This window comes from Zea mays, chromosome 9 (genome assembly GCF_902167145.1).
Source record: "Zea mays cultivar B73 chromosome 9, Zm-B73-REFERENCE-NAM-5.0, whole genome shotgun sequence".
Classification (NCBI taxonomy): domain Eukaryota; kingdom Viridiplantae; phylum Streptophyta; class Magnoliopsida; order Poales; family Poaceae; genus Zea; species Zea mays.
Genome location: NC_050104.1, coordinates 84282637 through 84354725, shown reverse-complemented (window position 1 = coordinate 84354725; position 72089 = coordinate 84282637). Strand labels below are relative to the sequence as shown.

Genomic DNA, 72089 nt, shown 5'->3' with positions numbered 1-72089 from the left:
CCGAAGTGTAGCCCCCAAGCTTTGAGTGGATTACTGAAAATAATCCACTCAAAGATCTCCATATCATGCTTTTTAGAATCATCATTTTATCTTCGTCTCATGCCTTAGAACTCAACATTATTTCATCAGCTTATGCTTTAGAGATCAGCATGTTGTCTTCATTTCATGCTTTAGAGACCAGCAGCATGATCTACCCATGTCCTGTTAGGTTTGAAATTTATTTGATTGGCGATAGATTGGACATATGGTAGATAGCTCTTGGCTGGTCTTCATTTTGCTTTGTGTTTCAATGCTTCTGTTGATTAGACTTGTACTTCAGCAGCTATATTTGGCTTTCCTGTTGTTGGGGACTTGTTCTCAAATGCTATGAGTTAAGAACAAGGCAACATAGAGAATGTTAATCGTTAAAGTCCTTCGTCCTTCGAAACATTATTTCCCTTTGGGTATAATGGTTTTCGGACGAAGGTTATGAAGGGTATACCTTCATAAATTCATTATAAATGACGAAGGGTGAAATGTAAGGAATATAGATGACGACATGAACAATTATGTATTATTATTAAGCATAAACAGAAATATCGTTGAATTACAAGTGTACCTTCAACTGGAAGGAGATGATAGTACAAGCGTGACGCAAAAAGCGAATGCCAAGTCAGCGTGAACAGTACTGGAGTACTGTTCACCTATTTATAGGCATGGGACGCAGCCCGTGCAAAATTACATTAATGCCCTTTACACTCGACAACAATTCTAATCTGTCGAGGTCTAAATAGCCTTTTCATCTTTAAGTCGGTTTCACCTGCTGCTGTCACGCCGAAGCTTTCCTGCTTACACCTTCGGCGCTTCACCAACCTTCGTATTATTCTGGTCTACTGTGATGCCTGACTTGAGTCCGAAGATACATGTTCACACATTATACTCCAGAAACACTATTAAATCCTGTTTTTGAGGACCTTCGGATGCCGAAGGTCCCCAACAGTAGCCCCTCGCAATATTAATTTGTTCAAAATAATAAATTTAGATTGCGACCTGGACGAAGGCTTTACGCCGAAGGTCCGAAAAAACACCTTCCCTTTGCTAGAATAGCAACATTCACTGACAAGCGGAGTCTTTCAATTTTCAACGCACTTGGCGTATAAATACGACCATACCGCAAACGCATTTGACACGCTCTCTGGCTAACTGCTCCCGCTCACTCAATTTTTAGCTCTTGTGCACTACGATTTGCTAAGCTTTTAGTTTTGAAGCTTCGGCTTTGAAAATAGTTTTTTAGTGTCTCCGAAGATGTCCGAAGATAAGAAGACTGCTGCTGAGACGAAGCTGAGCCTCGACGAAGAGAAAAATTTGGGGTTTCTTATAGCGATGTCAAAGACCAACACAGAAAAAATCACTAAGGAGATTCTGGAAGGTTTGTCTGAGGATACTGGTGACAGTGACAGCTATGATGTGGACAGTGGTGGTGAAGACTCCGAAGATCGTCCCTGGCGCCCAAGCCATTCAGTTTATGGTAAATCAACTATCAAAGAAAATCATCTTGTCAATATGAGAGGAAGGTATTTCCGGGATTTGTCCATTGTGAGAGCGGACGAAGGGGAAAAAACTTGCCCACATCCCGAAGAGAATGAGGTCGTAGTGTACCGAAGCTTTTTGAAAGCTGGACTGCGATTTCCCTTGAGCAGCTTCGTTGTGGAGGTGCTGAAAATATTCGAAATCTATCTCCATCAACTTACCCCCGAGGCAATTATAAAGCTGAATATCTTCGTGTGGGCCGTGAGAAGCCAAGGTCTGAAGCCTGATGCAAAAAGCTTCTGTAATATACACGAATTATCATACGAGACAAAACCTTGGGGTAAGGAACAGTATCACAATAATTTTGGCTGCTACAGTTTCGTTTCTCGGTCCGGGTCAAGCTGCCCCGTGCCAACCTTTCGGAAGAGATGGCCCGGCGACTGGATGACAGAATGGTTTTATGTAAAGAATGATCTGACAATACGAGAAGATATTAAAGGTATAATTATGCGCCCTATTTGGCAAAGCTTCGGCCTTCGGAGGCCGAAGGTTGAAATGAATGAAGCTGCCGAAGAATGCCAGAGGGCCTTCGGCGCAGTCTGCTCTTTCATTGGAACGAGAGACTTAGTTCAAGAGCATATTGCCTTCAGGGTATGGCCGCTCGCGGAGAAATGGGAAATGCCACAAGAGACCGTAAAAGAGGCCGACGAAGGTGGACTTATCAGGTTGAAGTACACTTTTAAATTTGGAGATAAATTCGTTGAGCCAGATGATGACTGGTTAAAAAGTATTGAAAATTTAAGTGATGAACTGCTTGGGGCTTACTCGAAGGCCGAAGACACTGCAATGTCAGCAGCCTTCGGAGGCCGAAAAAAGAAGAGGCTGAATCGGGTATTTGATGCAATCGGGTTTGTCTACCCTGACTATTGCTATCCCATTCGAAGACAGAAGAGAAAAAACACAACCTCTGCAAAAGAAGAAGCTGCAACTGCTCCTAGCGAGCCAGAACCGAAAAGAAAGAAAATAAAGGTCCTTACACATCGGCCGCGCTATATTGAACCAGCTTCGGTGCCTGAGTTTACCGGAGAAACTTCTTCGGCCACCGAAGCCGAAAAACCAACCGAGCCAACCTTGCTGCCAGAAGTCGCAGAAACGGCCGAAGTGCCAACAAAGATAGAATTGGAACAATCAAAGATTTTGTTATCAGAACCGAAAGAGAAGGCCGAAGCGCCGTCCACAGAAAAAATGGAAGAGGTAAAAGAAGCAACTGAGGGATCCAAAACATCAGAAGTTTTGAGTCCTGCAGCAAACATTGAGACAGTAAAAAATCAAAAAGTGCCAGCAGTGACTCCGAAAAGAAAGAGAATGGCTAATGTGCTAGATGTACTGGAAACGATCAAATCTTCAAGCACACCTCCGAAGAGGGCTGCTGTCATTTCTGAAACAACAACTGAAATTTCTGATTCTAAAGCTCCAGGGCAAGAGACTGGAGCCGAAGCTGGGCCCTCAGAGCCTACAAATATAAAATCCTTGGAAAGTGAGGCAGAAAAAATAACAGAGCCAACTTTTGTTGAAGAAACCGGTGTCATTACCCCCGAAGCATCCCCCAAAGTTCGTGATTATATTGTTCGTCATGCTTCGGGGAAAAAACTATCAGAAAAAGAAGAGCAAGAGGCCCAGCACTACGCCCAAAAACTGAAATATCCAAAGGGGGCGTTAATATTCAATGGCAGTGGAGAAGAAGACTTCTTGTATTGTCTCCCCGACAGCAAGGAAATTTCTGTCTGTCGGGAGATGAGCAAGAGCTTCGGATTCCCAACTTTAGAAGACGGGCTCTCGGTGCTGTCGAAGAACGATCTGGCCGACAGCCTGGCTTACAATAGCTTAAAGGTGCGACAAATGAAATCCTTGTATTTTTTGTTGAGTCCAAAATTTTTCGTTTGTTTAAACCTATTGACGCACACATATTTCTCTTTACAGGGCCTGATACTTAGCAATGCCCTCAGAGCACAGAAAGATGCTGAAGACGAAGGGTGTTCTATAGCCCTGAGCAACCTTCGTTCCGAAGTTATTGAACTGAGGAACGAAGGTCTTGAAAAAGATAAAATATTACACTCATTGATAAATAAAATAAAGGAAGACGAAGCTGCTTTTAAAGGTCAAGCTGAAGCTCAGAAACGTGAAATTGAAGATCTTCGAAAACAACTGGCCAGAGCCAAGGAAGAACGCATACTTGAAGAAACAAAGCGAGAACTCAGCGACCAATGGGCCGATCACCTAGAAATAACTGTTGAAGAGCTTCGTTCGTCCAGAAAGAGATGCTATAACAAATCTATAGAGTGTGTTAAGAAGTTAAAAGCTAGCTTCGCCAGAGTCGGCGCCTTCTCAAGCGAAGAAAACTTTACGAGAGGCAATCCCGAAGGTCCCATCGAATGGATCGACCACGAAGCTGAGGCCTTCGAAGAAATTTTAAATAGCCGAGGAGATATATGTGCCTTCTCTGGTGCCAGAGGGATTGCCACCATCTTAGAGAAGAAGGGCTGCGAGCATGTAAAAATTTTAGCACAATCCGAAGCTGCTTTGTCCTTTGAAGATGCAAGAGATCCTTCGGCCGAAGCTAGTATAATTGGTGGAAATTTTTTTACCGATATCTGGGATAATGGTGGCCGAGAAATGGCCGGAGAAATTATTCGAAGAAGTGAAAAGGGCATTCACGATGCTAGAGAAGTAGCTGAGGCTGCTGAAAAGAGCGCAGAGGCCGAAGGTCAATTAGGTATTAACTAATAGTTTTTATTGTGTTGTAATCTTAGGCTTTAAGATTTGTTTGCGATTTGTAATAGCAATGTAGTCGTATCCTGTCTTACTTCAGATCCTGCTAAAGCGCCTTCGGGCCCTCAGCCGAAAGGAGACGACGAAATTAAAAAGATGGCTGAAGATATTATGGACGAAGTCGTCAATCGGCTCCTGAACGAGGCTGCAGAAGTCGTTTTGAGAGAAGATTAAGTATTTTTGTGAAAACTTCTGAAATGTAATATACTGTAACATTTTGTAACCCCAAATGTAATATACCTATTTTTGTTAGTCAATTCTTTACGATGCATGAAACTTTACACGTACCGCTTTTGAGTCTTTGACGAAAAAACACCTTCCCTTCTTTTCATGCTTCGTGAAGAAGAATTCTTCTTTGTTTCAACAATATCCAATGTTCTGATGAATAATATCCAGGCTTCGTGAAAATATTTTCCGAAGCTACACTTCCGAAGATCAATGATGTATCTTTTTGTGACTATGATTTCTCCCTTTTTTCAAAGCGTTATTCTGTAGATTGATAATGTGTCCACCTCTTGTGCCATGTGCAAAATGATGTATGATGCTCATGCTATGCGAAATGATGCGATGATGTTATGTTATGTGAGATGATGTTTATTCCGAAGATACATACGCATCCCTGCAATAAAACACAATCTTTTATAAGCCTCCCTTAGGAGCTTCTTCGCCTTTTACTTCAGCGGAATCAGCGTTTATTTTTCGCTGTAAGCCTCCCTTAGGAGCTTCTTCGCCTTTTACTTTCAGCGGTATTCGCGTTGACTTTTCGCGCTTCGCCTTTTACTTAGGCGGTATCAGCGTTGACTTTTCGCTGTATGCTCTGCATTCCCTTTGGAACGACTTTGGAGCAGAAAACTTACACTGCGCTCCCTTTGGAACGACTTTTTTGTGACTTCGGCAAACTTACTCTGCGTTCCTTAGAACGACTTCTTGTTGCTTCGAAGAATTTTCGATAGTTCGAAGGTTCTTTTTGTTATCACAAGTCTTTGAACTTTAATCAATATAAGCCTGTGAAGAAAATATTTTTTCCTTGTAGGAATCAACGAAACTAATTACATGAAACCTAAACAATGTCCTTTATTACAGAAAATAAAACTGAATGAAAAAGATTGCTATTAAGGTAGGATATTTGTCAATAGATGTGCTTTGACTCTGGCACAGTGCTATTGACTGTACGAGCTTCGGACTGCTCTCTGAAATCCCTCTGGTGTGGAGCATACTGGCTCCCTTCTGGCTGCTGGCCTTGTTGCAACGGAGGTGGAGGCGGAGGCTGTTGCCAGGAAGCTTGAGGCTGACTCGCCGAAGCAACAGAAACTGCAGGATGATTGCCCACATATTCTGGGATGTAGGGCGAATGATACGAAGCTGTATGCATGACCTGCTTCGGCTGAGCTTGTTGTGCTGCTGCTTCAGCTATTTCCTTTTGCTTCTGAATAGTAACATGGCACATTCTGGTAGTATGGCCTTTGTTCTCACCGCAGAATAAGCAAAAGATTCTTCTCGGTTGATCGCCAAATCTTCCTCCAAAGCCCCTGGCGCCTCTGCCTCTTGGAGCTGGTGGTCGGAAGGAGCTTTGCTGTTGCCCCGAAGCTTGTGAGGAACATTGTGGCCTTTGCTGTTGGCTTCCTCTATCATCATTTTGTGTAGAGTTATGGATTGATCTCACGTGCCTCGGGTAGAACCTCCCTCCGAAGCCCCTGGTCATTTCAGAAAACCTGAAAGCCTCCTCCCTTCTTTGGCGAAAATCGTTATCGGCCCGAATGTACTCGTCCATCTTCTGGAGCAGCTTCTCCAAAGTTTGAGGAGGCTTCCTAGCGAAGTACTGAGCTGACGGTCCTGGCCGAAGCCCCTTGATCATGGCCTCAATGACAATTTCATTGGGCACCGTTGGTGCCTGTGCCCTCAAACGCAAGAACCTTCGGACATACGCCTGAAGGTATTCTTCGTGATCCTGGGTGCACTGGAACAGAGCCTGAGCAGTGACCGGCTTCGTCTGAAATCCTTGGAAGCTAGTTAACAACAAGTCCTTCAGCTTCTGCCATGAAGTGATCGTTCCTGGTCGAAGGGAGGAATACCAGGTTTGAGCAACACTCCTGACAGCCATAACGAAAGATTTGGCCATGACTGAAGCATTTCCACCATACGAAGATACTGTTGCTTCGTAGCTCATTAAAAACTGCTTCGGGTTCGAGTGGCCATCGAATATGGGAAGCTGAGGCGGCTTGTAGGACGGGGGCCAAGGTGTAGCCTGCAGCTCAGCGGATAGAGGGGAAGCATCATCAAAAAAAAATTCCCATGATGGAAATTGTCATACCAGTCATCTTCGTTGGGAAAACCCTCCTGATGAAGGTCTTGGTGCTGAGGCCTTCGGTGTTGCTCATCCTGAGCAAGATGACGAACTTCTTCAGAGGCTTCGTCTATCTGCCTCTGCAGTTCAGCTAACCTGGCCATCTTTTCTTTCTTCCTCTGTACTTGTTGATGAAGCATCTCCATATCTCTGATTTCTTGATCTAACTCATCCTCTGGTGGTGTCGGGCTGACAGCCTTCCTTTTCTGGCTTCGGGCCTCCCGCAGGGAGACTGTCTCCTGATTGTGATCCAGTGGTTGCAGAGCTGCAGCCCCAGTCGCTGAAGCCTTCTTCGGCGCCATAACGAAAGTTTATGATCGCCGAAGGTGTTCAAAAAACTCAGAGTGGAAGTGAGTTCACCGGAGGTGGGCGCCAATGTTGGGGACTTGTTCTCAAATGCTATGAGTTAAGAACAAGGCAACATAGAGAATGTTAATCGTTAAAGTCCTTCGTCCTTCGAAACATTATTTCCCTTTGGGTATAATGGTTTTCGGACGAAGGTTATGAAGGGTATACCTTCATAAATTCATTATAAATGACGAAGGGTGAAATGTAAGGAATATAGATGACGACATGAACAATTATGTATTATTATTAAGCATAAACAGAAATATCGTTGAATTACAAGTGTACCTTCAACTGGAAGGAGATGATAGTACAAGCGTGACGCAAAAAGCGAATGCCAAGTCAGCGTGAACAGTACGGGAGTACTGTTCACCTATTTATAGGCATGGGACGCAGCCCGTGCAAAATTACATTAATGCCCTTTACACTCGACAACAATTCTAATCTGTCGAGGTCTAAATAGCCTTTTCATCTTTAAGTCGGTTTCACCTGCTGCTGTCACGCCGAAGCTTTCCTGCTTACACCTTCGGCGCTTCACCAACCTTCGTATTATTCTGGTCTACTGTGATGCCTGACTTGAGTCCGAAGATACCTGTTCACACATTATACTCCAGAAACACTATTAAATCCTGTTTTTGAGGACCTTCGGATGCCGAAGTTCCCCAACACCTGTGATCTCCATCGATATCTTTCTTCTGTCTTGATACATTCATTGCGTATACTGCACGGATGTGACTGCTTGGGAAAATCTATTGAAAATTCTTGGTCGTCCCCCCCAATGGGTGTGACCGAGGGACGTCTTGGTACGCCGATCGTTTAGCAAATTGTCCTTGAGTAGTAACTTGACGTGACCGCGGGGTGTAATCATTTTGTCCAAGCAGTTGACCTTAGTCCAAATGGTGTCGTGTTACGCGAAGCGGTGTCTGCTGCCTGACTTGTTTCCAGACGATTTGAATTGCTTATTGAGTACTTGCGACTGTTCGGTGATCGTGGTAGGAGATGAGCAGTTGCCTCCGGCCTCTATAAATAGACTGCCTGCCTTGCTAGTGTATTCACACATCTTCTGATCGTCTGTTTCTTCTTTTCCCACTTTTCTCTTCTCTGCCAACCGGCCAAGGGCAAGAACAAGAAAAGTCGAGGTTCGTCGCACCACTCCGGCGATAAGCGGAAGCGTGAGCCAAGTCCTCCCTCTGAGGACTTTGGTGACTCCGAGTACTCGGAGGAGGAGTTCTCCTCCGAGTCTGGGGGGTCGCCAGTCTACGCCTCTCCCCCGGTGTCGTCCGATGATTCGGACGATTCCCAGGGGATAGCCGCCGAGGTGTAGACGTACATCCTGGCCGTCGAGCGCTCCAGGCTCGAGGGCTCAGATGAGTCGGAGGTCTCCTCGAACGAGGAGAACTATTCCGGCTCGTCCGAGGAGGAGAGCGGCACTGATGGCGACGACGAGGGCGACAACGGCGATGGCGGTGACGGCAGCGATGACAGCGACGACGACGGAAAGGGCGTCGAAGGCGACGGCGGCAAGGGTGACGGAGGCAACGGCGACAAGGGCGACGGCAACGCCAAGGGCAGCGGCGACAGCAGCAAGGCCAGGGGCAAAGCACCACTGGATTAAATATTAGTATAGATAATTAATAGTAGCAGTAGTAGTAGCTGAATAATGTAGTAGTATTTAGTAGTATAGTGTAGTGTGAGTAATGTAGTAATGTAGTAATGTAATGTAGTGAAAAAGGGAGAAAAAGCTGACTCATAATGAGTTAGTCTTTAAGTTTGTGAAAAACTTCCCTTCTCTACGTATTGAAGAAATTTCAGCTATTTCGGACAACCTCTTGCTTTTCCGTCGTTCTTTCTTTATAGTCGATTGATAGTTTGTCTTCGCGCCTAACGCTGCTGACGTTATTAGAAATAATTACCAAGTGATAACTGGTAACTGCTGAGTCCTGTTTGGTTCTGCCAGCGTTTTAGAGGTAACAGCCGAGTTATGATAGACACTGTCGGCGTTTTAGAGATAACAGCCGAGTGGTGCTTGATGTTGTCAGCGTTTTAGAGGTAACAGCCGAGTTATACTTGACCCCGTCGGCGTTTTTAGAGGTAACAGCCGAGTTATGACAGACACTGCCAGCGTTTTAGAGATAACAGCCGAGTTATGGCTGACACTATCGGCGTTTTAGAGGTAACGGCTGAGTTATGGCTAGCATTGTCGGCGTTTTAGAGGTAACGGCAGAGTGGTACTTGATGTTGTCGGCGTGCCCAACCCGGGAAAACCCCATTTATACTCATATCGACGTGCGCTTTTGAGTTCTGAGCCCTAACTTCACATTTCTGCCTCGAACCACTCCTCTGTTTCCCTAAGATTTCGCCCTTGTTCGATCCGCCAGCGAGATTGCGATGGCGCCCAAGCGGAAGAATCAGAGTTCTGCTGCGGCAGTCATTCCTCCCATCGATCCCAACAGCCAGTTGTTGTTCGCAGGTAACCACATGTCTGTTGTCTCAGAATCAGATCTCCTCCACCTTGTTGATGTTGGAGTTCTTCCTCCAAAAGAGCTCTAGTCTTGGCGGATTTGTCGTGGGGTCACTGTTCCGAAAGAAGATACTCACGAGTCCATCGTCTATGTTCCTTTTCTCATCCGCGGCCTTACTCTTCCCGTTTCTCCCTTCTTCCGCGGCCTCCTTTATTTCTACAATCCAAACTTGACCCATCTGAATCCCAATTCCATCTTGCAAATTTCTATCTTTGTGCATCTGTGTGAGGCCTACCTCAGAATTCTTCCTCATTTCGGACTCTGGAAGTATTTGTATCATTGTCGGCCTGGGATGGCTGGGGGCAGCACCAGGTCGTAGGTGGTGCAAGTTTGGAGATGCGCCGCGGGAGGAAGACAGAATACCTCGACATTCCTCTCAAGGATAGCATTAAAGGGTGGCACCTTGAGTGGTTTATTGTGGAAAACCACTGCAAGTCCCTCCCCCTCGATCGGGGAGACAGCCGGATGTATGTACTCCGAGCTGGGTTGAGTATCCAACTTCCTTGGAGGTAACAGAGGCTAGAGTTCTGCTTGCTGAGATCTGTCTGCTGAAGGAGAGAGGTCTGACTGCTGAAGTTGTGGTTGCTGACTTTGTTTTCAAGAATATTCAGCCTTTGAAAGACAGGGCGTATCCCGCTTACTTGTATAGTGGTATTACTGACTCTACCCGGGTCACCAACAAGAAAATTCCTACTGAGGATCTGGTGAGCCGACTAGACATGATCCTGAGGGGCAAGATATCAAATGTTGGTGCTCCTGTTGCATATTCTGCTTGGAATCTGCCACCTCATAGGTCATTTTTCAATTTCATGTCCAACCCTCCTACTAGTGATGGTGGTCTGGATCTTAGAGTGCGACCCTGTCCCGAGGACATTGAGGCTTTGGTTGCTCCCCTTCAGGATCTTCCCAATGATGAGAGATAGATTCACTTTGAGATGCCAGCAAGTCCAGATGATGCAGAAATAGATGTTGTACTCAGTATGTTGGCTGGAGAATCTTCTGACTCGACCCATGTTGAACCGATGGCTATCACGGTTGGACAAGAGCTTAACAAAACAGTGGAGACCCGAAAGCCTGAGGGTACCCGCCCAAAGCGTCCTCGCCAAGTTAGCCATCCGACTGCGCCTGTTGAGAAGAAAAGGTGGCTTCGACGACTGTCATGCTTGGACCAGGATGCCGGTCCTTCTGCTCCGGTTCGTGATGAAGTGCCAGCAGAGGTCCTTTCTGAGGTTGATCCCAATGGTGGTGTCCATGTTGAAGTTGATCCCAATGGGTGTGACCGTGCTGAAGTTGATCCCAATGGGTGTAACCGTGCTGAAGTTGATCCCAATGGGTGTACCCGTGCTGAAGTTGAACCCAATGAGTGTAACCGAGCTGAAGTTGATCCCAATGGGTGTGACCGTGCACCGGCTGTTGTTCGTATTTTTGATGAGGATGAAGAAGAGGAAGAAGAAGTTCCGCTGATTCGTAAGAATAGCCGATATTACAGAGGTAGTAAGGGGGATAGTGATATTCCTTCTCCAGCTCTGTCTGCTCTTGTCAGCCTTCAAGAACTGTCAATAACGGATTTTGATCAGGCCCTTGAAGATGTCGTTCCTAAGGATATGCTATTGGAGCCGACTGCTGACGACATGATGGTTGTTTGTTCTGAAATTCCAGAAATGGGATTAGAGGTATCCCGAGCAGTGTCTTGTGCATCATCGACTTTGGAAGGCAATATTCGATGTCAAGACGCTGATCAGGATTGCCCAACTCACATGGAGGTGATTGAGGATCCTTCAGCCTTAGAAGTGGTTGTTACAGAAAACCCAGCCCCCGAGGGTGGTGCTGGCAGTTACCCAGACCCCGAGGGTGTCGCCGATAGTGATCCGGCTCTGGTGGGTAGCACGAGCTGCAACCCAGCCCCAGAGGGTGTTGCCGATAGTGATCCGACTCTGGTGGGCGGCGTGAGCTGCAACCGAGCCCCCGAGGGTGTCCAAGTGAGCTCTCCTTCCCACACCTCCATGGATGTCCATGTTGAGTCGTCTCCACCACGATCTGATGGGGTGATGGCGATGCATGCTTCTTTGACTTCGAGCAAACAAGTCGCCTTGGAGGTCGGCAAGCCAGATGCAAGAAGTCTGACATCTGCTGGTGGAGCTGAGCCAACCCGTGACAACGTTTTTCAAATTGTTCTGGTTGATCTTCCTTCATCGAGCTATGACGTAGCTCCTCCTAACTTCGGGTTACCATCATTCCTGTCCAATCTTCAGGTAACTCAGCTCTTGCATTCTATCGTTCCTCTTGGTAAATTATCTTCCCTATACTCATTTGTCTTCGATCACAGGCTTTGGTTGACGGAATGTCTGCTCAGTTGAGATCACATGGTGAAGCTATCCTAGAAGGGGCTCTGTCTCTGATGCAGTGGAACCCATTGCTGCTTCAGAAACAGATAGCTGACTTGAAGGCGTCAAACGCTGGTAAGTAACTTTGTTTCTTCCTTGGCTGATTGATCAACTTGTGTATAACCGTGTATCCTTCTTCGATTGCCTTGTCAAATATGGCTCGGCGGTGCTCTAAGCTTGAGGAAAAAAATCTTTAACATCAAGCTGACTTAACTCGACGGTACTCTGATCCTGAGGAGAAGTATTCTCAAGGTTAGACCGACCTGGCTCGGGTTTCTGCTTCTCTAGACGATGAGCATTCTTTGAATTTTTCTCTCAATGCTCAGCTTAACTCCGAAAGGGCGGCACATGAGGTAAACTTCCTTAATTGGCTCTGTTGTGCTTACTGTTTACTGGATGCTGAAAGTTGATTCTTGTTTGTAGGAGGAGAAACGATCGCTTGCAGCTTCTCATGATAATCTGGACAGGTTATATCGTGATGCCAGCAATTACTTAACCATCTTGGAGAGGAGCCATCGTTTCACTATGTCAGATCTGGATCATCATCATCGCGAGCTGCAAGTGTCCCAAGATGAGGTCATGTGGATTAGACAGTTGGTGTCAAGCAAGGATTCCATCATCAAAGATCTGCGTGCCTCCAAGAAGTTAGTTGCCCAGAAGCTAGAGGCCGCTCGACTGACTACCAAAGTTTTAGAGGACAACTGCGCCATTCTGAAGGCTCAACGCGACAAGGCTATGGACAAAGCCATTCGCGCGGGGCGGATCTTGATGAGGAGGCCCGACGTAGTGGTTCCTGATGACATTGTTGCCGACATTAGGGCTGCCCCTGATGCTTCGAGTCGACCTTCTTCCTCAATTGCTCCTGCAAAAGATATTGCCAAATAGAGACGTTTCGATGCAGTGACATCCCGCGAAACACTAAATGTTTTTATGAATTCTATGTGCGTGTGATGGTTGTATTTGAGTATTTTATGGATAGGGCACTAGAACACGTCCTCGGTGCTGACAATTATAATCTCCTATTCTCGAGTAAGCGCAAGCATGTTGCACCATCTTAAGTTGTCATCGACTTAAGCCGATCGATTCATTAGTAGGGTATAGTGGTCACCCTGAGTCGAGTAAGCGCGAGCATGTTGCACCGTCTTAAGTCGTTACTGACTTAAGTCGATTGCTCCGTTAGTAGGGTATAGTGGTCACCCTAAATCAAGTAAGCGCGAGCATGTTGCACCGTCTTAAGTCATCGCCGACTTAAGCCGATTGCTCCATTGGTAGGGTATAGTGGTCACCCTAAATCGAGTAAGCGCGAGCATGTTGCACTGTCTTAAGTCGTCGCCGACTTAAGCCGATTGCTCTGTTAGTAGGGTATAGTGGTCACCCTAAATCGAGTAAGCGCGAGCATGTTGCACCGTCTTAAGTCGTCGCCGACTTAAGCCGATTGCTCCGTTAGTAGGGTATAGTGGTCACCCCAGGTCGAGTAAGCGTGTTGATCCCAGGTCCAATCGAATCGATGTCAAGTGATAGTTAACAGTTTGAATGCCCTTGAAAATGAAAACTTTATTGATGATGTATTCTTCCATTATAGAGTAGCTTTTGAGGTCTTGCTAAGGGTAAAACTTTCTAAGATGCTCTATGTTCCATGAATCCCCACTTTCGTACCATCCATTTGAGTAAGCCAATATGATCCTAGCTGAGTGACCTCCGATATAATGAATGGCCCCTCCCATAGTGGTGACAACTTGTGTCGTCCTTCCCCCGTTAGAATTCGGCGAAGGATCAAGTCTCCCACTACAAAGGATCGATGTTGTATAGTCTTATCATGATAGCGCCTCAAGGTCTGCTGGTATCTGGCTGACTAAATTACTGTGTTCAATCGCTCTTCCTCCATCACATCAATATCCTCTAGCCTGGTAGCTTTTGCTTGAGCTATGCTTTGGAAGACCAGCCTTGGTGCACCAAACCTGAGGTCGGCAGGTAGCACTGCCTCCGAACCATAGACCATGAAGAAGGGGGTGTTTCCATGCAGAGCTCGACTGGGTTGAGTTCTTAATCTCCAAACCACATAAGGTAACTCTCTGATCCACTTTCCTGCGAACTTTTCATTCTTGTCGAATACTTTCTTCCTGAGTGCTTCCAGTATCATTCCATTAGCCCTTTCCACCTGACCATTAGCTCTTGGGTGTGCTACTGATGCATACTTGATCTGGATACTCCGTTGTTCGCAGAAATCAAAGAATTCAGAGCTAGTGAAGTTGGTTCCCAGGTCAGTTATGATGCTATTCGATATCCCAAACCTGAATATTATGTCTTGTATGAATTCTACTGCCTTGGCTGAAGTTAAAGAAGCAATGGGTTTGTACTCTATCCATTTGGTGAATTTGTCGATGGCGACTAGTACGTGAGTGTAGCCTCCTTGAGCTTTCTTGAAGGGTCCAATCATGTCCAATCCCAGCACGCAAATGGCCATGTTATAGGTATGGTCTGCAGCTGCTGTGCTGGTAAATTTTGTTGCTTTGACAAGAATTGGCAAGCTTCACATCTCTGGACTAACTCAGTTGTGTCACTTTTTGTTGTTGGCCAATAGAAACCAGACCTAAAAACTTTCCCGACCAGAGTTCTAGATGTTGCGTGTATTCCACACTTTCTAGAGTGGATCTCGTCTAATAGCTGTTTCCCAGTAACCGAGGAGACGCACTTCATGATGACTCCTGTCACACCCCTTCTATATAGTGCGCCCCCTATGAGGGTGTAGTGGGCCGACTGTCTCGTGATGCATTCTGCTGCAGCCTTATCATCCGAGTCTGGTTGGCTCAGGGTGTTGCATTCCTTATGTACCTGATGATAGGCCCTCTTCAGTCATTAGGGTCCGATTCTAGTTGGCTCAGGGTGTTGCATTCTTCCGCCTGATCTGAGGGAATAATTGGGCGTGGCACTTCCTGGACGAAAACTCTAGGTGGGACCTAAGTCCGACTAGATCCTAGCTTCGACAACGCGTCTGCTGTGGCATTATGATCTCTTTCCATGTGATGGAATTCCAGCCCTTCAAACTTGTCTTCTAGTTTTTGGACGGCTGTATAGTACTTGCCCATAGAATCAGTCAAGCAATCCTAGACTTTATTTATCTGGCTTATAACCACTAGTGAATCTCCATATACCATCAACCTCTTAATGCCAAGTGATATGGCGATGTTCAACCCATGGATCAGAGCCTCATATTCTGCTGCATTATTTGATGCTGGGAATAATAACTGAAGAGCGTACTTGAGTTGTTCACCTCCAGGGGCAATGAGGAGGATTCCTACACCCGCTCCCTGCTGTTTCAGCGAGCCATCAAAATGCATCTACCATACTTCTGTAGCTTCCGGGTTGTCAGGAACTTGTTGCTCGGTCCACTCTGATACGAAGTCAACTAGTGCTTAAGTCTTCACTGCTGTGCGCGGCCGAAATTCTATGTCATGAGCTCCTAGCTCGCAGGTCCACTTGGCTATTCTTCCAATGGCTTCTTTGTTGTGAAGGATATCCCCTATTGGAAACCCGGGGATTACTATGACTTTGTGGTCGTCAAAGTAGTGACGGAGTTTGCGAGCAGTTAGAAGTACTGCGTACAATAGTTTTTGAACTTGGGGATACTTCTTTTTAGAGGGTCCCAGAACTTCACAGATGAAGTAGACCGGATGCTGTACTGGATATTCGTGTCCTTCTTCTGCCCGCTCGACTACCAACGCGGTGCTCACCATGTGAGTCATGCAGTAGATGTATAACAACAGATCTTCCGCCGGCTGATCTGGCATGACTCGACGCGACGGCTTCAGTACTGGTGGCGTGGTCAAGAACTTCTTCAATGCTTCGAGAGCTTCTTGTGCTTCTGCGATCCACTGGAACTTGTCCACCTTCTTGAGCAATTTGTAGAATGGTAAGCCTTTTTCGCCTAGCCTTGATATGAACCTGCTCAAGGCTACCATGCATCCAGTAAGCCTTTGCACTTTCTTCTATGATCATGGTGCTTCCATTCTCATGATGGCCTCGATTTTTTCTGGGTTGGCTTCAATTCCTCGGTGGCTTACAATGAATCCGAGTAACTTCCCTGCTGGTACTCCAAAGACACATTTTTCTAGGTTGAGCTTCCACCGGTATCGCCTCAGGCTATTGAAGACCAGCTGCAAATCTTCAATGAAGATTTCTGAGTTTTCTGTTTTGATCACCACATCATCAACATAAGCTTCTACTCACTTACCCCAGTGATAGGCTAAGCATGTTTGAATGGCTCTCTGGTAAGTCGCTCCAGCGTTCTTGAGGCCGAACAACATGGAGGTATAGCAGAAAGCTCCAAACGGGGTAATGAATGCATTTTTTTCCTCATCTTCTTTTGCCAGGCTGATCTGATGGTATCTAGAGTAGCAGTCCAGGAAAGACAACATAGAACATCCAGTGGTCGAATCTACCACCTGATCTATTCTAGGGAGTCCGAAGGGATCATTCGGACACTGTTTGTTGAGATCTGTATAGTCGACGCACATGCGCCAATCCACTTTATTCTTTTTTAGTACAAGAACAGGATTTGCTAGCCACTCAAGATGCAGTACTTCTCTAATGAACCCTGCTGTGACTAAGTGAGTTAGCTCGGCGCGAATAGCCTCTCTCTTGTCAGGCGTGAAACAACGCAGTTTTTGTCGGATCGGCCTTGCCTGGGGATAGACCTTCAGTTTGTGCTCGGCCAGTTCTCTCGGTACTTCCGGCATATTCGCAGGCTGCCATGCGAATATGTCTCGGTTATCTTGCAGGAATTGGATGAGCGTGCCTTCCTATTTGTCGTCCAGGCTGGAGCTGATGATGGCAGTCTTGCGTTAATCGGTGAACCCAAGGTTGATTCTCTTCGTCTCCTCAGTCGGCCGCATAGAGGTCACAGCTTGAGGTTCATTCGCAGGTATCGCGAGGTCTTCCTCAGGTTTTGAGTTTGCCTGCACAGAGGAAGTCGTCGGTGGTTTGGTAGTGAGGGCCGCCTGAATGGCCACTCAGAAACATTCCACGGCGCCTTGGAAGTCAGCGCGCATGGTGATGATCCCTTGTGGTCCCAGCATCTTCAATATCATGTACAAATAGTGCGGAATGGCCATGAATTTCGCTAATCCTGGCCTGCTAATGATGGCATTGTATTCGCAGTCGAAGCTCGCCACCTCGAACCTCAGGAACTCGGTTCTGTAGTTTTCCGGAGTTCCAAAGGTGACATGCATGTAGATGTGTCCAAGCGGGTATTCTCCTTCAGTCGGCACAATGTCGAAGAAAGGAGTGTCTGACTCGTGGAGCTCTTTGAGTGCAACTCCCAAGCCTAAGAGTGTCTGGGGGAAGGTGACGTTGATGCTGCTTCCCCCGTCCACTAATACCTTCTTTACCCTGCTCTCTCGGATCACCGGATCGACGAGGAGCGGGTACTTGCCCGGATAATCGAAGTTGAGCCATTGATCCATCCGAGTAAAGGTGATTGGGTGTTCTGACCACCGATAGGGGGCGGGAGCACTGGTGGTCGCCACCAGTATCTGTCGATCGTTGAGCTTCTGCTGCCTTTTGTTCTCTTGTGACCCATGTCCTCCGAAGATGACATTGAATTCTCCATCGACGCGCGGGAATGCTCCGCCTCCTCCCCCTTCCTATTGCTGAGGTTGTCGAGGTTCTCCGGGTCCTCCTCGTGGTGGGGGAGGTGGTAGAGGTTGGAAGGGTCGACCATTCCCGATGGAAAGCTTGAAGTTTCTGCAGTTCCGCAAGGTGTGGTGCATATCCTTGTGGTACGGGCACTGGGCATCGAGGATGTCATCCAATGTTCGTTCGCCTCCGTGGGGTGCCCCTCGGGCATGAGAGATGGGTGGTCCAGCAGCGTGGACCTCTTCACGAGGCCTCTTCTCCCAGCGCTTGTCGGTCTGCTGGTTTGTGTCACGCCGTGGCGCAGACGGAACAAGCTTCGTTCCCCCGATGAGGTCCTGAGCCCGCTCATCGGCGGTGATGTAGAGGTCTGCCTCCCTGAACAGCTGCTGGGAAGTGGTCGGCGCCTTTTGTAGTATGGCTCGGACGAAGGTCGAGTCATTGGATCCTCGGTAGAAGTCCTCGATCACTGCTGCTTCAGCGACCTCAGGAATATGATTTCTCATGGTATGAAACCTCTTGAGGTACGACCGAAGAGTCTCATCCCCTCGGTGCCTGATGGATTTGAGGTCCCACGGCTGCGCCGGCTTGTCGGAGAGGGATTGGAAGTTTGTGATAAAACGCAGACTGAAGTCGCTCCAATCATCGATGCAGTGTCGGGGTAAGTGTCGTAGCCATTGCAGTGCATCTTGCCCGAGGACGATGGGCAAGTATGCAGTCATCACATCTTCAGTTGCCCTAGCGGCCCGGGCGGCTGCCGTATAGATGGCCAACCAGCCTCCCGAATCCTGCTTAGGTTCGTATTTGTCGATGTTGGAGACCTTGAAGTTTGGGGGCCACTGAATGGCCCTGAGACGTGGAGTGAGCGCAGATACTCCACACGTGTCCTCCTGTCGATGACTATGGTGCCGGTCTCGGGGAGGGGAGTTGCCGATGTGCTATCTCGACCGTCCCCGGGTAGTGCCTCCAGTTGAAGCCATTGCCGACTCAACTCTAGTGGCCTGACTTCGTGCTGGAATGCCATGATCCCGATCATACTCCTCTCGGCGTCGTATCTCATTCTCATGTCACCATTCGCGTGAAGCGTTGATGGAGCTCCGCGCGTCCCGCCGACTGTTGATGGCGTGTCATAGATCCCTCGGAGGATGAGCGAGAGGTAGAAGATGATTAGCCACACGAGTGAGCAGCTGTCGATAGCCTTCAGCGTCTGGAGTCTGGGGGAGACCATCGGCTATCCGAGCCAATACTCCCCCGACCTCACTCGGTGTGTTCATGGCGTGGGCGAATTCAGGGTTCAGGTTTCGCGCGAAGAGAGGGTTCTCTCGGCGTAGCCTCGCATCCTATTCACCTTGCTCTTGAGCCTATCGACGATCACGTCGGTGGGAATTCCTCCTTTCCCTGAAGACTCGTTCGTCAGGGGTTTCTCCCACCTTTGAGATCTCATCTCGAGATACAGGCTATGCCGAGTCTCGTTCTTCAGCTTCAAGATGTCGCCGAACATTCCGGCATCGGTTCCTCCATTGGCGAGCTTCTCGCTGAGGAGGTTCTTCCCCAGGCACGGTTGGCTCGTCGTCGGAGATGGGAGATGATTCCACTCTTCCCTCGATGAAGAGGACGTCGGGGTAGAATGGAGTTGCTGTGGTGACAAGCTTCTTTCTGTCCTTCTTTGAGGGCGAAGGCACCAGAAGAGCAGCTTGGCGGGCCTCTATCCCGTTTGCTTCTTTTTTTCCTCATAATCCGTGTCCACTCTTCCATGAATGAGGTGGACAATGGGGTTCTTCGGGTAAGCGAACTCTCTGCTCCTGTCTTGCAGGAGATAGTCTTTGCCCGGGGCGCTGGAGGTTGCACTATTTGCTGCCTCGTTCCGGCTTTTTTGGAGATTTTCAAGGAAGGCTTCTTCTCCGTTGGATCCGCTATACGATGCAGAATTCCTTCTTCGTCTGCCATGGATGAGATGGTCCCGAACACGGATCCAGGACGGAGAGCAATCTTGTGCTGGAAAGTGACGACCATTGAGCTAACTTGGATCAGCGACACACCCCCTACCTAGCACGCCAGCTGTCGGTGTTTGGACCCGACCGCGCACCCGAGGTTACCCCTCGAGGTGCTTTTGGGTAGGACGGTGTTGCCGACTGTAGCTCAATGGTTCGTGCTAGGTGCACGAGAGATGATAGACAATTTTCTACAGGTTCGGGCCGCTTAGAGGGGTGTAACACCTTACTTCCTGGTGTGGATCTTTATGTGGTGGGTTATAGGGAGATTCTCTAGTATGAAGGATGCTAGAGAATGGAGTAGATGGCTGATGGATGACCTGCCCTTTGATGGGGTGGCCCCTAGGCCTTATATACTCAACCGAGGGGCGTTACAGGTGGGTATGATAACAATGTTCACCTAAGTAATAGTGAACCGACTGAACTTATCCTCCTATAATTCTGCCGACTTATCTTCATTTAGTTCCGACGTCTGAGGGTGCTGCGCGGGAGAATCGGATCAATGCTGCGGATAATGCTTAAATCCTATGAGTCGTCTGGGCCTGAGTCTATCCAATCCTGCGTCAATCCATTCTACCAGCAGTTCCTCCCCTGGCCCACGAAGGGATGGTCTTGCGAAATAATGGGCCCAAAGCCTTTTGCGAGGCCTTCTAGCCTTCTAGTGGACCCGGGGGATATCTGTCCCCCATAATGAACCACTACTCCTAACTCTAGGTCATGGATTGGATAATTCTTCTCGTGAAGCTTCAGCTACCAGGACGAGTAAGCCACAACTCTCCCCTCTTGCATCAATACACATCCTAAGCCAGTGTAGCAAGCGTCGCAATACTCCTAGAAGGGCTTATGCACATCAGGCAAGACTAAGATAGGCGTTGAGTCAACTTCTCTTTCAGTGCTTCAAAGGCCTCTTGGCACTTCTGGGTCCACTTGAACTCAACTTTGTTTGTTAGCAAAGTTGTCATCGGTCTCGCAATCTTCGAAAATCCTTCAATGATCCGCCGATAATATACGTCCATTCCAATGAAGCTCTTGATTCCTCGAGCATCTGTTGGCACTTTCTAGTTCAGAATGTCTGCCACTTTCTTCAGATCCATGACCAATCCATCTTTGTTTATTATGTGACCCAAGAACAGGACTTCATCAATCCAGAACTCGCACTTGCTCAACTTTGCATATAGCTGGTGCTCTCGCAATATCTGCAATACCATCTTCAAATGATCCACATGTTCCTCCTCACTTTGAGAATATATGATAATATGATCAATAAATACCACCACAAACTTGTCGTGATAATCCATGAATGCACTATTCATCAGATTCATGAAGAAGGTTGGTGCATTCGTCAGGCCAAAAGACATAACGGTGAACTCATACAGCTCATCTAAAGCATGGTCCAGCTCCATGTTTAGCACGGCGGCTAGGTCGACTGTGCTGCTCAACCTAGGATTGTCCTCACCAACAGGTGAGACAATCACGCCTCCTGTGCTGCCAGGTGGACGGCGGGGGTAATACCTTAGGTCAAGACCATCGGCCACCCCATCGATTACTGAGCAGTAGTGCGAAAGCGCATGCCGTGCGACATCTTGTATGGCTGCCTCAGCTGTCTGGCGTAGCAAGGTGTCGAGCATCATGGAAGGGACACCCACGAGCGATGTCACGAGTGATGGGTCGAGCAACCCATCCCTCCGGCTCCTGCTCCTCTGAGAGGTCGGTGTTGTGGCTCGAGCTACTATCTTCTCCTCCGTTGTCGGGGTCTCCTCCAACAGCTACTCCAGCGGCCAGGACGCCCAGTGGTGGTGCAGGGGGCGCCTCCAGCGGGGGCACAGGAGAGCAGCGCCTCACCGACTCTACCACCTGCTGAGGTGAGGAAGAAGAGCCCTGCTGCTCCAACTCCTGTCGCCGACGCTCCTACTCCTCGTGCAGGCGGTGGTGCAGCCTCTCCAAATGACTAGACTGACCAGCCACCGTACGACGAAGCGGACGCTCCACGAGACGAGAAGGCAAGAAATGAATGACTGACTTCCGTGTGGTGTGTCTAAGACGAGCCATCTACAAAATACACCGTAAGCATAAGAGTGAGAATAGAACTAGTATGACCAGCAAGCAGACCATAATAAATTAGGAAATAGAATAAAACAAAATTTTCAGCAAGGTATAATATGTATAATAAAACATAGAATTGGTCTAGATGACCAACTTTTTGAAGAGACACCAAGGTCAAGGTGAGAATAGGGGTCTATAATCCTTAGAACGACCATTCTACTCTAGGTTAGCGGTCCTACAGTCAGCACGACTTTGATACCACTTTTGTCACACCCGGTTTTAGAAGGCAAAACCGAATGCGAACCATGTACGTGTCAGGATCAGCAATTCACGTACACGGCAGTTACATAATCGGACATCATCACACAGTGCTTGAATAATAACATAAAAGAGAGTAATAGTTGATTACATCATGATGTCCGAAACATCCACATAGTCATTAACAATTACCAAAGTGCAAAAATGAAACATAGATAAACACAGCCTTCATCTGCCTGGGGGTTAGCCGCTAACCCACGCCTAGAACTCGTCGTACTCTTGGAACTCCTGGAAGTCCTCCTCCATGACTTCATCTTCTCCTGAGCAGAGGTTGCAACGTGGACAACCTAGGGGGGTTTGGTGTGTAAAGCAAGGGTGAGTACACATCAACATACTCAACAATTGTCCCGTTTGGCTGTAGTGGGCTAGCTTTATGTGGGGTTAAGGTCAAGCAGTTGCTTTTATTTGGCCAGGTTATTATTACTACTAGAGAGCCAGGTTTTAGCATTAAATCAAGTTGTTAACCCAAAAGTACCCTTTCCAAACAGAAACAATACCAGAAACCATTACCATAATCATAATCACAATAGAAACCAGCATTATCCTCATCATCATCTGTAAACAAAGCATCTTTGATCAATGTGTCTCTAATCAATGGAGCTCCCTTGGCCGCTCATAACCGCGAGCACGGCTGATATATCAGTTTCATAACACTCTGCAGAGGTTGCGCACTTTACCCACAAGCCATGATTCCCTTTTGCCTCGGGTTGATCAAACCCTTAAACACTACCAAGGTGAATAGGAAGGGTTTCATTACGTAGCCTTTACAAAGATTCCCTGAGGCTGTAGCCGCCCGTTAGGTTTCCTAAATGTACTGCACTCCTCCCCAGGGGGCAAACCACCCTTGGCAGAGCGAGCCGCATACACCGAGCCCCATTGACGGCACGACGGCGAAGCGAACTACACCTCAGTTCCTCTAATTATTCAGCTAAGGGTGTCCCATACCACCCTCATGGTTGCACTGTTTTCCCGGGTGGTCATCCAACGAACCAGTCCTTAAGGAGAGGCACTCGAGAAACCGCTCGAGTCCCTCTTAAATGTCACAATATCATCATCATAATCAAGAGGGAAAACATCGTATTATAAATAATCTCATCTTGTTCATTGATTAGTGTGGAGCTCTAGCATAAAGCTAAACCAAAATAACCCAACCCACATAAGTAAACAAGGACAAGATAAACAAAGCTAGTCAATCCTTAGGTATAAATTGTGTAAATGCGAGGAATGAATTATAAAATGAGTAGGACATAGATGGGTCAAGGGACACTTGCCTTCACCAACCAGTTGCTGCTCAGGGTCTTCACCTGCAACTCCTTCGGACTCCACCAATTGACCGTTATATATACGAGTTCAAACATACATTCCACAAATTTAATATAAAAAGAACAATACACCACGCAGCAGAATATAACAAATAAGCAGACGTTCAACGTAGGGCTCGCACCTACGACTAAGCGAGAAAGAGAAAACAACGGTCGAGGCTATGGTCGAAAGGCGATTATGTTAAGCACTTATGGATTAAAGTACTTGTCTAAATATAACCATATTAATTGGACAATTACGCTATGCATAAAATAAAGTTATGCTATGTGTTTAATTATTATAAACAATTCGAGGTAAATTTAAAATGAGTCGTCGCGCGGCGAAGCGCGCGATGCAACCCCTAGACTAAATTGAAACTAAATGAATCGTCACACGACAAAGTGCGCAACAAAACACTTGAATTAAATATGAAAATAACGTAAAGCGTCGCGCCACGAAGCACACGACGGCATACGTCACTTACACTGAATTTAGAATAAATCGTCACACGACGAAACGCGCGACGCAGCACACTAATAAATCTAAATTTAAAATAAATCATCGCGTGACGAAGCACGCGACGCAGCACATAAATTAAACTAAATTTAAAACTAATCAAACTGAAATTTAAACGTTGCGCGCTAGGGCTGCCCGCGCGGGAACTGGGCTGCGCGCCTACGCGAACGTGCTGCACACGCCGGGGCGCTCCGAGTCCGCGCTAGGGCACGCAAGGGGCCGTGCCGTGAGGGCCGCGCCGGGGCGAGCCACCGGGGGGGGCCGCGCCAGGGGGCCACGCCGTAGCACGGGGGCTGCGCCAGGGCGAGCCACGCCGCCGGGCCGCACCGCGGGGACGCGCCGCGAGGCTGCGCCGTGAGCAAGCCTCCAGGGGGGCGAGGGGCGAGGGACGCGCGCTTGGGAGAGGGAAAGGGAAGGAGGGAGAGAGGAAGGGGGAGGGGAAGCTCACCTTGGGATCCGACGATCGGCGATAACCGTCCATCGGATCACACCAAGGGCAAGGTGGTAGAAGAGAGGAGGGAGAGAGGGAGAGGAAGTTGCTGCACAGAAACAAAACGAGAGAGAGAGGGAGGGGCGCATGGGGGGATGTGGCGCATGCCAGGGTCAGGCCGAAAATCCAAAGCACGCACGACCATTAATCTAAAGAAAGACGTGAATCGAAAACCGAAACGAGATGGACGCACGATTAAACACTACATCAGACAAAAGAAATATGCTTCGACATGATGCAACACCCATATCAACTTAGGTTTTTGTTTACACTTGTTACGGACACCAGTCACTATACTGCTTTGAAACATGGAAGAAGGAGCAAAACGGGAAGAGAAAAGAGAGTAACGCCTGAATTTGGTGAGTATCGGAGAAGAAAAATTATACCCCTCAAATTCAGGGCGTTACAGTTATTCCCCATGTGTGTTGAATGAATGATTGCTTTGCGTAGACAATGAGCAGTATGTGGTTCTCAAGGGAGTTGCAGAATATTTCCCTAGGTAGTAACCTGGTAAAGGCAAGTGTCCTCTAACCCATTATGTCCTACTTATTTATTAATTCAATGTCCCACATACCATGATCAACCTAAGGATTGACTAGTTTTCTGTTTATCCTATCCTTGATTACCCTTTTGGGATTTGGCTACTATGGTTAATATCATGCTAATGCTAGTGCTTTACTTTAATTAATGAACACGATGAGAATACTTTATGATACAATGATGTTATTCTGGTTATGATGATGAACTTATGCCACTAAAGGGTACTCGGGTCGTTTCTCGAGTATCTCTTCATAAGGACCTGTTTGTTTGATGACCACCCAGGAAAACAGTACAACCATGAGGGTGGTATTGGACGCCCTTAGCTGATTAATTAGAGGAACTTGAGGTGTAGTCAGCTTCGCCGTTGTGCCGTCAATGGGGTCCGGGCACAGTACTTGCTCTGCCGAAGCTGGGTGCCAAGGTTTGTCCGTTTTGCTTTTGTTAGTCACCCCTGCCACGGGGAGAAGTATTGTGTTTATCAAACTGGAGAAACCTAACGGGCGGCTACGACCTCTAGGGAATCTTTGTAAAGGCTACATAGTGAATCCCTAGTCATTCACCTCGGTAGTGAAGACCGGATCTTGCAAACTCAGGCTGGAAAGGGACCACGACTCGTGGGTAAAGTGTGCAACCTCTATAGAGGGTTAGAAACTGGTATATCAGTTGTGCTCATGGTTATGAGTAGCCTTAGGATCTCCTTTGATTAGAGTTATTCCGGATACCTTGATGCTCTTGGTTTAATGATGATGGTTATAATTGTTGGGGGCCTCTTTCTCTGCTGAAGGTCCTTGGGACGAAGAAATCTTCTACAACCAAAAGGATTGAGTGCCAAAGCTACAACAGTCGTGTGTAAAATGCCAAAGGATTATAGCTTTGGCCCATGATAGTTACAAAGGTCAGACGTGATATTGCGCCAGAGAGGAAAAGACCCGTTAATCCCTGATGCTTGTATTAGGATAATGTGAATGTATCACGGTCATAAATGTACTTTTGCGTGGGCTGCGTCCCATGCCTATAAATAGATGAACAGTACCCCATACTGTTCATGTTGGATTGGAATTGCATTTACGCTTTTGCCTTCGAGCGAGCCGAAGGTACAAATGTAATGTAACTTTGTTAATATATGAGATGGATCTTAATATTGTTCAACATTCGATATGAAATGAATAAATGACATAATGTTACATCTGTAACTATGTTTTTATATTTATGAATGATGAAGACTTATTCTTCATGACCTTCGTCCAAGACCCATTCAGCCCAAAGGGAGATAATGCTTCGAAGGACGAAGGTCCTTAACGTTTAACAATTGTGTTGCCTTGTTTTATGGTTGACAGTAATAAAAAACAAGTGACCAACAATAATGATGGATCCTTGTATTTCCTCTTGGAAGGAGTACCTTTTTGGGTTAATAACTTGGGATTATTACTAAAACTTGGCTCTCTATTAATAATAAATACTTGACAAACTAAAAGCAACTACTTTAAGCTTCACCCCCACATATAGCTAGTCACTTTAGCCAAACGAGACATTTGCTGAGTACGTTGATGTGTACTCACCCTTGCTTAAAACACCAAACACCAGGTTGTCCCCATTGCAACCCTTGCTCAGGAGAAGATGAAGGCAATATGGAGAACTTTCAGGAGTTTCAGGACTTTGATGAGTTCTAGAGTAGATTAGTGGCAAACTCCTAGTCAGCTGCCTGTGAAGGCCTTATCATACTACGTTTCGTTCAACACTTTGATTTATGTTTAAGTTAATGACTATGTGGATGTTTCGGACATCATGATGTAATAAAGTACTACTTCTTTCCACTATTATTTAAGCATTGTCTGATGATGTCCAATTATGTAATCGCTGTGGACGTGAATTTCTGATCCTGGCACGTACATATTTCGCATTCAGGTTGCCTTCCAAAACCGTGTGTGACAGCGATGCTCCATAACTCTCTCCCTTGTTCTTGAAGATTGGTACTAATGTACTCCTCCACTCATCGGGCATCTTGTTTGATCGAAAAATATGGTTGAACAACTTGGTTAGCCAAACGATAGCAATATCCCCAAGGCATTTCCACACCTCTATTGGGATACCATCCAGGCCCATCGCCTTGCCCCCTTTCATCCTCTTTAAAGCTTCTTTGACCTATGATTCTTGGATCATGCGTACAAAGCATCTACTTAAATCATCAAAGGAGTCATCCTGTAACACCTAAATTTTGGGGTATAAAAATTTCTTTGCTCTATACTCAAAATTCAGGTGTTACCCTTTCCTTTATTCACTTTTCTTTTTCCTTTATCAAAACAGTGGAGAGTTATTTTGGTTCTATATTAGCAGGAGCTCTAGAATTGTCATGATTATTACATTCATGTTTCTGCATAGTGTTTCCAAGTGCAAGAAGTGTTTGAATCATGTTAATATGTGTTGTAGAAGTCGCTCGTAGATTTCCGTATTTTTCTAAATATTTTTCTATTTTTAGAAATTCAAAATCTATTTATTTGAGGTACTTAAAAATATTTTCAAAAGTTCTAAATATGATTTTGAGTTCATTGAGTACCAAATCATGTCTATGATTATTCCTAGAATTTTTGGAGTCTTCGAGATATTTTTTGGATATTAAAAATGATTTCAGCCTTTTTTAAAAATGAATTTTAATTTTAAAAATAGGATAATTACGAAAAATAAAAGAGATTCAAACCCTAGCAATATATATATGGCTGGAATCCTCTCATCGATCCCTTTTCAAAATTCAAAACCCCACTCTTAGATTCGATCCGAAACTCCTGGAATCACTCGCCGAAGTTCGGAGGTGGTTCTAACTCCGACGAGCAATTACTTTCGATCCGTGCGTCGTCGGCGGAATCCGAGGGTACCGCTGCGTTCGTCTCATCAAGAGCTTCATCCCCAATCGACGATTTTATGCTCAGCTCTGGCGAGGGTCGTCTTCTCTAGAGAGCCTCCACCATTGTTGTACCTAAAGTTTATTTGTGTTCTTTGTTTTCCTATCCGTGTAGGGCCTCCCTCACCCACCTCTACCACCACCCGGCGGCGGCGCCCCTCCCCCTCCTATTCCCCCTCCCCCATGCAGCCCTACTCCCCTCCTCGGCGGCGGCCGGCCCGGCCGGTTCGGCCGTTGCACCCGCCCCACGCCCCTCCGGCACCCCCTGCGCGCGCCTGCCGCGCGTGGCCGCATCCGTGGCGGCCGGCTCGGCCCTCCCCCCTATGCAACCCCCTCCCCTCCTCCTCCCCCTCCCATGGTTGAGAGGAAGGAGAAGAGAGGAGGTAGAAGATGACCGTTTTGTAATTTAGCCCTGTCTATTTTAATCCGTACACAGGGATTTAGTTCAAAGTAAAACTACGATAACTTTTGTGTTTTAAATCCGATTTACTCTCTTCAAGTTGCGTTAGATTCATATTAAAATTGTCTACCTGTTAGAAGTAAAGTTCTCTACTGTTGCATATTTTAAATAATTTATTTAAACGTTTGTTTGACCAGAGGTTAAATGAACGACACTTCAATTTAAATCTAGTTTATAATTTCGAATTGTGCATTTATAAACCAACATCAGCAAAGTTAATTCTAATTGAACTATTCTTATCAAACAATTGTTTAGTTTAATTATGTTACCTATTAATTAGTTCTCGCATGTAGTGTCGGTCCGTGCGTCGTACACATGCTGTGCGTGTACTGTGCACGTGCAGTCGTGCTGCTTCGCGCGTGGCGATTTTTGTCCCACGCCGTTATTTTGTCTCACTTATAATCGCTAATGCTATTTGAATTATTTATCTAGCTGAAAGTTGTTAGCGTAGCAAACGAATTAAAACTAGATGATAGCTTTAATTGCAATTCATAAATGTTGAGTAATGCGAGTATGTCGAATTAAATGTCCTATTCATATTTGCATAACGTAGACGCAATAACTTCTCAATCGTAGCTTCGACATCAGCGTTTCTTTCCCTTGTGCGACCATAGAAGTGAGCGCTATTCTGTATTGCGCAAGTTTTTTTGTATGGTGTATTGTTTCTTTCTGTTCCAAGAATGTTGAATGTATGTTCGCACTCGCTTAGATGATGTTCCGTTCGTGGAGGCCGAAGAAGTTGCAGAAGAAGCCTCTAAGCAGCAACAGTTTGGTGCATGCAAGTGTTCTCTGACCTATTATGTTCTATGTACTTTATAATTCACTGTCCTGTATACTATGATTAACATAAGGATTTACTAGCTTTCTATTTATCATGTCCTTGATTACCTTTTTGGGTTGGGTTATTATAATCAGCTACTTGCTAGTGCTTTATCCTAATCAACGAACATGATGAGAATTACTTTATGATACTATGATTCATTATGATTATGATTATGTTCTTGTTGCATTTTAGGGGACTCAGGCTGTTTCCTGAGTACCTCTTCATAAGGACCTGTTCGTTGAGTGACCACCTGGGATAACAGTACAACCATGAGGGTGGAATGGGTCGCCCTTAGCTGATTAATTTGATGAACTTGGGGTGTAGTTGGCTTTGCCGTAGGGCCGTCAATAGGGGCCAGGGCATAGTGCTTGCTCTGCTAAGGGTGGTTGCCAAGGTAATTTGGTTTTGTTAGTCATCCACCTTAGGGAGGAGTACTGTGTTTGTACGACTGGCAAAACCTAACGAGCAACTGCACACTAGGGGAATTTTTGTAAAGGCTATGTAGTGAATCCCTGGCCATTCAACTCGGTAATGAAAATCGGGTCTGTATAACCCAGGCTAGGAAGGGATCATGACTCATGGGTAAAGTGTGCAACCTCTGCAGAGTGTCAAAAACTGGTATATCAGTCGTGCTCTCGGTTAAGAGCAGCTTTGGGATCCTCTTTGATTAGAGATACTTTGGATTCATTTATGTTGATGGTTCAATGATGATGGCTATGATTATGCCATTTGGTACTTTCCTCTTGGAGGAAGTGTTGTCTTTTGGGAATATCAACTTGTGTTTTATGATAGAAGTTGGCTTCTATTAATGATAAATACTTGACCAACTAAAGGCAGTGTGACAGAACCTCTCAAGTTATTAGGCCCACCTATAGTTGTCCTTGTCCATTGGACTTCAGACAACCCTGCAGGTGCACCTGATCACTTGACAAGTTCGGTATCTGAATTCTTTACCTTGCCCAAGAGTGTTTCACCCATCACACAGATATTACAACACATCGGAGGTACGAGTATGTGGAAGAAGTTACAACAACTTATTATATATTAAAGTATGGAAAGAGTATTATTATTACAGACTAGTAAAATATAAGAGTGCTGGAGTAATATTATTACAACCCTGGGAGGCAAAAACCCCTCCTGATTAACAGTAAACAATTTTTAAATGAGGACACTTCCTCCCAAGGCTTCAGTTTGGGTTTTCTTCCTTAGGCACCACCTTGGAACAAAAGCAACAAAAATTTGCTGCTTCCTCACCTACAACAACATGGGTTTGAAAACCCTGAGTACGGAGTGTACTTTCGCAAGTCTTACCCGTCAAAATAAAAGACTCTCAAGGATATGCTGCCTTTTGGGAATCAAGGTATGGCTTATCAAGAATCAAGGACTCTATTTGCAGAAATGCTTACTAATAGTGGATCCTTAAAAATCTAGTTTTACTTGTCAGGTTAAGTAAAGTTACCTGCATCTAGAGTTCTTTCTACCCTAGTTCAAGAACTTGGCCTATATTAGCCGTCTTTTCATCATCCCTTTAGTTAACTGGATTGCTACGTGTAGGTCAGTGACCAAGTCTTCATGTCCGAGAAGTAACGGTGATCTGAATCGATTAATACTCAGCTGGGAATCTCCAATCACACGACATATGTAGCACTTAACCCTTGCATATGTCAACTCGCCACCGGGGTTCTTAAGACCAGATCAAGTTCACGCCAACCGAGAGCACAGATACACCACCGTCCAACCTCTTGCCACGGAGGGTACACGCTACTCTCGCCATATCTCCACTCCCATTGTGTGTTATCTTATTCTGGTATTAGTCTGCCCGAGGCAAAGCTTACCCATGATGAGGCATGTGACCAGTTAAAAGGTCCTCGATCATCAAGCCTACATCGACAAGGTCCTTAATCGACTCAGACGGAGACACTACACCGAGACTCCTTTCTCGTGCAAGTCAAACGCCCGGTCTCAGCTTTATTATGTTCAACCCAAAGTTTGGTACCTGGCAGAGGTACATCTTTTCCGATGTTGAACCCATCACGGCCATGATGGATCCACCATCAAGTTTTATTTTGAAAACATCCCACCCACTTGAAGCATCATCTTTTGTCAAAACAAAATATTTTGTTTTTCTAGATCAAGGCTAAGCTTAAGAAAAACCTTTTTATAAAATAGGGGATCAAGGAAAAGGGAATCAAATTCTTAAGGAAGCAAATGCAGCAATTTGTTTAGCACACAACTCCTATCACCTAATGCATCAAGCAAGTGAGAAAGATTTTAAAATAGAAAGGAGGTGGCAAATGCACCGGGGCTTGCCTTGTGTTATAGGTGAGTCGGGCTCTGCTCCACAGATGTCAAAATAAAAGCAGTTCCCGGCCGGGGGTTCTTCAGGTGGTGGTGGTGTAGCTCTTGCTTCTTCAACTTCTACTTCTTCTTCGTTTTCTAAATACCACATATACAATCATGAATGCTCATGTAATGCTTATGAAAATGCAAAGATAATAAAAGTATATTATCTAAGGTCTTGAATACAGTTTTCCTTCACGGGACTCCAGGAAACTAAGGTTTTTGGAGTCAGTAGTGTAGTTCATAGGGCAGGCATCACTAGAAGACTAGGGTTTTGGGGTTTAGGTATCAAACATTGTCCAAACCATGCCAAAATTTACCCAAGGCTTCTAAATAATATCTAAAGCTTATCTACAAAGTTTGGTGATTTTTGGAATTATTAATCAATTTCTAAAATTCCAGGAGTATAAGCTTTGGCTATTTTAAATACTCCATAATTCCCTATTTGAACTAAAAATCATACTACTATTTTTATTAAATACTATAGAAAATTAGCACCTAGCAAAATTGGTCTTGTATTTTTAGCATTTTTCTACAATTTTCTATAAACTTCCCAACCCTGGGAGAAAAAGAAAAAGAAAAAGTATGAATAGTGTTGGGCTGAATTCAGCCCAACCGGCCTGCAGAAGGGGAAAACCCCCGCGCACCCGCGCCCACGGTGCTGACTTTGCGAATAGGCCCCTGCTTAACCAAATAACTAGCAAAGAATCCCTAGCCACTATTCATTGCCTCACTGACAAATACACAGAAGTCCCCCAGCTTTTGTTTCTTCTCCAAATTGATCCATGTCCACGGCACGCTCACCGTCGACCACTCCGTTGCTCGGACCCGCCAAGATTGGCGATGGCTGCCCAAATTAACTACTGGGCAAGTATTACTGACCCGAGGTGAACCTAGAACAAGCTTTAATTGGGTTAATCCGGTCCTGGATTTGCCTGTCCACGATGACGGCGATCACTGAGACCAAATCAAGGCGTTCCCGACGAGTAGATGCCGTCAAGCTCATTTAGTTGAGTCAATGAGTATCACAAGTATACGAGGGTACTAAAACACGAACACGGAGGGTGAGTGCGGACCTGGGAGCGGCTAGCCACGATGGGGTGATTCACGGCGGCGCAGTCGACCAATTTGGGGGAAAACCCAAATTCAACGGCTATAGTGGCTAATCGAGGGTAGGGATGGATGCTCTGGCTTGGTGATAACATAGCGGAGCAGACCGTGCTGTCAATTAATAAGGGCGCTAAGTGGTGGTGCCGAATTTTGAAAGGGAAAGGCCGGTGGTCGAAGGGAGAGGTGAGTCACCGGCGTGAACTATCGTGGCATTCCCCGGGGTAATGCCTCAGGCGACAAACAGAACTCATACGGATATCTACTACGACGTGGTAGTTCTTCTAAGCATGTGGCGCGGCTACGAACGACGGCGAACTTCGGCGAGGACACCTCTGTCAAATGCGCGGCAAGTGTCACAGTGAATAGTCCGGCGATAAGGCTCTACTCCTTTCCTGAGTTGAGATCTTTCATCGCCAATAGTTATCCGCAAGCCACGGCGCACGAATCACGACGATCGATGTCAATCGCGGCGTAGAGTCACCGGCGACAGGATTCACTGAATCCGCAGATCTTTTGCCACTGTACCATCAGAAGCTTCGTCAGTTGTTCTGACCGAGGATCTTCAGAGGCGTTTTTCTTAATCTTTTGCGTGACAACATGCTAATCTGTCTATAGCAAACTTGTAGCCTAACAAACCAGCTTTAACTTTGTTATAATGTCCACCATCAAATAGTCACAGGATCTTACTCAAAATCGAGCTCTAAGTACATCCAACTTCACTGTTACTAAAAATTCAGTCTTAGGGCTGACTGACAGCACAACTTTGAGCTTATTTTTCTCCAAACTTTGTATGTGATCAAAGCTTAGTTACTTAAGCAAAGTTGTTCTTCTATAGTAGCTCTAGACTTTTGATGTATTAACCCTAGGCAAATTCTTTTTATTTTTATATCTACAAAGCTACAAAGTTAGCCACATTCACTGATTTTCAGACTTAGCCACATGAGAGGAATTAAGTGGCTTTTTGCAAATAAGCCCATTTCACATCTTTTGACTTGGAAATCCTCACATGTGTGAACCATATGCTTTAGGGTACCCTAATTCCTTGGTTTTTGCACTTAGGTCCAAAAGTGTGCAAAATTTACATATAACCCCCTAGGGTTTCAGTCCAGGGTTTTCTAGGGGTCCATTTAGGGTTTTTGGTACTTCTAGGGTTTAGGTGCCACTTAAGTCCATTAATGGTGATATCTTATGACCATTTCTAATGAGTTTTGAAGTTTTCTCTCATTTAGGCTTTATTGACACTCTGAAGCCCAGTTTAGGGTTAAGTACCCTACCCTAGGGTTTCACCCATGACTAGTCACATCAATACAACTTATTTGAAATTTTTGCCTAGTGAATGCATTCTAAGTGTAACAAGCACATGATATGCTAATTCGCATGATGTTATGCTCAAGTTTTAGTAACAGTAACACCAGGGGTGTTACAAATAGCTTCTTTGAGCTTAACCCCACATACAGCTAGTCCACTTCAACCAAACGGGACATTTGCTGAGTACGTTGATGTGTACTCACCCTTACTTAAACACCAAACACCAGGTTGTCCCTATTGCAACCATTGCTCAGGAGAAAATGAAGGAAATTCAAAGGATTTCCAGAAGGTTCAGGACTTTGAGGAGTTCTAATATAGACTAGCGGCAAACCCCCAGTCGGCTGCCTGCGAAGGTCTTTTCTTACTCATTTTCGTTAAGCACTTCGATTTATGTTTAAGTTAATGACTATATGGATGTCTTAGGCATCATGATGTAATAAAGTTATACTTATTTCCACTATTATTTGAGCATTGTGTGATGATATTCAATTATGTAATCGCTGTGTATGTGAATTTCTGATCCTGGCACGTACATGGTTCACATTTGGTTTACTTTCTAAAATTGGGTGTGACATAAGTGGTATCAGTGGCTTGCTGATTGAGGACCGCTAACCTAGAGTAGAATGGTCGCTATAAGGTTTATGGACCCTTATTCTCACCTTGATCTCTATTGTGACTTCAAAAGTCGGTCGTCTTGACCAACCCTATGCTTCACTTTCTATATACTATACCTTGATAAAACTTCATTTTATTTTGCTTCCTAATATGTTTATGGTTTACTTGCTAGTCCTATTAACTCTAATCTCATATTTATGCTTGCGGTGTCTTTTGTAGATGGCTCGCCTTAGACACACAACACACAAATCAGTGATTCCTTTTTTGTCCTCTCGTCTCGCGGAGCATTCGCTTCAACACATAGTGACCGGTCAGTCCAGTCACTGGAGAGGCTGCACCACCGCTTGCTAGAGGAGTAGGAGCATCGGCGACAGGAGATGGAGCAGCAAGATTCTTCGTCCCCGCCGCAGTAGGAGGTGGAGTCTACGAAGCGTCTCTCCCTGTACCCCCGATGGAGGCGCCCCCTGCCCCACCCCAGGGCATCTCGGCTGCAGGAGGAGCTGATGGAGCAGATCCTGACAGCAACGGCGATGGCGGTGGCAGTTTGAGCCACAACACTATGCTTTCTGAGGAGTAGGAGCTGGATGGATGGATCGCTCAGCCCATCACTCGTGTCGCCGCTCGTGGATGAAACTTTCACGATGCACTTGACACCTTGTTGTGTCGGGCTATGGACCGACACACTTGGTCAATCGAGTACCGTTGTGTAGTCTATCAACATAGTCGTGGGTTATACCTGGACCGCTGGGAGGCTACCTGCTTGGTGCGCCGACCAGAGGACGACCTCCGGGGTGCAGAGGTCTGCTTAGAGCATTATCCTATCTCTGAGAGGGACACTGTCGAGGTAGCCATGCAGGATGCTGCACATCGTGCACTTTTGCAGTATTGCACGTTGTTCAGTGGGGTGGCTTACGGTCTTAACCTAAAGTATTACCCCTGCCGCTCAACTAGTAGCACTAGAAGTGTGATTATCTCACCGATAGGTGAAGACAATCCTAGGTTGAACAGCGTAGCCAACCTAGTCGTTGTGGTCAACACGGAGCTAGAACACTCTCTTGACGAGCTGAGTAGGGCTCGTGCTGAGATCACAGAGTTGCGGTGCGCAGAGCGCCGTCATCAGGAGTATGGTTCTTGTGCCCTTGCTGGGACTCAGCACCCGTACCGCTCACCGCCACGAGGGTACCATGCTTATGGCAAGCCTGACTGTAGAACCAAACTAGATTTGGATCAGTAGACCGCTAGCGTCGAAGGTTGTAATAAGTCTTAAGTCAAGCGTAATAGACTTAGGTAGTCTTAGATAGTCAGGATAGTTCGCTTATCCTTTGTTTTATGCTATGTTATGGTGAACATGTGATGGAGTTGGACCTTTGTAATGACTGTAACAAAAATGTAGGTGTTCCCTATAGCTTGGTTTAATTATAGTATTAATAAAGTATGTTATTTAGTTGGGCAACCTTTTAATTCCACTTTATTCTTTATCTAAGAGTTGTGTTTGGCTGTGTTGAGAATCAGTGAAGATGGTTGTTCATTCAGTATTGCGAAGATATCTGTCCATAGTCATGAAGTCAGTTCGCTCGAGGTCATCAGAGTAGTATCAGAATTCTCACATGTGTTCCCCGAGGAGTTACCAGGCATACCCCTTGAGAGAAAGGTTGAATTTTCCATAGAGTTTATCCCTGGCACCACCCATATTTCTAAAAGAGCCTAACAAGTGTCTCGACTAGAATTGGTGGAACTCAAGAAATAGATAGACGAGTTGTTGGAGAAGGGTTACATCAGACCCAGCACCTCGCCTTGGGCTGCCCAGTGTTGTTTATGGAGAAGAAGGATGGTACGAAGAAGATGTGCATAGACTACAGAGCTCTGAATGAAGTCACTATCAAGAATAAGTACCCCTATTCAGAATAGAAGATCTGTTCGATCAGCTGAGAGGAGCCAGTGCGTTCTCGAAGATAGATCTGTGGTCAGGTTATCATCAGCTCAGAGTCCGACCTTCTGATGTACCGAAGACAACATTTACTACCAAGTATGGGCTGTATGAGTTCACAATGATATCGTTTGGTCTGACCAATGTGCTAGCTTTCTTCATGTATCTGATGAGCAGTGTTTTCATGGACTATATTGACAAGTTTGTGGTGGTGTTCATTGATGATATTCTCATATATTCTCAGAGTGAGGAAGAGCATGTGGATCACTTCAGAAAGGTGTTGCAGAGGCTACGAGAGCACCAGTGATATGCCAAGCTGAGTAAATGTGAATTCTGGATTCATGAAGTCCTGTTCTTGGGTCATATCATAAACAAAGATGGATTAGCTGTGGATCCAAAGAAAGTGGCTGATATTCTGAACTAGAAAGCACCGAAGGATGTTCATGAAATCAAAAGTTTCATTGGAATGGCGGGATACTATCGGCGTTTCATTGAAGGTTTTTCAAAGATTGCCAGACCCATGACTACCTTGCTAGCTAACAAAGTTGAATTCAAATGGACCTAGAAGTGCCAAGAGGCCTTTGAAGCGCTGAAAGAGAAGTTGACAACAGTGCCAGTCTTAGTTCTGCCTGACGTTCACAAGGCGTTCTCAGTGTATTGTGATGCTTCTTACACCGGCTTGGGATGTGTGCTAATGCAGGAAGGGAAAGTCGTTGCGTATTCATACCGACAGCTGAAGGTTCATGAGAAGAATATCCCACGCTCGACTTGGAGTTAGTAGTAGTGGTTCATGCGTTGAAAACATGGAGGCACTACTTGTATGGGCAGAAGTGTGATGTTTACATGGACCACAAGAGTCTGAAGTATATCTTCACCCAGTCAGAGTTGAATATGAGGCAACGAAGATGGCTAGAATTGATCAGACTATGAGCTAGAGATACATTATCATCGAGCAAAGCAAATGTGGTTGCAGATGCCTTGAGTAGGAAGAGTCAAGTCAATATGATGGCTGCTCACCCAATGTCGTATGGGTTGCCAAGGAGTTTGACATACTGAGTCCCGGATTTCTAAATAGCACCCAGGGAGTGGCAGTTGAGCTGGAACCCACCATAGAGCGGGATGTGAGAGAAGGACAACAAGATGATAGGAAGATCAATGAAATTCGGCAAGTGATCCCCCAACATAAAAGTTGTATGAAAACACCCCAACATAAAAGTTGTAGATATCTAAAAGTTATGAAATTTGTAGATGACAATTTTTTTATTTGAAATCATTTTTGCTCTCAGAAATTGCATATAAATTTGTCAAATCTAAAATGTAAATTTAGCAAATGACCTCGGATGTAGAAAGTGTCAAAACAAAAGTTGTAGAACTTCAAAAGATATGAAACTCTATAGTTGACAACCTTTTCGTTTGAATTAGTTTAAAGCCTAAAACAATCAATTTACACTCAGTTGGTTATAATATGTGGAAAACAAAGCTACAATATTGGTATATAGTAGGTGATAGGTGGAATGGTAGAGAGTGTTGTACGCGACGGGAGGTTGTAGGTTCGATTCCCACCTGTGCTGCATGCTTTGACAGAGACGAGCGGGTGGTAGGTGTATTTTTTCCTATTTTTAAAGTCATTTTTATTTTTTTAGAAAATATTTTCATTGATGGTTTTATTACATCACCGTCCGTGGAAAATCGAATTTTACTGGCGATTCCTATTACCCGCATGCACAAAAAATCCATGCTACTGACCTCTAGTATTAACGGTTGTAAAAACGTCGCTACAAATAGATTTACAACGGTCGTATAACAAACATCATCCTCAGACTGCAAGATGTGAGCATACGTGGCTAATCATCTGCTGTCTCTTTACCTCTTCCTTCGTGGCTGACCTAGCTACCTACTACAACAACGCCAAGAGCTAGTCAAATCTTACCTAAAGGACCATAAGACAGGGAAAACAATTGAAACGGACACATCGCTGCCACCACCAGCAGTAGTAGTAGTCTTTCCGCTGTCTGTCCTAGCTGATCGAGTCAAAACTGATGTGCTAGCCGATGGAGCTAGAAAAGGCTCCGTCGCGTTGGGCCCCCACTGCAGCCTACGGCGGCGATGAAGGTCCTGCCACCGCATCCTCGACAGCCTTCGCGACAGCTTCCTTGAGGGATGTCTCGTCCAGATCGTCGTTGCCACCCTGCAGCGTTCGTTTGACAAGTAGTAGCAACCCATCGTTAGCTAGGCTTCACCAACAAGTATACTACTACTCCTACATATACTTTTCAAAGCTCTCCCGCTACGTCACACCAGTCATTAGTTATAAAGTATTTATTTGTCAGGATGACGGCGTCAGAAACAACTGATTAAGAAAGTGCACCTAGACGGTACGGTATATATATCCTTTTGAAAGATGACATCATTCATACATAAGGTGATGCTTTTTTTCTTTTCATCCGCGTATTATTTCAGAAATGTCTAAGAGTTAAGAAATGCTATGTGATTTTACCAGTCCATACTGCTTCGTGTATGAAAAGTATGCTACTTAATAATAACGCTACAAACCGATAGACTAGACCGTGTTCAACGGCTGTGGCGAACTGCTAGGCATGACAATTTAACCCGCGGGTTCGGGTACCCGTCGGGTACCCGACCCGACGGGTGCGGGCGCGGGTGCGTTTTTTCACCCACGGGTGTGACCCGAACCCGACCCGCACCTTTTCGGGTTCGGGTTTCTCACTTCACCCACGGCCGGTGATCCACGGGTACCCGAACCAAACGTGAACGCCAATCCAAGTATCCCCAGTCCCCAGTCTCGAAGACTCGAACTGCTGGCCCAAGCCCAACTGAGACCTAAACCTAATCGGCTAATCCCCTCCCAGGTCCCAGTCCCAGCAGCCGCCAGCCGCTCTCTGCCTCTCTTGCTCGCAGCCGCATCCCCTCCCAGGTCCCAGCAGCCGCTCTCTGCCTCTCTTGCTCGCAGCCGCCGCCCACCGGCCACCGTAAATCCCAGTAGGCCAGCAGCCCAGCCGCGCCCAGGTCCCAACGGCAACGGCCACCGAGGTCCCAAAATCCCAGCAGCCCAGCGCCCCAGCCGCGTCCGCGCGCTTTGCTTCTGCGGAGTGCTGACCTCGCCGCGCGTTGGACGGCCGCCGGAGGCTGGAGCTTCTACTGACCTCGCCGCGCGCTGGAGCAGTGTAGCTTCTGCTGACCTCGCCGCACGCTGGACGACCGCTGGAGCTTCTGCTGAGTGCTGACCTTGCCGCACGCTAGAGCAGTGGAGCTTCTGCTGATGGCTGACCTCGCCGCACGCTTCTGCTTCTGCTGCCCAGCCGCGCGCTTCTGCTTCTGCTGCCCAGCCGCGCGCTGGTCGCTGGAGGTCGCCCGTCAGCCACTCGAAACCCGACGGGGACCCGAAACCCACCCGAAACCCGATGGGTGCGTGTGCGGGATTCCACCCGCGGGTGCGGCCGCGGGCGGGTTTGGTCACATTTCGCGGGTGCGGTCGCGGGCGGGTTTTTGCTCCACCCGACCCGAACCCGACCCGTTGCCATCCCTAGAACTGCCCTCTCTCCCCACGTTAACTTATAGCGCCCCTCTTTCCTTTCAATGTATATCCCAACGGTCCCTCCTTTCGGCTACAGTAATAGAAGAGCATACAGTATTTCACCAGATGTGGGGAACGTGGGATAAATTAATTGATAATAAATGATAAATTGGTATGTAAAATAATATTTTATGGTTTTAGTGGACCTGAATATATAGGGAGAACTTAGGTGAAAGCGCTATATTAGATGAAGTCATGAAGATATAGAGGAAGAGATGTTGCTAATGTGGTGAGATAGTGGGATATAAGAGCGAAAATATAGAGGAGATCGTTGAAGACGATCTTACCGTGTTGAGCTTGAGAGAGCTGAGAGAGGAGAATACGTAAACAAAAGTTACTTAATTTACCAAGGTTATTTAGCACATGTGCGCATTCAACTACGTTTGAGTGAGTCATGTGCGATGGAGTCATGTCTTGTAGAACCAATTCAAAGTAGGGTTAGTTAGCTGCCAGTTTGTCCTATGCCGCATGCATATGCAGTCTACGGTTTTATTTACTACAGGCAAATCTGGTCAAGATTCTTTAAAGGTCTTTTTTTTTCTTCCACTAAACCCTCCTTTGCATATTTGAACTAGTTTTTTTTCATTGGACATTTCAAAGACTTCTTTTAGAGTTAAAGGAGGGTCACATTTCGATGTGTTTTTTTCTAAGCCAGGTCAAGGACATCAATGTTCATTTCCTCTCCAGGGCGCCGCCGCCGTCAACGGTAGACCCATGGAAGTCTAACATCAAAATAGAATATTGACCGTACTATTGTACATCTAGCTCCTCCACGTAGGATCGTTTTGTCTTTGCGTGATTATTATGTGCAGTGCATGCAATGTTAAGAACAACAACTAGTTCATCAATCTTATTCCCGGTGTTCGTTCCAACTTATAGGTCGTTTTTGTTTTGTTGTAAGTATAGTGTTTTCTACCTTGAGCATCAAAAAAGTTATTAACAACGTTTAACTTGACAAAAACTAAAATAAAAACTGATATGTATAGTTGAGATCAGAAGGCCATGCATACCGTGGCTTGCAATATGATGGCGACTTGTGCATGGGCGCCGCTCCGCTGCCGAGCATCGACGGTCACCACGGTGAAGCGCCCCATCTCCTTAATCTGAGCGAGCATGGCGACCACAACCTCCGACAGATCGCACTCAGCCCGCGCTGTCACCCTAATACTCACTTGCCGAGGTCGACAGGACGTTGAACTCGAGGTCGATGCGCCGGTGGTCACATCAACGGCCACTCTTTCCGACGGGTCGTCGTCGCTCGGCGTTTGCTGGGTCTCGCCGGGCAAGCCAAGCTGCGCCTCCAACCTCCGGTTCCTCTCCTCGAGCTCCGACACATCGGCGATCAGCTTCTTCATGTACTCCGTCGTGTTCGCAAGGACAGTTGCCTTGTCCTTCTTCAGATCGATCACGATTGCACGTGTAATTAAATATTATAATCGAATTCGCGCGATGTCATGAACTCTTGGAAGCCAAGCAATGCCATGATATTTTTCTATCGTACCTTTGTTCCGGGAGGGAGCAGTGCCCTGAGGGTCTGGAAGCTCTCGTTCAGGCGCTCGCGCCGGCGCCGTTCCGAGAACATGTGGTGAAGCTGGCTGCTGGTGTGCTGCTGCTGCGTCGTCGTGGGCGGCTGCGTGGCGGCGACGGCATCTTCATGTTGCTGGCGCGCTTCTGCGAGCTCCCGGTGGCGCATTGCCATTTGCAAGCTTACCATGAGCGCGATCGACGTCTTGATCATCCTCTGCCCCGGCACGCCAGGCCGTGGCCGCGCCCTGGGCGAGAGCGCCGCGTTGTACGCCCTGAACGCCCCCCTCCAACGCCGCGGCGACGACCGCTGAGCCCGGTGGCGGACGAGCCATGGAGAGGACGCCGGAGGCACGGCTATGGACGCTAGCGGTGGCGGCGCGGAGGAGGAGATGACGGCGAGAATCGCCTGCGTCATTGCAGCCTGCTCGCTGTCGGGGTCCAGGAACGGCGCTTGCCCGCGTGGGCCGTACACCGGCGCGGCCAAGCCGGGCAGCGGCACAGCCCGGTGCAGCTGCCGTTGTTGAGAAGATGGCTCGGTGGTGCCGGTGGCGGCAGCCGCTGCGGCAGCAGACGATGTGGCCATTGAGCGGATGAGCGAGGAGTACTCGGGGCTCCCGATGGAGAGGGACGGCATGGAGGACGATGAAGACGAAGGCACCGTTGGCGCTGCCTGCATGAGCTCCTCCAGGAGCGAGTCCTGCAGTGGGTCGCCACCGCTGGCGCCGAGGTGCTCGACGACAACCCGACCTCGATCTCTCCGTTGTCGCAGCCCATGAACACCGCCATCTGCACCACCACCTCGATCGAGGAGAGCAGATCAGCCGCACGGTCGTCATGTCCATTTATGGGATGCAACGCAACGCAACAAAATATAGGAGTAATCGCGAGACGTACCTTCGTGCCGGCTTCCTGTTACAACATCGACAGACAATGCAGAAATTTCAGCAATCAGAGCTCAGAGGTAGCGTGAAGGAGACTTGAAAGAAAAAACGAATCCATTTAAAGTTTGCAGGATGAGATAGATGGCGCATCTACTGACGTGGTAGAACTGTAGCTGCACCGGCAGCAACGCCGACGTCGTGAGGTCCGCCTCCGGCAGCTCGATGTACGGGCAGCTGTCCTTGTACGCCCAGCCGGGAACGCAGCTGCAAACTCAGCCACCACCGTCAGATACCGACCGATCGAGCTAAACCAATCCATGGCTGAACCTGAAATTGAGTTGCAATGCAAAGCTAACCCGCTCACGATGCCGCAGAGCGCTCTCCGGTACTCATCAAACACCGCCGTTGCGCGAGCGACGCTGCCGTTGGAGATCCACGCGTCCACGCAAAACAAATGCCTGCCCATTGAAATGCACGCCGTGAAACGAATGAACGAAGGGTAGAGGGGAAAGAAACTGACGACCACATGGAAGTGGAACCGCACCAATGGCGAGCTACCTGGAAGGGAGCTGCTGGCCGGCGATCATCGGCGCCCAAAGGCAGATGTACAGGCAGCCGGGGATGCGAGCCGCTGCGCGCTGCAGGACTCGCGCCCGGGGTCCCGCCGCGAGAGTAAAAATGGCGTCCATAAGCAGAACGGCGCGGGTGTCCCTCTCATCTCTGGAGGCTACGGAGTCATGGTAGAGGCGGTGTCCTATTTGTACCTGTGTTCCATGGCGGGAGAACTTGGGAGGAAGGGGGATGGGGAGGGAGTAGGTCCCTACGTGACAATCGTTTGACAAGTACAAAAAGTGACGCCAAAAAGAGGTTGAGAAATAGGAACAATGCTTCAGCCAGCAAAAGGAAAATAAATGTGAAAATTGGATTCACTCGAACTCTGATTTTATCCAGTATAGCCTATTAGATAATTAGGCAATGCAAATTCATGCATAATTTAATTCATAAACATGCATAATTTAATTCATAAAAATAACAAAATATGTGTGAACAGCTGTAACAAAAAAGACACCTAGTTATGGTCATTATATGGTTTTGGATTGTTGAGTGACAGCATGGTAGTTTTGTTTCGACGATGGTAACAGCAGTAACAGTAACGCTAGCTAACAGTCAAAGGCACAAGCTAGCCTACAGAGTATAGATGTCCAAATGGAAAGGCCGTGCCGGCCTAGCCCGAGCACGGTTAGGCCCGACACGGATTAGCTAGCGGGCCGTGCCGTGCCGGCCCACGGGCCCCAAGCGAGGCCCAAGCACGGGCCGCTAGGTTAATAATCGTGTCGGACCGGCCCATAACAATATATGACGTTTAAATGATAAAAATATCCTAAAAATATGTATTTTTAGGGTTTAAACTATATTTATTAGCTCTAAACATTTATTTACACCACATAACCAATAAAAACACATTTTTCTTGTGTTTTATACTCTATATTCAAGTATAATATTTGTATTTATATGAAAAAATAGAAAAAAAATAAAATCGGGCCGTGCCGGGCCTAGCCCGTCGTGCCACGCCTTCGGCCCAGGCATGACCCGGTGACTGGGCCGGGCCGGGCCAGCACGGGCCCGGTTTACTACGTGTCGTGCCGGGTTTTGGGCCGCCCAGCAAGCCCGGTCCGTTTGAACATCTATACTACAGAGTATAGACCAACAAATATATGGCAACATAAAAGTTTAACTGATTAATACCTCAAACAAGCACAAAAAGTTGATTCAAAGATATCTGAAAAACTGAATTTATTTAAAAACCATTCTAAAATTCACTCCCACGAATAGTCAAACTTAGGACTAAGGAGTATTAGACCAACTCCAAGAGATTGCTAAAACATTGATTCCAAAAAAACTCATTTTGAGGGCTAGTGAAAAAATGCGTAAAAAATTCTTGATGCCACAGCATTATGCTAAAACGTGGACCCTAAAAAATTTGAAATGTACTAAAGTGGACTAGCTCGTTGTAAATGGGCCTAGTGGCGGCTAAATCTTCAACTTCAGAATCATGCGGTCAGGTATGTTCCATTTTGTGACGCGCGCCATCGAGCAACAACAGGAACTTTGCACAGGAAATTTTTTGCGTGCTAGCAGGATTCGCGCGCGCACACTGGATTGGGGAAAGAGTCGCCGAAGCGAAAATATGCGGGGACGACAGGCGCTTATTCAGGAACTTTGCGCAGGCAAATTTTTGCGCGATAGCAGGATTCGTGCGTGCACACTGGATTGGGGAAAGAGTCGCCGAAGCGAAAATATGCGGGGACGACAGGCGCTTATTCGGGATGCGAAGCGATTGGGGAGAAAATAGATGGACTGTTGGATTGGTGAAAACGAGATGTTCTGCTAATAAATTCGTTTTGGGGTGTTTTAAGCATTCTCTTGGAGATGCTCATACCACCTAACCTAAGGAGTACTACAGCAGCTAGAGGCTCTTTCATGAAGATCTCAAGAAAACATGCAAAAGTCTAACACTTCAATACAAGAACCTTAGATGAGAAGGCACAAAGAAACAAGCTCAAAGTGCAATGGACAGTGTCACTGGAATACTCTAGTTCTATATATACTGAAGTGAAGGAACGAAAAAAATGAAAAATGGACAATGAATCAATTTAGTCGTCTTATACGGATTGGTTGTTGAGGTAAATGTGCTTAACTTCCTGTGTGCAAACACAAGATTGATATATGCCTTTATGATTTAGGTTTGTGATAAGTGATTGTCAATGGAGTAACATCTTGGGTTAATTCATGCAGAGTAACCGAGGCATGAGTTTTTGCAACATGTCTCTTGGCTTATTATGTGCATGTGTGTGGTGTCCGGAGGTAGTGGTCGATAGCAAAGGTGAACGTCATGTGTGTTCATGCTGATAGACCAAGAGTGGGAAAGGACAAGCGAGGGGTATTAACTAAGAGACTGGAGAAGTTGGGTGACCAACTGCGATGGCTGACACTTAAGAACATCAGTAGATGTGAGGACATAATGGAGCGGATTGTGTTGCCGACGCGGTCGCCGGACACGTGTCTAGGATGTGTGGGTGCATATGGAGTAGATACCTATGATGGTTTGGTAGTTGAGCATCAAAACGGCCAAACTATAGTTTCCCGGGTTTGACCTCAAAACTCAGTGGCGTGGTTTCGTTGGGAATCAGAGGCAGAACCTAGAGTCATCGAAGAGTTTGCTTCAAGGTGAAGCAACATTGTGAAGGCAATGTGTGAATCGCCTAGAGGGGGGTGAATAGGCAAAACCCAAAAATTACAAACTTTGAACATAAACTTCACCTGATGTTAGCGTTACAACGAGTATAAACAACTATAGAGAGTTGCTCAGACAATTGCAGATTACTTTGGGAGCCAACTCAAAAACGATCGCAAGCATGAGAACTAGAGAGGGGAGAGGAAGAATCAAATCGCAAAGAGATGATCAACACAATTGAACACAACGATTTGTTTCTCGAGGTTCCACCCCTAAGAGTGTATGTCCCTATTGAGGAGTCCACATAGGACGAGTCTCTTTTAACCCTTTCCCTCTCTCAAACGATCATGGAGACTAGTTGAGCTTGCTTCACTATCACGGGGACACTAAGTCATGCAAGGACCTGCACGCAAAGTATTCAGAATTTCTTGCCTCGCTTTACAATCAATGAGAATGGGGACAAGAGTGAGAATGAAAATCCAAATCAAGAACACAAGAGATTGTGACATTCGAGAGCGCAAGCACTAAGTCTCTTATTCACTCAAATCGATTGAATGCACGCTTGCGAGGTTTTGGACGCGTAGGTGTTATTGCACTTGATGTATATCACTTTGGTGTAGCTCTTTTGTCTTCAATGTGTTGGTTGGGGAGGGTATTATAGCCCCCAACAACCCAAATATCCGTTGGAGAAAATCTGAAAAAACTGCTCAGTCGGGTGGTGCACTGGACAATGAACAATACATGTCCAGTGCGCCACTGGACCGTGAATAGTGCACGTGAAGGTATCCGTTTTGAAATTGTAGGTCACTGTTGAAGCCTTGTTAGACTGTTCAGTGTGCCACGAGATAGTTTGGTGCGCCCTACTCCAATTTCCCGAAGCTGGCCTTTTCACTATAATTCACATCGGGCGGTCCGGTCTGCCACCGGACCATGAATAGTACATGTTCGGTGTGCTACTAGGCCACTAGATGCTTCGGTGTGCCATTAGACAGTTCGGTGAGCCCTTGATATGTTAGACATTAGCCTAGTTTACCCTCTTTCCTTCAAATCTTCTTCAAGTCTTTTTGGTTGTCTTTGAGGGTAATGTTATGAATTAGACAAACATATATGGTGATAATACAACTATTCTCAGTCATGGTTTTGAAGTTTTTGCTCTCTCCAACTTAGAAACTTGTTTTTTACTCAAATTAGCTCCAAAATGTTGACTTGGTAAATCTAAGCTTTCCAACCTCCTTAGATGTTTCAAAAGGGTTCCAAGGGGTGTATGTAACTTATCCAAGTTTTACCCCATTGTGGTTGGTTTTGAGCTGTTTTTGACTTAGAATCTGATTGGATAGACTTAAGCACCTGTGAATCATAGACTAGGCAAACTTGTTAGTCCATAAGCGACATGCACTTGCGTGACAATGTGGTGAAGTGGACCGTGTTGCTGGCATGGCCAAAGACTGGTGGAACACACGTCTGATCATGGAGGACGTGCACGAGGTGCGGTGCTCACGACAGGTTTGGTGGCTGGGCCTCCAAACCACCCAGCGGTACGTATGGCAGGTTTTGCTAAGTTTGGGCCTCAAAACTTTGCGACAGCAGTTCTGGGGGAACCGGTGTCGGCACGTGGCGTGATCGCGGAGGGTGCGTCAAGGCGACTTTGTGTGAAGGACGTGGCCGTCGAATCGAAAACCTAGGAGTTGGTCCATTTCGCCCCGGTGAAGTGGATAGGCTCTATGTAAATAGGGATGGTTAGTTCAGCATCTCTTGGCTGCCATTTTGTTTAGAGAACTCAATCTAGAGCTCCTAGTTTTCTCTCTAGGTAGACACCAGTTGAGCCGAGGGATCCGCGGTGATTTTGTACTTCCACTGTGTTCTTGGTCTTCAAGTTTAATTAGAGGAAGGGTCACCGGTCCGGCCCAGAGGGCTCTTTGGCTTCAAATCTTAGTTTGTACCCTTGCTAGAATATCTGAAGTTTTATATTCTTGGTTTCTCCCTTTCCCTGATCTTGTGGTTTTGTGGAGAACTTTTGAATTTTTTGTTATGGGTTCTGTTTGGGGTTGATTTGTGGAGAAGTAGACTCTTTGGATCAGTACGTATGCTCATATGATGCAGTTCTTGGTTGTGATCCGAGTAAATTTCTCTTAGAGTTTGTTTTGAGAAAACCCCATCAAGACCCCATCCTTCTCGGGATTTCTGACCTGCGACTTGATTTCTTGTTTTGTTCAGGTTCAAACTTCACCAGAGAACGTCTTACACCCCACTAAAACAATTTGTCAAATTTGAGATCGTTCTGGGTATTTTTGCTTGCCTGGCACTGCCGCCCGTGTGCGGGGCACTGCCATACCCTAGCACTGCCGGATCTAAGGCTAGCACTGCCGCTCTGACTTTCTGGTGATTTCGACTATGATAATTTCCAAGAAGTTAGGTTTGTAGTTCTTAGGGCTTTTGGAGCATACAGACGACACTAGTTTGTGTTGCGCTCTGATCTGCTGCTCTAAGTCCCTAGAGGGCCTTTCGGGTTGATCTTTGGGATTAAAGCCACGTACTCGCAGGACGAGAATTTTTAGTGGCTCCCATTCACCCCCATTGTCGCCTCACCGGTCCTACAATTGGTATCAAAGCAGGTTAAGGATTTCCCTTCCCTAATCGGTTCGAAATCCATGTAGGCGGCATGGAACGAGGTGATGGCAAACCTCCATTCTTCGATGGGACCAACTACCAATACTAGTAGATTCACATGTCTGCATATCTTCAGAGCATCAGTTAACGGGTTTGGGAGATTTGCCTCGATGCGAATTTTGATGCTACAAGTGATCGGATCACTCCAATTCAAATGGAGTTCCATGATTCGAACAACAAAGCTCGAAACACTTTGTTCTCATGTCTCTCATTTGGTGAGTTTGAGTGAGTTAGACATCTGACTACGGCTCATCAGATCTAGTCTACCCTCGAGAGATTCCATGAGGGCAACGATCATGTCAAGACCAGACGTACAAGCGAGAGTACGAGAACTTCACACAGTTGGCTAGAGAGACCATCGATACTATGTTCTTCAGGTTCCAGTCAATTGTGAACAAGATGCGTGCCAACAAGCCTCAACTTCCCTATAACGATCATGAGAGGGCACTGAAATTACTACATGCTCTAGATCGAAGGGTTTGGGAGGTGAAGGTCTCGGCGATCATCGAGTGGCCCAACTACGAGTCTCTCACCGTGGATGAGCTCTTCAGCAAGCTCAAGTCCACAGAGATTGACCACCAGACTCGGGCTAAGATTGAGAACCCTGGTGCACCCACCATGGCCTTGGTCTCTGGAGGTGGTTCTGCTTCTAACCCCTCACCTTCTATGTTTGCTCTATCTTCTTTGTTGTCTATCATAGAGGAGCAGGTGGAGAGCTTTGAGCAGCTGACACTTGTGGCCAGCCGGTTCACGCGGTTCCATAACAACCGTATGAGCCGACAGCATGGTGGGTCTAAGGACAAAAACTACAACTATGGCGATCCCGACCACTTTCTCGCCAGCTGCCCCAAGAAAGGCAAGGCAGAGTCCGGCCCGCGCGACCATTAATCTGGTCAGCGCAAGGGCAAGTACTCCTCCGGTAAGTATAAGTCCAAGGGAGGATTCAACAAGGAGGTGCTCAAGAAGAAGTACCTTTAGAAGGCAAAGATCAAGGAGCGAGCCTTCCTTACCTTCTTCGGCGACCTCGACCACAACTCAGACGATGTCGTATCTTCCTCGAGCAATGAGGAGACTAAGAGGCAGGTCGAGGACAAGCTGAACGGGCTATGCTTCATCATGGACACCGTGGGAGGCCTCTACACCAAGGCACTTGGTGAGGACGCGGTCGGCACCAGCGACGACAAAGACATCGACGACGACACTACTTCTGAGGTACTACCTTCTGCCGATGATCTCTCAACTGAGATAGAAGAGTTGAACGCTACATTGGCTAGTCAGGATAAGTTACTTAGGTAGGATGCTCATGAGAAAAGAGAGTTTAGATCCAAGTATGAGAGCATGCTTAGGGAACTTGAGTCTGCTAGAGCTTCAGTTGTGGTGTCCGACGAGACTGATGTGATGAGTGCGCTCTACAAATGTCGAACATCACCACTTTGCTGACCAAGTACGTGACCTTGCTAGATGAGCGCGACGAGTTGAGATCTAGGTCTAGTCCGTTGGGTGCATGTACCATTTGTCCTGGCTTGCAAATTGAGGCAATAGAGATAGACGCTAGGATAGCTTTGCTTGAGAAGGCTAGCTTAGTGAGTGTCCCTGCACCTGTGCAGTGTGCACTTTGTGAGGGTTTGTAGCCTACCGTTGAGTCCTGCAGACACGACAAGACAAGAATCGAGGAAGAAAACACATGCATTCGATCTGTCTTGAGTTGGGTGTCGTGCAGTGAGCCCTAGTTGGGCATGATGGTCAGTCAGTTCATGAGGGAACTGGCGGACTAGGGTTAGGCTTTGCTACTAAGGATGGGAGTGTTGCTCGCTTTGCGAAGGTTGGTGAGTGCAGTGGTTTGACACCTTCAGAGAAACCTTCACCCACTCCCAAGCTTATTAGAATCACTCCACCTAAGTCTATCACCCCTATGAGAGACGGTGTGATTGAGGAGCCATTGAGAGCCCCTCCTCAGAAACAAGTGTGGCTTCCAACACCTAACCATCACAGGAACACACTTGACACCCTTCTCGACATCTCTAGTGATCCCTCTCCTAGAGCCCCTCAGCCATCCAAAAAGAAAGCCCCCTTCCACAAACAAATTCCACCTAAGGGATAGGTGAGGTACCATTGTGAGTATTGTGAGAGGGATGGGCATCTGGCTTTTTTGCTTTAGGAGGAAGAGAGATGAGCGGCGGGTTTCTGAGTCAATTAAGCAGGAAGAACATGAACCGCCTCTCTCATGGTGTTCATGCTCAACCTATTCAGAGATGTCCTGCGAGGCCTAGAAGTGATTTGCCTCTTGCTGCTAGGCCTCAGGCAGTGAGACCATGTGGTGGTCGTGCCCGACAGGGTGCTGGTTGTGTGCCATATGGCCAAGGACCCCGTGATAGAGGCTTTGGTTCTTACTTCCCTAGTGGACCACAATTTCCTTCTTGTGGTGATCGCTTCCCTTCGGGATCGGGGATGTTTGGTGTTTTCCCTAACACTTTTTAGGGGCAAATGTCGCAGCACTGGTATTCTTCACAGTTTACTTACCCAGTGCTATTGTCATAACCCAACCAAGTTATCGGGCCCACGACTCCAATCCTTGCCTTCAAGGCCTTGCATGGCTATGTAAGTGAATCAGATAACTCACTCATGGTGTCGAGTTTTGATGAACTCGTTCATTTCCAAGGATCATTCACCCATAGTTGCAAATATTACAATAATCAGACATGAACATAAACTTTAAACACAGGAGTTGAGCGAAAGACTTTACAATAAGATAATATACATTAACAAACTTCTAAGCATACAAACAAAGTAGTATTTATTATTACATGGCCAAGGTAGAGTTAAAGTGCTAACTTATTACAACACTTGGGAAGAAGTCGTCTTCCCGCAGCACACATAATTAACATAAGAAGTCTCCAGAGTGAGTTTAACAAAACTCAAAGGTGTTAACAGCCTCTCCTGCAGCAACAATGGGAATAAAACCCTGAGTATGCAATTACTCAGCAAGACTGACCCGACTAAAGAAAAGACTCTCAAGGACATGCTAGTTTGTAGGGAGTCAAGGTATAGGTCATCAATGTTCAATGACTCAAGTTTTGCATAATAGCTTACTATTACTTGATCTTTAGGCCAACTTTTATTTTCCAAGTTAAGTGATTACTTCTCTCTAGATGTACTTGGTCTAGTTCAATCACTTGGCCTAGTCTAGCTTTCTTTTACATCATGTAGCCTTGTTTCATTTCTTATCTACGATGATGGTCGAAGATCCAATCTTCATATTCGAGAAGTACAGCGATCCGAATCGATTAATACCCAGCTAGGGATCTCCAACCACATGACATATGTAGCACTTAACCCTTGCATATGTCAACTCGCACCCGGTTTTCTCAAGGCCAGAACGGGTCCCCGCAACCGAGATTCTCAGTACCCCACCATCCAGCCTCTTGCCAGGTGGATACATGATACTCTTGCCATCTCTCCACTCCCATTGCGGGCCGACCTTTCTAGTATTGGTCCAGCCGAGGCTAAGCTTACCCATGATGAGGCATGTGGCTAGTTAAAGGGTCCTAGATCAGCAAGCCAACAATCGCTGCGATCCTTAAGCGACACAGACGAGTGACCTTTCCTGCTCAACGTCTGGTATCAAATTAAACTATTTCTGAAAACCTGGTACCTGTCAGAGGTACCCTCCTGAAATGATGAAGTCATCAAGGCCTTTGATACCTTCATCACTCCAAGCCCTTTATATTTGTAAAAACATGATTCATATATCAAAACATTTTGTTCCTAGTCTAGCATACTAAGCACATCTAGCTTTTCAAATCAGGTATCAAGGATGATAATCAATAGTTCAAGGAAGTTATGCAGCAAAGGTTTAATCATTCAACTCCTACCACCTAATGCAGCATATATGTGATAAAAGTTTTAAAACAGCAAGGAGGTGGCAAATGCACGAGGGCTTGCCTTGATGAGGAGGAGAGTCAGGCTCTTCTACTAAGATATTGCAGTTGGCAGCTGTGACGGAACCTCCCAAGTCATTAGGCCCACCTACAGTTGTCCTTGTCTAGTGGACCTCAAACAACCCTGTAGAGGCACCTGATCACTCGACAAGTTCGGTATATGTATCCTTTACCTTTCCCAAGAGCATTTCACCCGTCACGCAGATATTACAACACATCGGAGGAACGAATAAGCGGAAGAAATTACATTAACTTAATTTACATTAAAATATAGAAAGAGTGTTGTTATTACAGACCAGTAGTATATGAGTGCAGAAGTAATATTATTACAAACCCGGGAGGCAAAAACTCCTCCCGCATAAAGTATAATGTTTTTAAAAAGGAGGACAACATCCTCTCGAGGCTTCACTCTTGAGATTCTTCCTTTGGCACCATCTTAGAGCAAAAGCAACAAAAGTTTGCTGCTTCCTCACCTACAACAACATGGGTTCGAAAACCCTGAGTACGAAGTGTACTTTCGCAAGTCTTAACCGTCAAAATAAAAGACTCTCAAGGATATGCTGGCTTGGAGGGAGTCAAGGTAAGGCTTAATCAAGGATCACAACTCTGTTTGCAAAAAAGCTTACTAATAGTGGATCCTTAAAAATCCAGTTTTATTAGCAAGTTAAGTCATTACCTGTCACTAGAGTTCTTTCTACCCAAGTTCAAGCACTTGGCCTATACTAGCCATCTTTTATCATCCCTTTAAGTTCACTGGAATGCTATGTGTAAGTCAGTGACCAAGTCTTCATGTCCAAGAAGTAACGGCGATCCGAATCGATAAATACTCAGCTGAGGATCTCCAATCACACGACATATGTAGCACTTAACCCTTGCATATGTCAACTCACCACCGGGGTTCTTAAGACCAGATTAGGTTCACGCCAACCGAGAGCACAGATACACCAACGTCCAACCTCTTGCCACGGAGGGTACACGCTACTCTCGCCATCTCTCCACTCCCAGTGCGTGTTGTCTTATTCTGGTATTAGTCTGCCCAAGGCAAAGCTTACCCATGATGAGGCATGTGACCAGTTAAAGGGTCCTCGGTCAGCAGGCCCACATCGACACGGTCCTTAATTGACTCAGACGGAGACACTACATCGAGACTCTCTTCTAATGCAAGTCACCCGCTCGGTCTTAGCTTTATCATTTCAACCCAAAGTTTGGTACCTGACAGAGGTACATCTTTTCTGATGTTGAACCCATCATGGCCATGATGGATACACCATCCAGTTTTATTTTTGAAAACCATCCCTTTCCACTTGAAGCATCATATTTTGTCAAAACAAAACATTTTGTTTTCTAGAGCAAGAATATGAATCAGAAAAACCTTTTCATAAAACAGGTGATCAAGGAAAAGTAATCAATTTTCCAAGGAAGGGAATGCATCAATTGTTTAGCACACAACTCCTATCACCTAATGCATCAAGCAAGTGAGAAAGATTCTAAAATAGCAAGGAGGTGGCAAATGCACCGAGGCTTGCCTTGTGTTATAGGAGAGTCGGGCTCTGCTCCACAAATATCGAAATAAAAGCAGTTCCCAGCAGGTGGGTCTTCAGGTGGTGGTGGTGCAACTCCTTCTGCTTCAACCTCTACTTCTTCTTCGTTCTCTATATATTAATCATATATAACCATGAATGCTCATGTAATGCTTATGAAAATGCAATAATAGAAAAGGTTTATCAAGTTGCATCTTGAATACAATTTTCCTTCACGGTACTCCAGGAAACTAAGGTTTTTGGAGTTAGTATTTTATTTCATAGGGTAGATACTACTTTAGAAGATTAGGGTTTTGGGGTTTAGGTATCAAACATTGTCCAAATCAAGTCAAACTTCACCCAAGGTTTCTAAATATCATTTTAAGCTTATCCAAAAAGTTTGGTGATTTTTGGAGTTACTAAATAATTTATAAAATTCTAGGAATATGGGTTTTAGCTATTTTAAATACTTCATAATTCTTGGTTTGGACTAAAAATCCTGAAACCATTTTTATTAAATACTATGGAAATTTAGGAGTTCAACAAAATTAGTCTCATATTTTTAGCATTTTTCTAAATTTTCTATGAATTCTTTAATCCTGGCAGAAAAAAAAGAGAAATAATGAATAGTGATGGGCTGAAACTGGCCCAAGTTAGCCCGTAAACAGGAAAACGCGCCCGCGCGCAGGCCCGCGGTGGACAGTTTGCACAGAGAACCCTGGGTATTTGAGAAACCTATAAAGGGTCCGTAACACTATTTCTTTGAGTCACTAACAAATGCAAATAGACCGTCCCCTTTTCTATTTCTTCACAAGGTGAAGTCCACGACTGTGGACGGCGGAGCAGGAACTCCGGCGAGCCTATACCGGCCGGATAACTCAACTACCGGTGCTCCGGTGCGGTTGACACCAAATTTAAACCCTAATAACCATTTCCCTTCCATCAATTGTAGAGTTCTAACTCTAAATCGCTTTGTCCATGGTGAGGGCGCAAATCGAGGACAATCTGCGGTGTTCCCGGTGACGTGGCCAAATCTAGCTTAATTGGCCGGGTGGCTAAGTATCTACAGCACACAGAGACGCTGAAACGAGAGCAAGGAAGCCATGAACGGACCTGTAACGAACTAGCCACAGTGAGCTCACACCGCACGGTGTTTTTGATTGATTTAGGGGAAATCCCAAATTGGAGTTTTCTGGTGAATTATTTGAGACACGAATGGGTGCGCTGGGTGCTTGAATACCTAGCGGAGCTGAGAGCACGCTCAATTTATAGGATTTGAGGGTGGTGGCTCGTGAATTGGACATAGTGTGCTGGCGGCCGGAGAGGAAGAAGAACACTGGTGGCTTTAATCGTGGCGTTCACTGGTGCAACAGCTCTACGATTGCGATCCTAAGTGTGCTACAGTTACTACCGCACAGTAACGAGCTATGGCGTGGCATACTCGAGGTGAACGGTGATAGCCGCGGCAATGGCCGTGCGGCCACGTCGCCGGCGCAGGTGGGCAAGAGACAGAGCGGTTACAGTGTCTTGTGTTCATCCGCGACGAGATCTTTTTATCGTCGAGCATAATCCACTCGCCCGAGGCACGAATCGCGACGACCGGCGCGAATCCGGGCACAAAGGTCACCGGCAGCGAGGGGGGCTGAACAGAAGATCTTTGTTTACTGTACCATCAGATTCTTATTCAGTCAGCCTGATAGAGCAATTTGCAGGGATATTTGTTCCCAAATTCATGTAGTGACTCGACCATCTCTCTGTATCAAAGTTGTAGCCCTATGATCCAGCTACAATCTTGCTATAGCAACCATAGTCAAACAATTACTGGATCATAGTCGAATCCAATCTCAAAGCTTGCCCAACTTCACTGTTACCCCTTATTCAGTTCATTGGCTGACTATCAGCTTGACTTTAGACCTAATTATCTCCAAATTTTACATGACACCAAGGCTTAATCACTTAAGCAAAGTTGTACTCCTATAGTAGCTCTATAATCTTGATGTATTGATCCTAGGCAAATTCCCTGTAGATTTAGAAATATAGAGCTCTAAAGTCAGCCTTATGCAACTGAATTTAGACTTAGGCATAAGGAGTGTATGAGGGCCTTTTTGCACTTAAGTCCAAAGCCCCACTTTTTGACTTGCAATTCCTTTAATGTGATAAATACATAGTTTGTGGTGTTGTATTACTTTGGTAATTTGCACTTTGGTCCCAAAAGTGCACCAAATTTACACTTAGCCCCCTAGGGTTCCAATTTAGGGTTTCCAGGGGTCTTTTTACGGTTTTGACATATTTAGGGTTTTGGTGCTATCAAAGTCCATTAAATGTGACATCCTATGATCATTTATCATATCTTTTGAAGTTTTCACATGGTTGGGCTTCCCTTGTACCCAGAAGCCCAAATCTAGGGTTAAGCACTCTAACCTAGGGTTAACCACACATCAAGTCATATCAGTACATCATATTTGAAATTTTTACCTAGTGAATGCACTCTAGGTGTGACAGACACATGATTTGCTAATGCTCATGATGTTATGCTCAAGTTTTAGTGACAGTAACACCAGGGGTGTTACATCCTTCCCCCCATAAAAGAATCTCGTCCCGAGATTCAAAAGTCCTAGGTCAAATAGTGGAAAAGGAAACGCGTCATATTTTTATTTCTTTATTTCTTGTACAAGGCAGGGGGTGGTATGGGGTCTACTCCTCTTTTACAACAGTTGTACATATCTCACAATTTACATGAAGCTAAAAAGCCTGGGAAATTCTTTTCTAAAAAGTCTTGGGTTTCCCATGTAGCTTCATCTTCAGTGTGTTGGTTCCATTGTATCTTATAAAATTTGAGAGTTCTTCTTCAGGTAACCCTGTCCTTTTCATCTAGGACTCGAATAGGATGTTCTGAATATGTTAAGTCTGGTTCCAAGGTAACATCCGAAGTGTTTGATCCTTCTTCTTGACAAAGATTGCGGGACATCCCCAAGGTGATGAACTAGGTCGAATGAATCCCTTCTCTAGTAGATCTTGTAATTGAGTCTTGAGCTCTGCCAACTCATTTGGAGGCATTTGGTACGACCTTCTAGAAACAGGAGCCGTACCGGGCTTCAGTTCAATCACAAACTCCACATCTCTTTCTGGAGGTAATCCAGGCAGATCTTCCGGAAAGACATCCGGTAATTCACATACTACCGGAATATCTTGGATATCTGGTATGATCGCTTCATAGACTCTGCCAAATGGTTTAGCTGGAATAGCTACCGGTATGGACAAGAGAACCTCTTCGTGGCCATAGCTCAACTTGATGGTTCTTAAATCAGTGTTGAGGATAGCTTTGTGCTGGGCTAACCAATTCATGCCCAGAATTACATCTATATCTTGGCCTTTCAGAACAATCATATTGGTGGGAAAATCCCGTTCAGCCAATGTTAGTGGCACATTGAAGGTCACTTCTTTAGTAAATATTTGTCCCCCGGGCGAATGAATAATAAACCCTTCCCTTGATTCAGTGCAAGGAATGCAATATTTTGCAACAAATTTCTTGCTTATGAATGTATGTGAAGCACCAGAATCAAAGAGAATAACTGCTGGGTGATTGGCCACAAGGAACGTACCAATCATAACCGGCTCTCCCTCCAGTGTAGTGGCCACTTGAGTGTAATATATTCGCCCTGTCTTCTTAATATTCTTGCCCGCTAAATTATTTGCCATGTTCCCCTTGCCTTGATTTGAGCTCCCTGAGTTCTGCTGATTGTTGGATTTATTCTGCCTCGGATATGGGCAGTCTTTGATAAAATGTCCAGACTTCCCACAATTGAAGCAGCCAATTGAGGAACTAGGGAGAGCGGGGAAACGAGCACCAGGGGCACTCGGCTGATTTGTTGAAGTGGGGGCAGTGGCAGGGCGAATGAAGACATGTTGTTTAAATGGGTAGGAGGGTGGGTGAGGTGAAGAATGGTTTTGATTGAAAGGCCGGATTACCAACCTTGGTCACTTTTCAGGCCCCTGATTGGACCTATCACCTCTGAATCCCTTAGATTTTCCTTGGCCTGTGTTCTTAGCTTCTACTTCCAGCGCTGTGATGACATCCCTGCTGTATGTGAGATCTAGGCAGGTGGCCATTTTTCTTTGAAGCCGGTCGTTGAGGCCTCTCATGAAGCAATTCTTCTTTTTCAGGTCAGTATTTACTTGATCAATTGCATATTGGGATAGATGATTAAATTTGTTGAGATACTGCATGATAGTATCTTCTCCTTGCTTGAGTCGCATAAATTCCTTATGTTTCATGTGTAGCACTCCTTCTGGAATATAGTGCTCACAAAACGCTAACTTAAATTCATCCCACGTGACCTGATGTCTGGCAGGTTGAATGGCCACAAAATTTCCCCACCAAGTACTGGCAGGACCTCTTAATTATTGAGCAGCGAACAATGACTTCTGGGTTTCAGTGCAGCAGATTAGTCCAAATTTCTGCTCTATAACCCGTACCCATTCGTTGGCTTCCAGAGGGTCTTCGGCTTTAACGAAGAGTGGGGGACGGGTTTCAGAGAAGTCCAAATACGAAGTCTCACGTGGTCCCTGTGGATAAGCCCTTCTGCCTTGTTGCTGGATTTGGTTTCCCGCCATTTCGCGTAAAAAAGCGGATATTGTCGGCGGTCGCATTGACCAAGGCAGCGATAGCCTCGGCCAACGTTGGTAGTACAGGCGGTGGATTGGGTGTGTCTTCCTGACCACGGGAAGTACTCGCACTGTCATGCGCATGAGTCCTGGATGGCATCTGAGGCAACGAAACATTTGGGACTAATATAACATGCTGATATACACCATCATTTTACATTACCAAGATGTAATGATACAGACTCAAATGTACAACATGACTTCATTACCTGTTTTACATTAGTATTATATCTAAACTATACTACTATAGTATTTATCGTCTTTGGTTGCTTCACTGTCTGTTGTAGGGGACCGTCCGTCGGCCAGGATCATAGAAGGAGGGGGCCTAAAAAGGTCCAATTCCCCACCAAGTCATTCACCTGTTGTTCCCGAGGGTTTGGCTCCCATTGCAACAGGGTTGGCAGGTACGTCTGCGTGTAGTCGTGAATATAGTACATGGACTTCCTCATGTAAAGTATTGCAATACACCTGCAAGTTGTCAATGGCCGCACTAAGCTCTGCCACAGGAGCACGAGCTTTGGCTTCCTGGTCCCAAGCAATCGAACGTGAATTGACAGCCCAATCGATTGCCAAATCCCGTTCAGCAAGCTCGTCTTGCAGATGTCTGACGTCAGCTCTTAACTCATTCATACACTGACCATCTTCTACCCACACCCTGTTTCGGTGACGTAGCTCCATCCGAAGCTGCTCCACTTGGGCTTCTCGGTCTCTGATGGGGTCGTTACTGTCGCTGTTGCTCCCTTCATGTCTTGGAGCCAACTGATGCCGAGGTAGGCCAATAGGTCCAGTGGACTTACGCGCGGTTTTCCTCGTGCGTGGTGGCATATCTCCATAAGGGGGAAACTTTATTAGTATAGTTTTTAAACATGATGCATGCATAATTACGGAATCAGCCTTCGTTGATTCCCAACCTCCTATACATTGCACTCTGTTACCTGGTCTTATAAGATGAGTACTTCAGAAAGTAGTAACATAAGAATGAAAGAAATTTTCTTAGATAAGCCTTTGAAAATTCTTTTTGAAATGACTCATAATATCTGAAGAGATGGGCTTCGCTCCGATACTAGCTGTGACGGTACCTCCCAAGTCATTAGGCCCACCTATAGTTGTACTTGTCCAGTGGACCTCGGACAACCCTGTAGAGGCACCTGATCACTCGACAAGTTCGGTATCTGTATCTTTTACCTTTCCCAAGAGCGTTTCACCCGTCACACAGATATTACAACACATCAGAGGAACGAATAAGCGAAAGCAATTATAGTAACTTAATTTACATTAAAATATAGAAAGAGTGTTGTCATTACAGACCAGTAGTATATGAGTGCAGAAGTAATATTATTACAAACCCGGGAGGCAAAAACTCCTCCCTCATAAAGTATAATGTTTTTAAAAAGGAGGACAACATCCTCCCGAGGATTCACTCTTGAGATTCTTCCTTTGTCACCACCTTAGAGAAAAAGCAACAAAAGTTTGCTGCTTCCTCACATACAACAACATGGGTTCGAAAACCCTAAGTACGAAGTGTACTTTCGCAAGTCTTACCCATCAAAATAAAAGACTCTCAAGGATATGCTGGCTTGGAGGGAATCAAGGTAAGGCTTAATCAAGGATCACGACTCTGTTTGCAAAAATGCTTACTAATAGTGGATCCTTAAAAATCCAGTTTTATTAGCAAGTTAAGTCATTACCTGTCACTAGAGTTCTTTCTACCCTAGTTCAAGCACTTGGCCTGTACTAGCCATCTTTTATCATCCATTTAAGTTCACTGGAATGCTACGTGTAAGTCAATGACCAAGTCTTCATGTCCGAGAAGTAACGACGATCCGAATCTATAAATACTCAGCTGAGGATCTCCAATCACACGACATATGTAGCACTTAACCCTTGCATATGTCAACTCGCCATCGGGGTTCGTAAGACCAGATCAGGTTCATGCCAACCGAGAGCACAGATACACCACCGTCCAGCCTCTTGCCACAGAGGGTACACGCTACTCTCGCCATCTCTCCACTCCCATTGCGTGTTGTCTTTTTCTAGTATTAGTCTGACCGAGGCAAAGCTTACCCATGATGAGGCATGTGACCAGTTGAAGGGTCCTCGGTCAGCAGACCCACATCGACACGGTCCTTAATCGACTCATACGTAGACACTACATCGAGACTCTCTTCTCGTGCAAGTCACCCGCCCGGTCTCAGCTTTATCATTTCAACCCATAGTTTGGTACCTAACAGAGGTACATCTTTTCCGATGTTGAACCCATCATGGCCATGATGGATACACCATCCATTTTTATTTTTGAAAACCATCCCTTTCCACTTGAAGCATCATATTTTGTCAAAACAAAACATTTTGTTTTCTAGAGCAACACTAAGCATCAGAAAAACCTTTTCACAAAACAGGTGATCAAGGAAAAGTAATCAATTTTCCAAGGAAGGGAATGCATCAATTGTTTAGCACACAACTCCTATCACCTAATGCATCAAGCAAGTGAGAAAGATTTTAAAATAGCAAGGAGGTGGCAAATGCACCGGGGCTTGCCTTGTGTTATAGGAGAGTAGGGCTCTGCTCCACAAATATCGAAATAAAAGCAGTTCCCGGCAGGTGGGTCTTCAGGTGGTGGTGGTGCAACTCCTTCTGCTTCAACCTCTACTTCTTCTTCGTTCTCTATATATTAATCATATATAACCATGAATGCTCATGTAATGCTTATGAAAATGCAATAATAGAAAAAGGTTTATCAAGTTGTATCTTGAATACAATTTTCCTTCACGGTACTCCAGTGTCGGGGACCATAATTAGGGGTACCCTCAAGACGCCTAATTCTCAGCTGGTAACCCCCATCAGCATAAAGCTGCAAAGGCCTGATGGGTGCGATTAAGTCAGGGATCAGTCCACACGAGTGACTCGATCACGCTTCACCCGAGCCTAGCCTCGGCCAAGGGCAGCCGACCTCGAGAGACTTCCGTCTCGCCCGAGGCCCCCTTTTTATGGCGGACACATCACCGGCTCGCCCAAGGCCTTGGCTTCGCTCAGAAGCAACCTTGACTAAATCGCCGCACCGACTGACCAAATTGCAGGGGCATTTAACGCAAAGGTGGCCTGACACCTTTATCCTGACACGCGCCCCCGGCAGAGCCGAAGTGACCGCCGTCACTCCACCGCTCCACTGGCCAGTCTGACAGAAGGACAGCGCTGCCTGCGCCACTCCGACTGCAGTGCCACTCGACAGAGTGAGTCTGACAGGCAGTCAGGCCTTGCCAAAGGCGCCACGGCGAACTCCGCTCCGCCCGACCCCAGGGCTCGGACTTGGGCTAAGACCCGGAAGACGGCGAACTCCGCTCCGCCCGACCCCAGGGCTCGGACTCGGGCTAAGACCCGGAAGACGGCGAACTCCGCTCTGCCCGACCCCAGGGCTCGGACTCGGGCTAAGACCCGGAAGACGGCGAACTCTGCTCCGCCCGACCCCAGGGCTCGGACTCGGGCTAAGACCCGGAAGACGGCGAACTCCGCTCCGCCCGACCCCAGGGCTCGGACTCGGGCTAAGACCCGGAAGACGACGAAACTCCGCCTCGCCCGACCCCAGGGCTCGGACTCCGCCCTGGCCTCGGCCGAACGACTTCCGCCTCGCCCGACCCCATGGCTCGAGCTCGGCCACGGCAACGGAAGGCAGACTCAACCTCGGCTTCGGAGGAACCCCCACGTCGCCCTGCCTAGGGCACAGACCGCACGTCAACTGGAAGCGCCATCATCATCCTACCCCGAATCGACTCGGGTCACAGAGAACAAGACCGGCGTCCCATCCGGCCAGCTCCGCCGGAGGGGCAATGATGGCGCTCCACAAGCTCTATGACGACGGCGGCCCCCAGCTCTCTTACGGAAGCAGGACGACGTCAGCAGGGACTCGACCGCTCCAACAGCTGTCCCTCCGCCAGGCTCCGCCGCACCTCCGACAGCCACGACATCACGCCAGCAGGGTGCCCAGATCTCTCCGGCTGCCACATTGGCATGTACCTAGGGCGCTAGCTCTCCCTCCGCTAGACACGTAGCACTCTGCTACACCCCCCATTGTACACCTGGATCCTCTCCTTACGACTATAAAAGGGAGGACCAGGGCCTTCTTAGAGAAGGTTGGCCGCGCGGGACCGAGGACGGGACAGGCGCTCTCTTGGGGCCGCTCGCTTCCCTCACCCGCGTGGACGCTTGTAACCCCCCTACTGCAAGCGCACCTGACCTGGGCGCGGGACGAACACGAAGGCCGCGGGACTTCCACCTCTCTCACGCTCGACTCCGGTCACCTCGCCTCTCCCCCCTTCGCGCTCGCCCACGCGCTCGACCCATCTGGGCTGGGGCACGCGGCACACTCACTCGTCGGCTTAGGGACCCCCCTGTCTCGAAACGCCGACATCCAGGAAACTAGGGTTTTTGGAGTTAGTATTTTATTTCATAGGGCACATACTACTTTAGAAAATTAGGGTTTTGGGGTTTAGGTATCAAACATTGTCCAAATCAAGTCAAACTCCACCCAAGGTTTCTAAATATCATTTTAAGCTTATCAAAAAAGTTTGGTGATTTTTGGAGTTACTAAATACTTTGTAAAATTCTAGGAATATAGGTTTTAGCTATTTTAAATACTTCATAATTCCTGGTTTGTACTAAAAATCCTGAAACCATTTTTATTAAATACTATAGAAATTTAGGAGTTCAACAAAATTGGTCTCATATTTTTAGCATTTTTCTACAATTTTCTATGAATTCTCTAATCCTAGCAGAAAGAGAAATAATGAATAGTGATGGGCTGAAACTAGCCCAATTCAGCCCGTGAACATGCAAACATGCTCGCGCGCGCGCATGCTGTGGTCAGTTTGCACAGAGAACCCTGGGTATTTGAGAAACCTATAAAGAGTCCGTAACACTATTTCTTTGAGCACTGACAAATGCAAATAGACCATCCCCTTTTCTATTTCTTCACAAGGTGAAGTCCACGACCGTGGACGGCGGAGGAGGAACTCTGGCGAGCCTATACCGGCCGGATAACTCAACTATTGGTGCTCTTGTGTGGTTGACACCAAATTTAACCCCTAATAACCATTTCCCCTCCATCAATTACAGAGTTCTAACTCTAAATCGCTCTATCGACGGTGACGACACAAACCGAGGACAATCCGTGGTGTTCCCGGTGACCTGGCCAAATCTAGCTTAATTTGCCAGGTGGCTAAGTATCTACAGCACACAGAGACGCTGAAACGAGAGCAAGGAAGCCATGAACAGACCTGTAACGAACTAGCCACGGTGAGCTCACACCGCATGGTGTTTTTGATTGATTTGGGGGAATTCCCAAATTGGAGTTCTCTGGTGAATGATTTGAGACACGAGTGGGTGCGCTAGGTGCTTGAATACCTAGCGGAGCTGAGAGCACGCTCAATTTATAGGATTCGAGGGCGGTGGCTCGTGAATTGGTCGTAGTGCGCTGGCGGCCGGAGAGGAAGAAGAACACTGGTGGCTTTAATCGTGGCGTTCACCGGGGTAACGGCTCAACGATTGCGATCCTAAGTGTGCCACGGTTACTAGAGCACAGTAACGAGCCACAACGTGGCATACCCGAGGAGAACGGCGATAGTCGCGGCAATGGTCGTGCGGCCACGTCGCCGGCGCAGGTGGGCAAGAGACGGAGCGACTACAGTGTCTTGTGTTCATCCGCGACGAGATCTTTTTACCGTCGAGCGTAATCCACTCGCCCGAGGCACGAATCGCGATGACCGACGTGAATCCGAGCGCAAAGGTCTGTGATACCCAGTTTGCAAAGAGAAGTGGAGGTTATTCTTTTTGTTCTTTTTCCTCATTCGGGTGATGCGCTTTGGGAATTTGGAATTTATGGAAAACATTCACCTATAAGACAGTAGAATTTCTTTGGTTAGTTGTTTGCGATGGGGTCTGGAGCTGTCATGGGCGAGTTGGGCCTTGAACCTTGATCCGGCCCATTAGTCTCCCCTAACCCTAGCCGCCCCCCCCTTTTCCCTTGGGATTTTTGCAGCCGCCCCCTTCCCCTCCCCTTTCTCTTGGACGCCACCCCCCTCCCATCTTCTTCCTCCTCAAACCTTTGCAGCCCTCACCACCCAAAACCCTAGCCACCCCCCCCCATTTCTCTTCCCCCCTCCAAGGTGCAGCCCTCCCGCGTGGTTCTCCGTCGTGTGGCTGCGATCTCAATTGGAGTTTGGAGGGAGGAAGAAGGAAGGAGGAAGGGAAGAACCCAAGGTGAATTTATGTTTAACGTTTGTTGTTTTTGTGCTGCAATCAATTGGATTATGTATTTATCTTTGCGAATCGGTAGAGGTGCTATCCAGGAATTTTGTGAGTGGGTGGACAGCAGTAGTTCTAGGGATCTGGGAATTTTCGTGGGTTAATTAGTGGGAATCAGTGGGCTAATCATGTAGAGCTTTGTCATACCTTCCAACGAGTACTTATGCGCTCGATTCAAAGTTATAATTTAGGAGATATCGATGTTTGAATCCGGGTATGTTGCTGTCCAAAAAACAGATTTTTCAAGTGGGTGAACAGCAGTAGTATTAGCAGTTTCTGGGAATTTTTCGTGGGTAATTAGTGATAACCAGTATGATAATCATGTACGGCTTTGTCTTATCTTTCCAATGAGTACTTATGCGCTTGATTTGGAATTATATTGTAAAAGATATCGCTGTTTGAATCCAGGTATGTCGCTGTTCAAAAGAGAAAAAAACAGATTACAGAGTTTATCTTGTGTACTGTTTTGGGCTAATTAGATGTTGGAATTTAATTATAAATTGTATACAAAACTTGTGGCGAATTTTATGTAGATGCCTCTGGAGTTTTTGTTTGTTACCACTGCTATCATAATTTTAAAGTTATGAAATTATTAAGCAGCGCCGCTGCAGTTTGGTGGGTGTGGGGAGAGATGTTACCCGCGGCGGGGTTTGAGATTGTGCGTAGGTGCGGCGTCGTTTATGAGCCTGATTGTGTGAAATTTGTGCACTAAGTTGTGTGTCAAAAACAGATGGTGGACTTCCGGATCGTACTTAGGTATTTGCCCAAACTTCCGGTGAAGGCAAGTAAAACAGTGATGGTTATTACGTCTGTTGATTGAAGAGTCTTATACTTGATAATGTTTGTGCTATTTGTGTTCGTATTCATATTCCTAATTTGGTACCGTCGTTTGAAATTATTCATGTTTTATTGATTATACATGTGGAGGGTGTGGTTTGATCATGTTACCCATGTGGTTTATTATGTGAAATGGGCGGAAGTATATGTCTAGCACATTTTATTTGGGAAGAACTCATGTTGTTGACATGCATAATGCATTCATCATCCATTGCATTGAAGTTTCGTCGCGATCTTTTGGTCCGACCGTACCGGTACAATGAGCATCATATGTTGCCTGAGAAGGGGTATGATGCAACTTCATATCCTTAGAGGTATGAAGGCAGAAGTCATATTGCATCTGTAGCCATGAGCATTCATGGGGGAAGTGTGGAACCTATTATGGTGATGTGGATAATGTGGATCTTTACTTTGTAATTCATCTTGGCATTGAGTAATTGATTACTTGCTTACTTGCTGCAAATTAATATTTAAGAAAGAAGTTGGGAACCATGTGGTTGCTTATGCACGGTTGGCTTACATTGTCCAACTGTTGTTTGTTTTTTACTTGCTGAGATGTGTCATCTCACTCTTGCATTGTCTGATGCAAGCCCCTGATCTTTGCTTTGGGAAAGAAGGGATGTAGCAGCACGGCCACCACACTTTTAAATAAAGGAACCACTGCTTAATAATGATGTTAAACAGGGAGGGTCAAGTCTAGGGGATTATTACATTCTAATCTTTCATGGTAGTTGAACCGTTTAGTTTGGTGGGTTGAGTTGTCTATCTTTTGTCTGGTCATGAATGTTCATTTCTACCGTTGCATTTCGATTATACTATGTCAATTATCTTTCTTTTATATCCTGTATAAACTCTATGCTTCTCTTGTTATGCTACTTTCAAGAGAGGTGCTGCCGGATTTTGCAATACTTTCTTTCTCTATGTGTTGCATAAGTTTTGTAGAAATGTTTTCTTGGTAACATCCACTGTGTGGGATCAGTGGGGTGTTACAGTTGGTATCAGAGGAATAGGCTGTACGTCCTAGCAAGTGGAGTAATAATAAATTGACACACTGCACATGTAGGATGGGTTTTCTGCTTTACTATTGATATGTTATGTTATTGTCTGAGCTAGTTTGACATTATCTGAAGAGATGCTATGCCCATCTGATTTACTTATTATTCTCATCCTTGTGGCTGCAACTATGCCGCCTTGTAGGGCTCGGGGTAGTCCGCAAGTTCCTAGTGGGGACTCGATGAGTCCGGCGGCAATGTTAGCCGCGATGCAGGCCATGCAGCAGGAGTTGGCCATTCTGAGGCAAGCTATTCCTGTTGCCCCTGTGGGTGCTGCTCAGGGTGCTGGTGGTGGAGGAGTGCCCGGGGGCGCTGACCCTGCGGGTGCTGCTCCAGGTGGTGGGGCCGAGGTGCCTCTTCCAGTCAGTGGTCTTTCTCTGATGCAGTGGATGGGCATGAAGTTGGATTCTTTTGATGGCAGTGGTACTCCGGTCGAGGCAGCAGATTGGCTAACTTACGTGGAGGATAAGATGAATGTCTTCGAGATTGTGTATGGAGATCGGGTTCGCTTTGGCACACAGCTGCTGAAGGGAGAGGCTCAAATTTGGTGGAGAGGCGTGCAGGCAGCGCACTCCTCCTCACCAGGAGTCTTATCTTGGGATGTCTTCATCAGGCAGTTTGAAAGGAGATTCTACCCGGTCACCTTCCTGGAGAAAATGAAGATTGATTTGCAGTCCTACAAGCAGGAGAAGAAGTCTGTCACAGAGTATGAAGTGGGCTTCAACAAGATGGTCCGCTTTGTCCCTCATGTGGCTTATAATGAGATGGAGAAGGCGAGCTAGTTCCGTCAGGGCCTGAAACCTTCCATCAGGCATGCCCTGTGAGCCTTTCCGTTGGTGGACTTCCGTACTACAGTGGAGCAAGCACTAGGTGTGGAGATGCAACACCAGTATACCATGGAGTCGCAGAAGTCTTCGGGTGTTGATCAGCCTCGTGGCCAGGATGTGAGGAGGGGCAACACTGGAGGTCCAGCCCATAAGAGGGGCAAGTCTCAGCATCAGCGCCACCATCCCTATCGTGGAAAATCCTCTAACTTGGGTACTTTGGGAGGAAGTACTCAGAGATTTCGGGCTGTTCCTAAGCCCGGGCTGGGGCTGGTGTGTTTCCGTTGTGGTGATGCGCATCACCGTGCAGAGTGCCAGTGGAATGGCAGGTGTTCAATCTGCAGTCAAGACCACAAGGATGTGGTGTGTAGGAGGAATCCCAATGGGAAGCTCAGATGGGAGCCAGTGACTTCCTCCTCTTCTCAGGGCACTGTCAACATGATGTCAAGCACTGAGCAGCAATTTTCAGTTCCACCTCCTCCGCAACAGTTTTATGTGCCTGGGACTTCTCAGTTCATGCCGATGCAGGGTTTTCCTCAGTATCTGGCTGTGCCTACTCCTGCACCGACTACCCCTATGTCATCTCAGTTTGGAGCTCCGCGTCTGCCTCACCCGGCGGCTCAGTGGGGTTCTTCAGTTAATTTCACTCTGGGAGCTTCCTCTTCTGTGGGTATTTCCGGAGCTTATGTACTACCCGCTGCGGATGGCAGAGAGCAAGGAGACGTGGTGACAGGTACGATTTCAGTTGATTCGTTGGTGGCCCATGCTCTTTTTGACTCTGGCGCTAACTATTCGTTTGTTTCGGAGGACTTTGTGTCGCGGGCTGGTCTTTCGGTGCAGAGGTTGGGTCACCCAATTTTGGTTAGTTCTGCTAATGGCTCCATTAGTAGCTGTTCAGTTTGTGAGGGGTGTTCCGTCATTCTTGCTGATGAGGTCTTTTCGGCCAATCTGGTTGTGATTTCCTTAGGGGCATTCGATGTTATCTTGGGTATGGATTGGTTATCCCAGTATCGTGCAGTTATATCCTGTTTTTAGAAGACAGTGTTATTGCAGGCGTCGTCGGGTATGGAGGTGGTATTCTTAGGAAGTTCCCCTAAGTTCACGTTATCCTTGTTGGCGCAATTGCTTTCGGATGGCCGGTCAAGGAAGTCAGGAATCTTTTTCTCCATGGTGGTGGAGGGTGAGGCTGCCTTGCGGGTGCAGGACATCTGGGTGGTGTGTGACTTTGCTGACGTGTTTCCGGCAGAGCTTCCAGGCATTCCTCCGGAGCGCGATGCAACTTTTGAGATTAAGCTGATTCTGGGTACGCAGCCCATTCATAAGGCCCCGTATCGAATGGCCCCAAAGGAGCAGGTTGAATTGAAGCGGCAATTGGATGATCTGCTGGCTAAGGGTTTCATTAGGCCTAGCAGGTCCCCATGGGCTTCCCCAGTATTGTTTGTTGAGAAAAAGGATAAAAGCAAGCGGCTATGTGTGGATTATCGCGCTTTGAATCAAGTGACAATCAAGAATAAATATCTGCTTCCCCATATTGAGGTTCTCTTTGAACAGTTGATGGGTGCCCCGGTGTTCTCCAAAATTGGTTTGAACTTTGGTTATCATCAATTGAGGATTCGTGAGGAGGATATTGAGAAGACCGCTTTTTGCACCAGGTATGGGCATTATGAGTTCATAGTCATGTCTTTTGGCTTAACTAATGCTCCTGCTGCTTTTATGGAAGCAATGAATAGGATGTTGCATGAGTTCTTGGACGACTTTGTGGTCATGTTCTTGGATGACATTCTGATTTATTCTAAGACCGAGGCTGAGCATGAGCAGCATCTCCGTCTCATTCCGGGTTCCCTAAGGGAGAATCAGTTCTATGGCAAGTTGAAGAAGTGTGCATTTTGGCTGTCCGAAGTGGCTTTCCTGGGGCATGTGATTAATCAGCAGGGCATTGCGGTTGATCCCAAGAATGTTGCGGCTGTGGTGGACTGGAAGAGACCCTCTAGTGTCTCTGAAATTCAAAGTTTCTTGGGGCTCGCTGGATATTATCGGCGTTTCGTACCAAATTTTTCCAGCATTGCTAAGCCTTTGACTAGACTTTTGGAGAAGGGTGTTCTCTTCGTCTGGTCCAGCGATTGCGAGGTCAGTTATCAGGCATTGAAGAGCAAGTTGGTGGACGCCCCTATCCTAGCTTTGCCTGAGAGCGATAAGCGTTTCACAATTTATATGGATGCTTCGTGAATTGGACTTGGTTGTGTGTTGATGCAGGAAGGCAGAGTGATTGCTTATGGCTCAAGGTAGTTGAGGAAGCATGAGGGGAATTATCCAACTCATGATCTCGAATTGGCCGCGGTGGTTTTTTCTCTAAAGTCGTGGAGGCATTATCTTTATGGCGAGGCTTGTGACATCTACACCGATCATAAAAGTCTCAAGTATATTTTCACTCAGAAGAAGCTGAATTTGAGGCAGCGTCGGTGGCTCGAATTGATTAAAGATTATGATTTGTCTATTCATTATCACCCGGGGAAGGCAAATGTGGTGGCTGATGCCCTTAGCAGGTCCGGGGTTCCAAAGGTGGCCTTGTAGTTGATTGCTGATCTGGACCGTTTGGGGATCGCTTTGTGCTATGTCGGCACCGCTAGTGAGGAGACTCGTATGCTTGTTCAATCTTCCCTCATGGAGAGAGTGCGTGCGGCTCAGTAGCAGGATCGTTTATTGCAGGAAGCTCGAAAGAGGGTTGGCGATGGTAAACCCCGAGAGTTCTCCATCGATGAGAATGATTTGGTTCGTTTCAGGGGTCGCCTCTGTGTGCCTTAGAAATCAGAGGTGAAGATGGATATATTGAGAGAAGCTCATAAAACGCCTTACACCGTTCACCCTGGCGAAACCAAGATGTACCGAGATCTGAAGCAAAACTTCTGGTGGAAGTGGATGAAGGTTGACGTTTCTAAGTACGTGGCCGCCTGTGAAGTATGTCAGCGCGTGAAGGCCGAGCATAAGAGGCCTGCAGGTTTGCTGAAGCCATTGGAGATTCTGGAGTGGAAGTGGGAGCATATCACCATGGATTTTGTGGTGGGCTTACCTCGTTCTCCTCGGGGCAGGGATGCTATTTGGGTGGTAGTGGATCGCTTGACTAAGTCTACGCACTTTATTCCCATGAAGACCACCAATTCAGCTTCAGAATTGGTCCCCTTGTATATGAAGGAAGTAATCAGGATTCACGGGGTACCTAAGTCCATTGTTTCTGATCGAGACTCTAAATTTGTATCCAAATTCTGGGAGAGTCTTCACAGTGCATTGGGCACCAAGCTTTCTCTTAGTGTTGCTTTTCATCCTTAGACTGATGGTCAGTCGGAGCGAACGATCCAAACCTTGGAAGATATGTTGTGTGCTTGTGTTCTGTCTTGGAAGGGTAGCTGGGAAGATCATCTTGCATTGGCAGAGTTTGCTTATAACAATAGCTACCAGGCTAGCATCAAGATGGCACCATTTGAGGCTTTGTATGGCAGGCAGTGTATCTCCCCTCTGTGCTGGGAGACCTTGGGAGAGAGATCTCTGGTTGGTCCTGATTGGGTTGAGCAGACTTCTGAAAAGGTTCGGGAAACTTGTAAGAATATTTTGGCTGCTCAGAGCCGTCAGAAGAGTTATGCTAATGTGAGGAGGCGGGATTTGGAATTTGCAGTGGGTGACCAAGTCCTTCTCAGGGTATCACCCACTAAAGGAGTTGTTCAGTTCAGTGTCTCCGGAAAGCTTAGCCCGAGATATATTGGACCGTTCACTATCTTGGCCCGGGTGGGCAGCTTGGCTTATCGCTTGCAATTGCCGGATTCCATGGCAGGGGTACACCCAGTTTTTCATGTCTCTATGCTGAGGAAGTTCTTGCAGGATCCGGACCATCAGTTTGAGATGGAACCAATTGCGGTGCAGTAGGATCTGACCTGGGAGTATCGTCCGGTGCGTATCTTGGAATCCTCGGAGCGTGTTTTGAGGAAGAGATCAATTAAGTATGTCAAGGTCTTATGGACTAATCAGTCTGAGCGTGAGGCTACGTGGGAACTTGAGGAGCTGCGGCAGAAATATCCGGAACTTTTTGTTGTGGGTAAGTGTTGTTGATTCATTAATTTTTTTCCTTTTGTCGTTCCGATAGAAGCGTCAGAATTCGAGGTCGAATTCTTTTTAAGGGGGTAGAGTGTGATACCGGGTTTGCAAAGAGGAGAAGTGGAGGTTATTCTTTTTGTTCTTTTTCCTCATTCGGGTGATGCGCTTTGGGAATTTGGAATTTGTGGAAAACATTCACCTGTAAGACAGTAGAATTTCTTTGGTTAGTTGTTTGCGACGGGGTCGGGAGCTGTCATGGGCGAGTTGGGCCTAGAACCTTGATCCGGCCCATTAGTCTCCCCTAAACCTAGCCGCCCCCCTTTTCCCTTGGGATTTTTGCAGCCGCCCCCTACCCCTCCCCTTTATCTTGGACGCCACCCCCCTCCCATCTTCCTCCTCAAACCTTTGCAGCCCTCACCACCCAAAACCCTAGCCGCCCCCCCATTTCTCTTCCCCCCCTCCAAGGTGCAGCCCTCCCGCGTGGTTCTCCGTCGTGTGGCTGCGATCTCAATTGGAGTTTGAAGGGAGGAAGAAGGAAGGAGGAAGGGAAGAACCCAAGGTGAATTTATGTTTAACTTTTGTTGTTTTTGTGCTGCAATCAATTGGATTATGCGTTTATCTTTGCGAATCGGTAGAGGTGCTGTCGAGGAATTTTGTGAGTGGGTGGACAGCAGTAGTTCTAGGGATTTCTGGGAATTTTCGTGGGTAAATTAGTAGGAATCAGT

General features: G+C 46.6%; 1 protein-coding gene across 1 annotated transcript; it reads right to left on the bottom strand.

The window, feature by feature from the left end:
• Positions 1-37970: 37970 nt before the first annotated feature.
• Positions 37971-42971, bottom strand: LOC103638616 (putative transcription factor bHLH041). Its single transcript, XM_008661476.4, is given in 8 exon segments — positions 37971-38431; positions 40849-41232; positions 41340-42076; positions 42079-42151; positions 42260-42274; positions 42405-42510; positions 42603-42704; positions 42805-42971. Coding segments are annotated over 8 exon segments (1641 nt in total). The 5' UTR covers positions 42936-42971; the 3' UTR covers positions 37971-38338.
• Positions 42972-72089: the final 29118 nt, after the last annotated feature.